This window comes from Helianthus annuus, chromosome 7, assembly GCF_002127325.2.
Source record: "Helianthus annuus cultivar XRQ/B chromosome 7, HanXRQr2.0-SUNRISE, whole genome shotgun sequence".
NCBI classification, from domain to species: Eukaryota; Viridiplantae; Streptophyta; class Magnoliopsida; order Asterales; family Asteraceae; genus Helianthus; species Helianthus annuus.
The window spans coordinates 94,524,639-94,596,727 of record NC_035439.2 but is presented as its reverse complement, the minus strand read 5'-3'; the positions used below and the strand labels follow the sequence as shown (position 1 = coordinate 94,596,727).

Genomic DNA, 72,089 nt, shown 5'->3' with positions numbered 1-72,089 from the left:
TCGGGGACCCTAACTAGTTCAGAAATGAATAAACAATGCTTCTAGTAATATTTCGATGTTCCGGGTAATGTCCCGTTGTTCGGTTAAATACCGATTCGTTTAAGTGCTAAATTGCACCGTTTAGTGTCTTTTAAGTATCTTTTTGTAACCCTTTTAATTCCCAACACTTAGGAGGGTATTCTGGATAATAAAACATGAATTCTGCATAATATTTACGTGTTAAAAGCTGATTTATAGCTAAATTTAATAAAATTATGCACTTAAAGTGCGTTTCGGGTGCTTTTTAGTGCGTATTTTAGCTTTCGGAATGTCTATATATAAACCCTTGTATGTACTCTTGGGTTTTAACGTATTCTTGTCGTTGGACCTACACCTAAGCTCCAATTCTACTGTCTAACTGCTTTCTACAGATTTGTTGACACAATGTGTCTTACCGGTGAGTTTACTAGTATTTCTGACGCAACGCTCTCGTTAATGCATAAAGCAATATTTTGTAGTATAAAACGTGCATGAATTCACTTGTTTAGTATGAAATCGCACAATGTTGACATTTAAGCACATAATTACAGTCATTAAATAATAATTAAAGTGTACGGAAATTACCGGTTTGGTGCCAGTTGTCACATTACACACTAGCCCCTATACTATTTGTTTCCTTCTTTCTGACACTCCCCCTCAAGTTGAGTAGTGGGATCTCCAATAGTTAACTTGCTCAAATAGCTAATAAACGCATTTCCATTGACTGCTTTTGTGAGAACATCTGCGAGTTGATCTTTTGATGATATACACGAAAGCTCTATGATCCTTTCCTCCAGTTTTTCCTTGATGAAATGTCGATCTACCTCCACGTGTTTTGTTCGATCATGCTGAACTGGATTTTCCGAGATTTGTATTGTAGCTGTATTGTCGCACATAATTTTACTAGGTGCTGCCCTTTAGGAGAAACCAATGTCTTCTAGAAGTTTCCTGATCCAAAAAACTTCGCTTAACCCTCGAGCTATGCCTCTGAACACTGCTTCTGCACTTGACAGAGCGACCACCTTCTGTTTCTTACTCCTCCAAGTAACAAGGTTTCCACCAACCAAGGAGAAGTTTCCTGATGTTGACCTTCGATTTCCCTTATCTCCTGCCCAGTCGGCGTCAGTGTAAAGCTCAATATTTAAATGTCTATTTGCTTTGAACAACACTCCATGGCCTGTGGTTCCCTTTAGGTACCTTAGAGTTCTTTGAGCAGCTTCCATGTGAGCAACTTGTGGTTGGTGCATAAACTGACTTACCACTCCAACAGCATAAGCTATATCAGGGCGAGTGTGTGAGAGATAAATTAACTTGCCCACGAGCCGTTGATACCTCTCTTTGTCTGCAAGCTCGCCATTAAGTTCCATGTGAAGATTGTGGTTCACCACCATCTGTTGGTTTACAATCAATCAAACCAGTTTTCGCCAGGAGATCATGGACGTACTTCTTTTGGCAGATGAAAATCCCCCATTTAGACCTGGGAACTTCTATTCCGAGGAAATACTTGAGATTCCCAAGGTCTTTCATTTCAAACTTTGAAAACAAATTCTTTTTCAGCTGCTCTATCTCTTCCACATCATTTCCGGTGATAATCATGTCATCTACATATATGATCAGGCAAGTTACGAGGTCGTTTCTTTTTTTGAGGAATAGGGTATGATCAGCGTTACTTTGGTAATACCCGTATTCTTTCATGGCCAAGGTGAACTTTCCAAACCAGGCCCGAGGTGACTGTTTTAGCCCGTATAGAGACTTTTTCAACCGACAAACCTCCCCATCTTTAAAATCCCCTGAAAAACCTGGAGGTGCTTCCATGTAGACTTCTTCCGCTAGGTCTCCATGGAGAAATGCATTTGTTAACATCAAACTGATGGAGACGCCAATTCTTATTTGCTGCCACGGAGAAAAGGACTCTGATGGTGTCCATTTTTGCAACCGGAGAAAACGTCTCAAAGTAATCGATCCCATACGTCTGAGTGTACCCTTTGGCTACAAGTCGAGTTTTGTATCTTCCAATAGATACATCTGGTTTATACTTAATTGAATACACCCAACGGCAGCCAACTATTTCCTTTCCTTTTGGGAGAATGCACCTTTCCCACGTATTGTTTTTCATAAGAGCTTGCATCTCTGTTTCCATTTCCTCTTTCCAGTTCTTCTTACCTTGTGCTTCCTTTACAGAGCCAGGTATTTGTTCGGAGTATAGAGAGGTGACAAATGCTTTCGCACTGTTAGATAATTTCCCATTAACTATATTAGCTACAGGATACCTTGAGATTCTGGTTTCCCTCTCTTGCGAGTATCGTTTTGGAGGGACCCCTCTATTGGCTCTAGGAGGGAGAGGGTATCTTCCGGTTGTATCTGCTGCAACTGATTCCACATGTTTAACGACTTGTTCAACCTCTTCCAACTCTGGTTCGCCATGTTCTACATCTGGTTCAACCTGTGGAGTAGGTTCCATTGCAATTGATTCCCCTGTTTTCTCATGGTTATAAAACGTAGAACCTCCAGGGTCCTCAGTATTTCTTACCTCAGGTATCACGTTGGATGGACTTTCTTCAGTGGTACCGTGTTCCGCAGATTGTGTGGTTGTGTTTGAAGGACCTGCAATACTGTGATGATTTTCTGTTGTTACTTCTTTAGATGAGGGAAGTTGGATTAGCCAACTCAGGGTGTCTATACATTTGTTCTCCCCCTGACCACTGAGTTGGGTGCCATAAAAGTATTTTGTTTCAAGAAAGTCAACGTTCATTGTGGTGAACATTTGATGAGTTTTTGGATTATAACACCGGTAACCTATTTTGTCGAGCCCATAACCGACAAATACACATTTCTCAGCACATGGGCCGAGCTTGTTCTAGTTGATTTTGGGTATGTGGACAAATGCGGTACACCCGAAGATTCGAGGTTCAAGTGTAAGAGGATGGGGAATACTGGCAGACTTAGACATACAATCTAAGGGAGTTTTAAATTTAAGAGCTTTTGTGGGAAGCCGATTCAGGAGATACACGGAGGTTGCAACTGCCTCCGGCTAGAAAGATTTAGGAACCTGGGATTCGATTAAAAGGGCTCGAGTCATTTCAAGAAAAATACGGTTTTTCCATTCGGAAACACCGTTTTGTTCGGGGGTATGAGAACAAGAGGTTTGATGAATTAATCCTTTGGCTTTAAAAAATTGTTTCATGGGTGTATTGACAAATTCCCCCCATTGTCGGATCGAAGGATTTGGATTTGAGTTCGGAATTGAGTTTGAATCATAGCATAAAACGTGATAAATTTTTCGTAAACTTTGGATTTGTTTTTTAAAAAATATACCCATGTCATACGAGTGCAATCATCCACGAATAGTATAAAGTACCGAAGACCCTGCCCCCCATCACAGGAGCAGGACCCCACACATCAGAATGGATTAGGGAAAAAGGTGAAGCAACTTTCGTATTGCTAGGTTTAAATGGTTGTCGATGGCTTTTGGCACGAAGACATGTTTCACAATCTATTTTCTCATTTGAAAGGAAGAGTTTTGGAAACAAACGGTGTGAATAGCCAACAGATGGGTATCCCAAACGTCTATGCCATAGCCAGGCTTCTCGATTTTCAATTCCATGTGCCAACATCACAGTACCTTGTTGAGCCACTTCATCCACGTAGTACAATCCTTGACGCTCAGTACCACGTCCAATAATCACACCCGCCCTGATATCTTGTAGAAGGCAAAAAGTAGGTAGCATTAGTACCGTGCAATTCAACTCTTTGGTAATATGGCTAATGGAGAGCAGTTTGTGTGATAATGATGGAACATAGAGACAGTTTGATAATTTCATAGTTGGTGAATTTCAATAGTCCCTCCTCCTTTTACTTGCATCATTCCATTGTTTGCGCTATGGATTTGAGTTTTTTGGGGATTGTACATTGACTGTATGTCCAACGGTTCAAATGTCATGGTGTCAGTGGCACCACAATCGAATATCCAAGAACTGTTTTTTCCCCTGATTGATTTCCATTTTTTTTAGGAAATGACTAAGAAAGGAGCCGAGGAACACCTAGCTGAGGAACCAACTCTATGAAAGGTTAATAGGATTAGAATCAGTCAAGCTGCACTATAACGATAACTGCGACCAATATCAGACCTACTAAGCAGTCGAGAAGAGGAACTGGCTAGCAACAGATCCAAAGGGCCGAACATAACCGAATACCGAAAGCGAATGGAAGGATCGAAAGATAGACTTAGGGCGAGAGGTGAAGCCGGGAGAGATAGCGACCTCGCACACTAAGCCTGTCTTCTCCTCTTCGTCGAGCTACCGACGACCAGAGAAAGAAATGCTTCGTGGAGAATGGTTCATTGATGAAGAATAAAATGGTTCGTGGGAATGGACAAAGTTTGAAGGATTCGTTGTGGGAAAGGTTCGTGGCTGACTTGGGTTGAAGATTCGTGGACAAAGTAAGAGTGTTCGTGGGGGTAATGTATAGAGAGTGAATCTTCGTTGGAGTGTTGACGAAGATTGAATCTTCATTGGGGGTACTGTTTGACGAATGTATAAAGTGACGAAGGTTGGACGAACAAATAAAAATTAAGCTACTAGCCTGCCTGCTTAAATTAATTCACGTGCCTAGTAGCCTGCTTAATAATTATTTTGACTTTTTGACGTGCCTACTAGCCTGCTTAACAAAACAATAATAATATGCCTTTTGCCGTTTGTTGTTATTTCGAATCAATTATTAACAACCAATTCCTTTTCTGATGCAATGATAATAATGGAACCCTGCTGCCGTCACTTTTAACCTTGCTGCCGCCAATCCTTTGTGCTCCTCACTTAAAAGGTTTTCGAAAATAATAATAGGGATGCTTTTGTTCGTGGGTCCAAAGGGAATGTTCGTGAGCGAAGAATGTTTGACGAAGAGTGGTTGACGAAGAATAAAAAAGGTTGGACGAAGAGTGAATCTTCGTTGGGGTTTATGACGAAGATTGAATCTTCGTTGGAGTTTTGAGGATTGAATGGTTCGTTGGAGAATGTTCGTGGAATGAGGGTTCGTTTTGGACGGGTGTGGCGGCGATAGTGTATGCTGGCGGTTGAAAACGAACAAGGAATTTTACGGGCGGCGGAGATGACACAGGTTTCAAGTTGTCGGTGTGTTTGGCGGTCCAACGCGATGCAGAATATTGCTTTTGTTGATTATATCTATAAACATGGGTCAAAATATATAACCTAATCATGTTTATTCAATCATAACGTAAATATAGATACCAAGTTAGAGACACTTACTTGTGGGAGTGGTCATCTTTGAAGACGAAGATAAGGTCATGATTCCCGTTATGGTACCTTGGGTTGATGGATCACCTTAGAGAGAATTTTAGTATTGGTGTTCTTATATCGTTATTCATCTCTTATGATCATATATATATATATATATATAACATCAAAATGAATGATGATCATGAATAGTGATCGGCTATGAAAACTCTTTACATTCTCTATTAAAGGTACCTAAAGGGAAATCATAATTGCCCTTTAACCTAATCAATAATAACAATTACTACCATCAAGTAATTGTCGGGGACTAGTTATGTCACATTGGTAATGTTACCAAATGATCCGTAAGGCCACAGCAAAGGGTTATTTCTAACATTCTCCCACTTGGCCGAGTGATCATTTATGATAAGTATAAGTAAGTTTGGCCAAGTTAAAACATTAATCAATGTTTCAAATTGAAATTGCAACAGAAAAATACAGGCATTGAGTTATTGTCAACTCAAGACCTCCATTAATCATGTTACAACCCCAAATCAAAACATACGTAAATTTAAGACCAAAATGACTGAGGTAAGCCCTTTGAAATTAATTTGTATAATTCTTGTCTATACGTCATCAGGTGCACATACGTATTTATAGACAAACAAATTGAAACAATTGAGGAAATTTTAATAATAACTAATCATTCATATGTACGATATGCTATTATGTAAGGCCTTTAGTAAAACCCGTCTTTATTATGAGCTCTTAAGAAGACTTTGGGTGTAGACCTTAGTTATCGGATCCGCAAGCATATCATGAATGTAAATGTATTCGATACAAATAATTAGTTTCCTCTTCTTGTTCATAAACGAACAATAATTTTGTATCGAAGTTTAATGCAGCACCTCTCGAACTGTTACTGTTCGAGTAAATAAGGTAGCTGACTTTTCACAGTAAGTCTTCAATATAGTATTTATATGGAGTTAATAGGTTTATGAGTCTACTGGTAAAATTTCAACAACATTTAGTGATAATTACGTTGTTAATTAACAACATATTATGTCATTATAATTTAGGTTGTTGTTAACAGTTTCTTATGACTCCTCCATGAGATAAATTTGTCTGCAAACATAAGGATTACCCCAAATTGACTTTTAGGTTCTTTTGAATATTACAAAATCAAGGTAAGAATAATCAACCTCTTTTTTATAGTCTTTCTCGTTTCTTAAAGATATCGTAAGATGCTTCACAATAATCTAGAGTGGTCTAACGTTCATAAATGTGAGCAATATCTAAACGAGTATAGACTTGAACCTTCGTAAGGCTTCTAATTAACAAAGCATAAGGAAGTAATATCATTTAACATTTTATCTTCAAAAGGAGAGCTATATTGTTTGTTACACATGTAAGAGCCCGTTTTAGAGTAAAGCTTATGGGACCAAACTAATGTCCTGTTGAGTCTATCTCGGTATATTTTGATATCTCTCGCGTAAGTGATATCTCCGAGATTCATTATATCAAAATATGTGTGAGAAATTATTTGACTTGTGTAACATATACTTATCCAAAAAGTGCTATCTATATAAGGACAAGTTTACATTAGTTGCTCCCACTCATCTTGAGGTAGGTACATAAATCCACTTAATTATTGATGAAAAATGCATTAAAATTTCATCACATTTTGATGTTTGTCTTAAACCCATACATGGGATTAATTGACTTACAAAGTAAGTGTTCTTGACCTTCAGTTTAGAACTTTCAGGTTGTTTTATGAACATATAAGTCTTTGTTTAAGGAAAGTCTGTTTTAATGTTCATATAATGTAGCTCTAAATGATTATAAGCCACTAGAACAACAATAATCCTCAAAGAAACATTTTGTAAGAAAGGTAAGATGATTCTTTGATAAATAATTCTCTTCTGAGCATAACCATTAACAATCAATATTGATTTTAGTGTCTTAATGTGTGCATTTGGATTTAAGTAATTCAACCAAATCCCAAACATTATTTTGACACATAAAATCAAATTTGCTAATAACAATTTTTATTCCATTTAAAAATTGATTGATGCTAATGACTTAATTAGAAGAGGTAGGATCAGTAAACTTTCTAATATCCATTTCAACTTTAGTCAAGGAGGATACATAATCATCAAAGTTAAACCTAGATGACCTCCGTAGTTGATTATTGGGTTGTATTAAGAGTTTCAGTTTTATGGATTAACTCTTGCCTAAGTTGCTATCACTTTCATAATTCTAAGTGTGTAAGAGTTGGTGCAGTATGGTGTGCAAGAGGTGTAATCGGAGTAAAATTTAATAGGTCTCTTCCCCCCGCTTCTTACACTTCTGGCAAATCCTGATAAGGACTTTTACTGCTCCCAGTGACTTAGAAATCTTTAACAATTTAGCATGCTTATGGTCAACATTAGAAGACCAATAATTTCTAGTAGAGAAACAAGTTAATGATGTTACTCATTGTAGTTTCTCTGTTTGAGGATTATAATTTTGGTAAGAAAACTGAGTGTGCCCATGTTTAAGCAACAATGAAACTTTTGTTAGAGTTGCAGTAGATTCTTAAAGAGAAAAGTTGTGAAGGAGCAATGTCTTGTACAAGAGGTACAAATTGAGGTAACAACAAGTTTTCACTCCCCTACCTCTTGCAACTCTCGCAAGTTAAGATTAAGACACTTAATGCTCCCACTAACCTTTTAGATCTCTAGGAATGCTACAAGATAAGTTTCAATGATGTACGTGCTGTGGGAACATGTCATATATGTTAGACTTGATTTCCTTAATGTCCAGATGTTATAAAAAATTTAAGGGACATATTTAGAAGGAATCATAGTATATATGAATTAATTTCTTTAATACCTTGATCCATAAGGGACATATTAGACACAAGTAAATATTATTTGAAATGATAAAAGACTTATGTCTGAATATGCCATTTTGGGATAAGTTCCAATGAAATATAATTTCTGATGGAACTTGATTTATTCCCTTAACCATTTAAATATTAAGGCTTTTAACACATGCTCTTAAGTCACTAAAAATGAGATTTGATAATATTTCATCCTTCATTAACATGGTCCAAATTTTGCATGCAATTTGGTCTTAATGGATGAAGTTTGTAGATCTCATTTTTTCTTTTGTTAAATTTTCATTTTCATGATAACAAAAGTTATGAAAAATGTAGTATCGTCTAGTTCTATCTTATAAGGTTTCCATCCAGATTGTGATGACAAATAATATGAGAGTTTAAGGTAAGAGTGACTTTGTCGTGACCATGCAAACCTCACAACTGTCACAATGTAGCTTTCATATTGATACTAAATTCTGAACTATCTACAGAATATATAAGGTATCATGAAGCCCAATTATGAAACAGTTTATTATGGTTCTTATAGTCTTAACAATAAATTTTGTCACTAACTCTCATCTTAAGTATTTGTTGATTTCTGGTAAGGAAACACAAAGAACTAGAGTCTACCTGTCATGTGTTGATTGAAATATTATCATTAGCAGACTCAAATATCATAAATATCTAACTACTTATCTTAGCCAGCTGTCTCCTTGAATTATGGATAGTCTCGATGCTCATGCCTAGTTAATGGCAAAAATTTGCAGTGAGACTTTCCTTTGAAGAAACTTATAGCTGGAAGTGGTACTTGTACACTATCTCTGAATCTTAAAAGTATCCTCCTTTTAGGTTTAGTGGTGGTGAGATGAACAACATCTAATTTCCAGTTTCATGCTGTTGGATCGACCGGTGACCCTAAACAGTCCGTTTGAGTAGTTCATCATCAGATACAAAGGCGGAATCAATATAAAAGATGTCAAACAGCTTGTAATCCTTTAATTTCCTTCTTATATTATCAATCCTGAGCTTTTACACAATTCTGACAAAAATCCGGCAGCACCTCGGCTCACATGCACTAATTCCGTATGAAATGAACTAAACTGATCAGGTATTTATAGATGAGTAATTCCGCATGAAGCTGTTCCAAACGGAATTACATGTTCACACGATATTAGTAATTCCGTGCAGAATTATCTAATTCCGTATGAAACATATAATTTCGCTTGAACTGACTTTTGAATCCTTTCATGCGAAATTACCTTACAACACAGTTTCTTGATTTCCGTGCCCTGATCTAATACAATACAATACAAGACTCATTAAAGACGAAGTTAACAGACATCAGTGTATCAACAAACTCCCCCTTGGATGTTGACGAAGTCTTTAGCATCCTGTCTTCAGTCTTTAGTCTTGATCCTTCAATCTTTGCCCTGAATTGTCTTGATCTTGTAAAAGCATTCTTCAATCTTCTTTCTTTAAACTTTGACCTTCAATCTCCCCTTTGAATGTTGATCCAGAATCTAGACTCCCCTTATCGCAGACTCCCCCTCTCGATATGCTGGGACTCGAATTCTGGTTCAAACTTTAACATGTCTTTGCCATGAGGATGTTGACTCCTGATTCCTGTTTCTCAAACATATAACATTACAATCTATACAATCTTAAACTCTTTTTAACTGTTCATCAGTTTTAGAAATCCACTCAAGTATTCAGGTCCAAGTTAATGACCCTGATTACTCAATTTATCTACCAAGTCCAACTTAATGACCTTGGTTGATCTGTGACAAAACAAACTGATTTTGTTCAAACATTTTCTGAAAATTACAAGTTTCAAATTAATGAACTTGATTTGAACTTTTCAATTTCAAGTTTAACATATGAAGCTCCCAACTCATCATCCAGCTTAGAATCTTTCTGCAACTGCTCCACTCTTCTGAATCTGAAGATCAACTTTCCACTTTGGTTTGTCGGAAAATAAAGCAGAAATGAAAAATCTTTTTGGATTTTTGAATAAAGTTTCTAAACTAGAAAATGAATTACAGAAATTCAAATGCAGAATGTAATGAAAGTAAACTATTTACAAACATATTTTTGGTGAGCGTGTTAGGGAATCATATCAGCTAACGACAAGTTACTAGCACCGTTAAGCTTGATAACATACTAAGCCTTAAATAATTCACGTAGATTGTCGATATGCTGATCCTCTTAAATTTTCATACAAACTTCAATCTATTCAGGATACGATTTAGGTGAATTAATGACTTAAACTTATATGTGTGTCCCACCTCTTGAATATACTCCCGTATCCAGAACCCAATATTCAGTCTTACAGGTGAGTATACCACAGATGATATCTGTAAAAGGGTTAGGTGCGAAACTGTCACGGCCCTAGCCCCGGTTTGACTTGGTCCAGAGCCGTGGGACAGGAACCCCGTGGTATTTAATTTAAGCGACAGCGGAAGTCTTTAATACAGGATCTTTTAATACTAAAAATGCCCGTTTACTTTATTACATAATTTAGGGATAAAACCCTGTAATTTACAATAAAGTGATTTCACTGGGAAATCTTTATTTTACAAAACATGTTTCTTTATTTATTTATATTGAGCCACTTCCTTAAGCTTGTAGTGCTTCACGGCACTTTTCCTGGATTACAACAGATCACCTGAAACATGTTTGTAAAAGGTTTTGTCAGCGGGGAAATACTGAGTGAATCATTCATTTTGTCTAAAACGATATCATTGTTATAATTTACAGTATTAAGAGCGATTACAATGTTTCTACATGTCAACCATATACCCACGATATTTGTCACTCGACCGCCCATTGGCTATCTCGTTGTCCAATGGTGTCTGTGACTATGGTCATATCACCCCTTGGCTATCTCGTTGTCCAATGGTGATGGATTAACAAGTAATGTATACAAAACCCCACATACCGGCTGTAATGAAGACTACAAAGACTTAATCCATGTAATTATAACTTTGAAAATAGTTTGGAGTTTTGTAAAGCAAGTTTGGTAAAAAGAGAATGACTCACATTGCAGATTTATGCAGGCGGAGTTTAGTCTACTGATTAGCCTGTTTAACCTAATTTAAATAACAATGCACACGAAACTAGGTTAGTAACTAATACAGCATTTACGACAATTCACGAGATTAAACCCTCACAACAAATGACAAAGTGCGATACTTAAACATCCATCGAATTAACGACGAATGAGAAAGTATAAACCCAATTTGAGCAGCACTTAAACATTCGTTAGATAGTTTCAATCGATCGGACGTTGAATCGTAATAGCGATCGAGTTATTACCCTGTTTATCGCGGCAGCGTTTAGTGATTCGTGTGTGTTTGTAGTAATCTACGTATATCTCGGTGCATGAAACGAAATTTTACGTCGAAACAAGCAATCTGATCAAGTCCCAGACCAGAGGCTTTATAGCCAAAATTGGAGCCTCCCGCGTGTCACGACAGGATCCTCCGCACCTGTCGCGTATCGCGGGGGAGGTCCAAGTAGGGTAGGCTTGCTTGATCACCAGCCTAGGCCTGCTGAGTTGACAGTTCGTGAATTTTCAAATTAGACAACGAATCGTGATGATAATCGTCAATTAGGGTTTAACCCCCTTTAGTTTTAGGGGCCCTGATTCTAATTCTGATTGTTCTGAAAATTTTAGGGTTTATGCAGGATTATTTGGGTTTCTCAATTAGGGTTTCCTATTGGACAATTAACATAATAAGTAATTACTTTAGTGAGAGTTGTTACAGAAACCGTGAGAGCTCAGGTCAGAACTTCCGTTCAGCAGAGAGATGACGGTTCGACTTAAGGTATGTTCCCTTTAGAGAATCTTTTCTTCAACAGCACATGATTAGCATTTTGCAATGCTTAATCATTTTTTTGCTGAGGGCGGTGCTATATTTCAAGCAATGCAGAAAGTATTATACGGGGACTAGGCCATTGCTTCCGCAAAATCAAAAGTCCCAGGATAATACCCCAGATATCACTGAGTATAATACCTAGTATCTCAGAAAGAGGGACCTTTCAAACAAGATTTCAGGGGTTACCTATATATCCAAGATTTGTTCCCCATAAAATAAGCAAGTTTGAAATTTAGGTTTATATCCCAAACAAGATTTACTGAATGTATAAAAACCTATCGACACATCATCAGCGAGACTATTTAAAAACTTTAAAACTTTACATCTCTTTAGTGTACCGCAACTGTCAAGCCGATGTACTATCATTTTCCCTTTTTACACAAGCTCTTTTTCAGTTTTCTATTGTTTTTGGATTTTGAAATTTTCTCATGTTTTTGGATTTTTGAATTTTTTACTGTTTTTGGATTTTCTGAAAATATAATACTCCCCCTAAATACCAAAACAAGTAAAAAATCGACAAACCATTGCAGATTGTTCTCAACATCATCATCTACAATGTTATCCTCATCAACGCCAATAATTCCATCCGACACCGATAGAAGCTTCATACCGTTTTGTTTTAGAAGATATTTAAAACGAGTTTTGTCAAAAGCTTTGGTATGTAAATCAGCTTTCTGTTCGTCAGTGTGGATTTTCTCAATTCGTATCAACTTCTTCTCGAAGCAATCGCGAATGAAGTGATGACGAATTTTGATATGTTTCGTTTTAGCGTGATGAACAAGATTTTTTGTGATATTTATCGCAGCCTCATTATCAACAAAGATAGGGGTGTTAAGAAATTGCAAACCGTAGTCGCGCATCTGTTGCTGGATCCACAAGATCTGAGAGCAGCAACTGCTAGCAGAAACATACTCCGCTTCACATGTGGATAGAGCCACAGAGGTTTGCTTCTTACATTGCCAGGTGACCAAACGAGGTCCGAAAAACTGACAACCCGCTGTTGTTGATTTTGCGTTAACTTTGCAGCTTCCGTAGTCGGAATCAGAATACCCTTCGAGCGTGAAGTTGCCTATTTTTGGATACCACAACCCCAATGATGGAGTTCCTTTCAGGTAGCGCAATATCCATTTCACAATCACCATATGCGAAGCTCTGGGGCTTGACTAAAACCGTGCTGCGAGGCACGTTAGATACATGATATCGGGACTTGAAGCAGTTAAGTACATCAGCGATCCGATCATGGAGCGATACATCGTTTCATCTACCCTATCTCCGGTGAGATCTGGGTTTATCCCATGATTCGTTGCTAAAGGGGTTGACGCTAGAGTAGATCCTGACATCCCAAATTTCTCTAAGACATCATGAACATACTTCGTCTGGTTCCCTCAGGTAGTTGTTCAACTTGAAGTCCCAAGAAGAATTTCATCTCCCCCATCGATGACATTTCGAATTTTTGCTTCATAACTGATTCAAAATCTTTGCACAAATTCTCATTCGTTGACCCAAATATGATGTCGTCCACGTATATCTGAACTATCAGAAGATGTCTGTCGACCTCTTTGGTAAAGAGAGTGGCATCCACTTTTCCACAGATGAAGTTGTTGGCTAGCAGATGTTGAGATAATGTCTCGTACCAAGATCTCGGAGCCTGGTGTAAACCATACAGCGCTTTATCCAGCAAGTAAACCTTGTCTTTGTGGATTGGGTCGGTGAAGCCCGGTGGCTGTCCGACATATACCTCCTCTTTTACCTTCCCGTAGAGAAACGCCGATTTCACATCTAACTGAAACACTTTAAAATTCTTCCATGATGCAAATGCCAGAAAGATTCTAATCGCTTCTAGTCGAGCCACAGGAGCATACACTTCAGTGAAATCTATCCCCTCCTGCTGACTAAAGCCCTGGACTACGAGTCGAGCTTTGTTTCGCACAACAACCCCTTGGTCATCTCTCTTGCATTTAAACACCCATTTTGTGTTAATTTTCCTGTGACCATCAGGCAAATTTACTAACTTCCACACTCCTAACTTCTCAAATTGGCTTAGCTCTTCTTGCATAGCATTGACCCAAGAATCTTCAGTTAGCGCCTCTTTGTAAGTTCGCGGTTCGATCTGCGATATAAAACAACTTAATTAAAACTCAGTTTGTAAAGGTGCTACTGTAGAATAAAAGCAAGTAAGCCCTTGGTCAATTTGATGTCTTGTGCGGACGCCGGAATGCAATTCTCCAATAATCAGCTCCTCTGGATGGTATGAAAGAGTTCTTGGCATCGCCTCACCTGGAACATCTACCTCGCCTTCCAGATTAGTGATATTCTGGTTTACATCTTGGTCACCGACTGGATTTGTTTGACTTGAAACCTGGATCTGCTCCCCCTCAGAATCTAAATCACCACAATCAAATATTGGCCCAATATTAGATTCTAAATTCTCATTGACTGCCGTCTGATTATCAGGAGCTTGTTCTGAAGATTGTTGAATATCATCATGTTCACCAGCATTGCTTGGACCGGCTTCATCATCATTTGAAGTTTGCCGTGGTCGTCTAGAATATTCAGCTGGAAACCTTTCTCCTGATGACTCATAATCTCTCAGAATATCCAACTCATCAAAGAATTATGTTTCTTCCTCTGTTTCTTCTTCCATGTCAAACGAATCCCACAAAGTATCATAATTAAATCTCCATAAGTCGTCTGGATTCTGTGGTGGCATTGAATAACCTTGACACTCAACATTCGGTGCTTTGATGATCCGCTTTAAGCTTGGAACAAAGATACGTATTAGTGGACTTGAATAGCCTATAAAAATCCCTTCGATGCTCTTTGGACCAAATTTACCAAAAGGCTCTAGAACCGTGCAGGGAGACCCAAATGGTTCTAAATACTTCAGGTTCGGCTTGCGGTTATTGATCAGCTCGAAACAAGTTTTGTTGAATTTCTTGACAGTGAGAACCCTATTGAGAGTATAGGAAGCGGCTGACACTGCTTCTGCCCAAAAATTGATTGGTAGCTTTGAATCAGCAAGCATCGTCCTGGCCGTTTCGATTAGCGTCCTGTTTTTTCGTTCTGCTACTCCATTTTGTTGCGGAGTGTAAGGAGCACTAAATTCTTGCAATATACCTCTTTCATCACAGTATTCTTCCATCTTGTTATTCTTAAACTCAGTACCATTGTCACTTCGAAGTCTTCTGATTCGTGCTTGATACAAGTTTTCAATCTTTCTGAACAATGCCATCAAACTTTCAAACGTCTCATCTTTCGACTTCAGAAAAGAAACCCACGAAAATCTGGAATAATCATCAGTAACCACAAGACAGTAGAGATCACCAGTTATACTTTTGACATTCACTGGACCGAACAAGTCCATATGAAGTCTCTCTAACGGTCTTGAGACTGAATTGACTTTCTTTTGAGGGTGTGATTTCTTCTTCTGCTTCCCTTTGACGCAGCTAATGCACTCTCCTTCCAGATGGAAACTTTTCAAATGAACACCAGTTACTAAATCATTGTGCACCAGGTGATTCATTTTTCGTAAATGTATATGACCCATCTTTCTGTGCCACAACGTCGATTCTTTCTCCGTTGCTCTAGACATAAAACAATGAGCCTGACCCGTGGTAGTAGTAGCTACGCTCATGTCCAACACGTACAGATCATTGACTCTTGGTGCTCTCATGATAACCCATTCTTCGGGAACAACAAATCCAGGTTTCAAGATCAAACACTCTTTGTCGGTGAAGTGCGTTGTATACATCCTATCACAAATTTGCGAAATACTCAACAAATTGTTCTCCAGCTCGGCAATGTAATTCACTCTTTCAAACGTTACAATCCCATTGGATAACGTTCCTTCTCCAATTATCCTACCTCCTTGATTACCAGTAAAACCTACATAACCTCCATTAAAACTTCTAACATCATACAGCAAAGCTGTTTTCCCTGTCATGTGCCGAGAAGCTCCACTATCCATAATCCATCGCGAAACGGATCTTGGAAGCTCCTGCACATGTCAAAAACACTTAGTTAGATTTTGGTGCTACCCAAGCCTTTGTTGACTCGGGTAACTTGACATTGATATGAGTTGTTGCAGTGTATAACAGCGAAAAATTTTTATCATTCATTTTCAAGCTTTCTTCAGACCCAACCTCAACCTCTTTGAATAAGAAAAATTCATCTTTTTGAGGTTGACCAGATGGTTGGTCTTTCTTTTGAACAATCTTCTTTTCAGACTTTTGCATTTGTTCTTCAAGTTTCTCATAATAATCCAAAGGAACATTCATCTTTACCGGTGTGGTAGAAGATGATTGTTTTTCTGACTCTGAAACCTTTGGTTTTGGAGAACTTGTTTTCTTTTCAACCACTTTTGGCTTCCATGTTTGTTGAGATGACGCAACCCGTTTGTAAAATTTGTCATTTTTAGTTACCACATTTTTAATAGGTTCAGTTTTGACTTTTGTGTTGTCATTTTTCAAAACCTTTTTCTCAACAATCAATGGAGCTTTTCCTTTCCCATCAACTTTCCTTTTCAGAATCTCAACAACTTCAGTCTTAGGCTTCAAGTTGGTACACTTTCGTGCAATATGTCCAACTTGATTACATTTGAAGCATGTTAGGGTGTCAACTACCCGACTTGTGCCTTCAGACTGAGACTGTGAGGCCTTTTTCTCAAAGAACTCTTTGTTTGACTTTGAAAAAATCTCATAATCTTCATTAGAAAGTGAACTTGAACTGTTCACAAACACTTTCTTCTCAGCAAACTTCTTGTTTTGAACATTTTTCCTTTGATAATTCTTACCACCCTGATAACCACCCGATCATCTGTTTCGATTGTTGTTATGAAAACGCGGTGGAACAACAAGCTTCTTGTAGTAAGCTTTATCTTTTTCAAAATTCATTTGCCTTTTTGTTTGATTAAACTTTTTACCTCAGATAAATCAACTTCAATCAATTTGAACACGTTTGTCAATTTAGCAACATTAACATTCTCCAGTGGAAACTCAGAATCCGAAAACAACTTATCCGATCCCAACATCTTGTACATGACAAGATTAGGTTCTTCATTTAAGTTGTTTTTGGACTTTGGTTTCGGAATGTATTTGTCCAAGAAACATTCATCTTCCTCAGTAGTGTCACTTTCAGATTTTAAAACATTCTCAACAACACATTTCACAACTTCTGTTTGAACACTATCGTCATCGGAAGATGAAGTGAATGTGACATCAATCGTGTCCGGAAGTTTCACTTCATTATCATCTTCAATATTAACCAACCCTGATTGTTTTTTAGAATAATTGTATAGAACTGGTGGTGGAACTTGGTGATAACCCACCCCGGTTCCATCCGAAAAGACATCTTCGCCTGCTTTGTTTTTCCCGATGGGTTTGGGAACAATGTGTTGCAAAACAAAGCTTGCGGAGTTGTAACTTTTTAGTTTCAACTGGATGCGTTCATTTTCAATTTGTGCTTCTTGGAACTGAAGCTTCAACTTAGCAATTTCATCCAGTTGCTGGTTGATTAACTCTTCTTTCACCCTAAGAACTCTCGACAAATGAATATTTTCCTTAGTTGTCTTACCATTTCTTTCATCAGCATCTTTAACCGTTCATTTTAGCTTCTCACATTTTTCTTAAATCTGACGATTTTCAAGAACTAACTCTTCATTTTCTTTCCTAACTCTTTCTTTGTCAATTTTATCGTTTTCAATTTTGTCAGTTAATTCTTTTAATCTGTCGTTCGAAGCTTTCAACAATTTATCACGGTTAAGGATCTGAGCTTCCACACTTCTGACTCTACCAGTCAGATCTTCAACTTTCTTACCATTGAGATAAGTGATTGTACTACAAACTTTGCACTCTTTCATGCAATTTTTGCAGTCACTGTCACCTTTGACTTTCTTACCTAACTCACACGTTGACGCATTTGAACTGACCTGGCTTTTAGACTCAGATTCAGACTTAGAGTCTACCTCAAGTTCTTAGCAGCCAGCACCTTGTCAGCCATCTTTCCCAAGTTTTCAGTTGTCAACTCCTGTGATGTATCAATGATCCCTTCATCTATCTTCTTTGGCTTCCTCTTTTTCTTTCTCTTTTTCTTCTACTTTCTCTTCTCCACCTTCCCACCATAATCTTTGCCAACCCTCTTCTTCTTCAGCAATTTGTTGAATCATGGTATCAAAATTGATAGACTTTGGATCAAGAACAATGTTTCCCATGGAGTCAAGATAACATTCTCTGTCTGCATCCCATCTCTTCGCCATTTTCGCTTCAGTGAATATAGAAGATATTCTGATCATCCTGGTTTGAGCTTTCATCTTTCTGTTGACATACTTCTCTTGTTCATTTCTGTTTTCTTTAAAAAGAACAGGCTCAACAGACTTCGCCATAAACGCATATCCAACCGCATCCTCCTCTGGCAACAATTTGCTCCATTCAAAACCTTCGTCGTCATGCATTACAGTGAGAGCTCTGGATTTCTCTTCAAGCTGCTTCATTCTGGGCGGTTCTGATTTGTTCTGATGATAAATCGCTTTCTTTTAATAATCTTCTCTGAACGGATTTTCAGAATCATCAGCATAAGCATTTCGGCACTCTCTTTTAAAATGACCTTTCTGTTTACACTTGAAACATGTGACTTTTGACTTGTCAAAGCCTAACTTGGTAGATGGTCCACCAATAGACTTTCTTCCAGTAATCTCCATGAAATGTTGAGCTCTCCGGACTGCACTGGCCATACACCACCTGATGTCGATCAACTCCATTTCTTCAGGGTGATCTGGTCATAATCTTCCTTTGTCAGGTTGGTGTTTCCAATCTTGCCTGCCACAAGGCTCTCATACGACTCTAGCATAGAAGCTAAGAACACCATCTGTTGCTTTGCAGATTCCTCGCTGAAGTTTTGAGCGTTCTTTAAATCCACAGCAATATTGCATTGAAATAAGTTCTTTAATGCAGATTGGCTTGAAGTTGACGAAGAACCACTGTGAAAACCACTGCTTGAACTCTCTTTACTTGATGTGTTGGAATTTTCGGCAGAAAAGGCTGTCTTGGGAGACACATTCTTGGGAATCATACTTTTGGATAGTACAGCTCCAAGTTCTGCTGATATGAAGAATGATTGACTTTGTTTGATATTTCTTTATCTCCAGCTCATGACTCTCCAGTCTTTCAATCAACAAATCAACCGTAAGCTTCTCCGACTCTATCGTATTCTTCAACATCAACGCAAAGTATTGCCAATCCATCTCATCTGGCAATGAGTCAAACAATTTGTCCACCAATTCTTCTCGAGGATATATAATTCCATGTCTTGCCAGTTCCAACTTCAAGTGCCCAAACCTCTCAATCATCTTAGAAATAGATTCATTTTTTAAACAACCAAATAAATCAAACTCTTTTCTCAACAGTTTCTTTTTGTTTTTTACTATTTCAGCACTTCCCAAGCATTTCACTTCTAACTTTTTCCAAAGATCTGTAGCATTTTTGTACTCGATTAAAGATATTATATCTTCTCTGACAAACTGAAACAGCAATGCGATGCACTTTTGCTCGGCAACAAAATTCTCAATAACTTTAGTTTGTGTCAGATTTTCACCATGTTGTCCTCCATCATTGTATCCATTCTTTAGACTTTTCCAGCTGGGATACGCAAATGCCTTTAACCATTAATTTCTTGGCCCACCGACTGTACTCTTCGATCGCCATCAACTTTGGAGGTTTGTTATATGTGCCGTATGCACTCTCCACGCTTAAGGTGTCAGACAGTTTTCTTCGTATTCGGAGTGTTCTCATTGGTGTTGCTTGAAGTATCATCTCCGGTGTTTCCAGCAAAAGCAAACATATCACTGAAAGGATTCATGAACTCGTCCATCTTTACGTACTTGAAACAGTCAACAAACACTTAGAAATTTTTTTTTGGAATTTTGAAAAACTTGGTTTCAAACGAAATTACTTGAAACAAAATTGCTTCAAACGAAATAACCCTTCACACGGAATTACTGATTTCAAACGGAATCAGTTTCAAACGAAATTACTTATCAGATCTAATTCCGTGTGGAATTAGGTTACCTTCAAATGAAATTAGATCACTTGGTGCGGAATTAGCAACTTTGAAACGAAATTAGTAATTCCGTTTGAGTGATTCAAGCGGAATTAGATTCCGTGTGAACTGATCAATGCTTTTCAAACGGAACTAATCCAAATGTTTAATTCCGTGCGGAATTATAAGGTCAGGTTCAAACGAAATTACAATGACGTCATCTTTTTCGATTCTGATTTCAAATGGAATTAAGATTTTTGTCCAATTTTGATCGATTTTAGGTCCAAATCTTTCAAGGATTAGTTAACACACTGTTTTACATGATATATATGAATTTTAAGCCATTTCAACCGTTAAATTTTGTTCAAATCAGAAAAGAAGGTGTAGAAGAGAGAGAATCCGAAGAAATCAAGCTGAATTGGTATGAACTCCTCGTCCTGAGCTCTGATACCACTTGTTGGATCGACCGGTGACCCTAAACAATCAGTTTGAGTAGTTCATCATCAGATACAAAGGCAGAATCAATGTAAAAGATGTCAAACAGCTTGTATTCCTTTAATTTTCTTCTTATATTATCAATCCTGAGCTTTTACACAATTCTGACAAAAATCCGGCAGCACCTCGGCTCACATGCACTAATTCCGTATGAAATGAACTAAACTGATCAGGTATTTATAGATGAGTAATTCCGTGCGGAATTAACTAATTCCGTATGAAACATATAATTTCGCTTGAACTGACTTTTGAATCCTTTCATACGAAATTACCTTACAACACAGTTTCTCGATTTCCGTGCCCTGATCTAATACAATACAATACAAGACTCATTAAAGACGAAGTTAACAGACATCAGTGTATCAACACATGCATTCCTTTTCCTGTACATATGTTGCTAATCAACACACTCATTTTCCTTTGGTACTCTTGAGTGGTATAGTTGATTCTTAAGGCAACTTATGGTATTGGTGGAAGAGTTATATGTAATGCATTGGAAAAGTGTACTGATTTCCATGTGTAAACCTTTTAGTAATGGGTCATGGTATTGTATATCATGATTATTCACATATACCACTAACTTTATAGTCAAAAACTAGAGTAATGCATGCGTTTTAGGAGTTATTTTGATTCTTCCAAAGAAAACAAATTAGTGTTGGGAAATGTAGAATCTGGAATAGCTCCCATGATAGCAATAATGAAATGAGTTCTTGATTATCATAAGAGATATAATGGGTGACTTATCCCACCAGTCATGCTCTAGTTTTCTTCTGTAATACTTTTATCAGAAAAGAGCAGTAGGATTATCATATCTTAAGAAATAATCAATAATCCAACAAGATCAAATTTTGTAGAAACTCTTTAGTAAGCATAACATTTTAGGTTTTGAAATTAGAGTGGATAAAATAGATGAGATACAAACTTAAGAAGAAACTTGGAGTGATTTACATTACGGGGTAATCAAGTAAGGCATACACAAATTATTATATTGAAGCTATAGTCTACTATAATGATCGGAGTGTCGCGCTCCGGTCAAAGATAATATTTATATGCCCAAATTACCCTTAACAATGTGTTAGTGGTAGTAAGGGGTCGATCCACGAAGAGTATGTGGTTTGTGTATGGATTTGACTGAATTATAAAAACTTGTCACAATTATGAAGCTTGCCAGATATTTTTGTATTTTTGTTTAGAAGAAAGATGTGAATTTGGACTATCGAAATTGAATTACTTAATTAACAACTACTATGTAACGATTGCAAGAGTTTCTGGATATGAGAACAATAATATTAAAAGGGAATCACACTTGGTTTCGGTAATTATTAACCTAGGATTTCTACAAGTTCTAGTTTCAACTCAAATGCATTTGATTAACAGATTTAGTGTACCGTGACTTAGGTGCTACTAACTATCAACGCCCCGAAGAACGGACAAAAAGACACTTTGTAATCAACACAAGTAAATCCTAACAATGACAATGTACAATTACATATCACCGTTTCGCAAAGTCATAACTTTTAACATCGCTCGACAATTCAATAATTCGTAACAAATGTAATACTATTGTCAAGAGTTTCAAAAACCAAATACAAATTGTCACTAAGTTAAAACAAGAACAATTCAAAACCCTAGAATTAACAACTACCTACACCGGGGTGAAACCGAGATGATTAGCCGCTCATGGTTGATGCAACTTGATCACCGGATGTTTGGAACGCGGAAGGAGTCATCTTGAAGCTTGTAGGATGAAGGAATGATGGAGAATTAGGGTTTATGGGATGGTGATGATGAGAAGGGTGATGGATTGGTGAACTAGGGTTTGATGATTGATTGTTGGATGAGGATGATTCGGCTTGATGATAGTGATGATAGATGGAATGGTAGCTGATCCTCCTTGATATTAGGCTCCAAACTCAAGATTCAAACTCCCCTCAAAGTGTAACTCCCGTATTAGTTGGTCAACCTCCAATAAAAATTGAACCCAACACCTAAAAACCCAAATTTCGCGTTCTGAAAAACCACTACCCGTCGCCGACGGGCCTGACCCCGTCGCCGACGGGTCCCCAAAAACTGATGTGCGTCCGACGGCTTAATTGACTGGATACGGGATTTTGTTGCTTACGGGCATTTCCTGAGGGCGTCGCCGACGGCTTGGGACCCGTCGGCGACGGGTTCTCGAAACTTCATTTTCAGATTTTGCTTGTTTCGCTCCCGTTTGATCCGTAATGCGTTCTGATGCTCCAGTTTTCGATCCGATGATCCGTAAAGCTCCTGAAAAGCTCCTTAAACTTCATTAAACCTGCAAAACACAAATCTAATTAAAAGTAGGCTATTCAAGATTAAAAGTCAATAAAAACATCAACTTAAACATTAACGAACGCCGGTTTTCAACCACACATCACATCCCCACACTTGTCTTTTGCTTGTCCTCAAGCAAATCTATTTTTCACTTTCACGTGGGTCGAACAACAAATGCACATCCCATTCCCGAGACAGAGGTTAAAGTCTATTGTCATACAAAAGTTCAAACTCTTTACACATTTCACATATTTACCGGTTAAGTGAATAATCACATATACTAATGGTTATCCAAGATCAACTTGCCCGTAAAACTAACAACTCATGCATATCCCTCACAATGTGCTCTCCACTCGGCTTAAAATTTGCTAACATGTATAATGTATTAGCGTTTCAACAATTAATCGCTCAAAACCGATTAGAACACGTACCCGCATAGGCTTGCAACTCAATCATTCTCCACTATTGAACACAAATACTAAGCACAAGTCAAAAGGTCTTTGAAGGGTTGTAACGGGGCTAGGCGAAGGGTAGGAAATAGGATATTTTTAAAGTGGCTAAAGTGATGAAAATTCGACTTTTTATTACAAAAGACTATCCTAAACAAAAGTAAACTATAAACATCAACTATGGGCAATAATCTTTCTCCCTTTTATTCGACAACTACTAACGCTTCTTTTTGTATTTTTCTTCAACAATTTTCAATTCTTTTTCACACATTTTCTGTTTTTCTCTCTTTTTTTTTCAACAATGCAAACAATCAAGAATAACTATACAAATACGACTCCTATAATCGAATTTTCATCACACGGGTTTAAAAAGAAAAAGTTTAAGGTTTATGGGCTATATGGTGGTCAAACGAAAGGTTTAGGCTCAAAATGGGCGACTAAGGAATTTGTTCGGGTAAGGATAGAAAAATGGTTTTAAGAGAAAAAGGTTTACCTAATGCCTTAATCATTCGCGTGCTTGTATTTGGTCTATAGTCTCAAACGTATCAAAAGTTGCAAGTTCTACAATACGCGACTAATGGTCCACTCAAACAAAGAAACATGTAAATGTAAATCTATGATATATAAGTGGCTCAAACCTCACGTATAAGGGTATGATATGTGATATGCATAAATTGCTAGTTCCTTAGGCGAACTATTCCCAAATAACCACCCGCTAAATACCCGTTATGCTTATTAATTTGAACTTGACCATGACAAAAGACCAAATGGGTTGTGACATCCCTCGTTGACTTGGTTACTTGTGCTTTTGAGATTGCTTTGAAAACAAGACATTTTTGAAAAATTTTTGAAATTATCCCCCATCCCCACACTTGAGGTAAACATTGTCCTCAATGTGTAGTGTTTAAATGAACGGGTCAAAATCAAAAATTTTTACTACTCCCCCATCCCCACACTTGAAGTACATATTGTCCTCAAAGTGTAAGAACTAGAGTTTTAGAATTGCACAAGGGATGTGACACGACTAACCTTCCCCAATTTTCACCCCGGAAATTAAAATACACATTACAATCCACTTATTCTAAACTATCAATCAAAGTAAAAAAGAAACGCCTGCACCTGATTTTTATCGCTTGATGCTCATATCCTTCGTCTCTTCATAAAAATGGTTGTCCCGCAAACATGTTGTACCTACAAATTCTAATCCTTGTGTAGAAGCATGCTTCTCACAACCATCAAAATTTGTTAGTTACTTAGTTCTACCATTTTTTTATGAACATATTACCAAGCCATGCATTATTTCACTTCGATTTTATGTGGAAAATATTTTACAACAACAACAAGCCTAACTCACTTTCGTAGGAATCACGGTTGCATTTAGCTCATGCAACAAGCCCTTTTAAACCCCCCAATAGCTTGGGAGGACGAGAGGTCTCGTGAGGGTTATATAGGGAACACACCCACAAAGTTCATTTAACTAGACATAAATTAAATAAAAACAAAAAGAAATAACGGAACAAAATATACAACAACAACATAAAACATACCATACCTCTACCGTTGATATCGCTCGTTTGGATCCATTGGCGGGTTGGGTTGGTATGGATAACCAGTGAGGGCTTCGAACATCTCCCTATAGTTATCTAGGGGGCTTTGCTCCCCTTGAGGTAGCGGTTGGTACGGGATCGGAATGAAGCTAGACCCTACTGCTTCGGGCCAATGCGGAGTCGGGTCGGATGGGCCTTGCGGGTAGGGAAGATCGGGGTAATTTGTCCACCCCGAGTGCTCGGTGTACGGGAGGCCGGCTTGGTAGTCTCTTTGGTGCCGCTCCTGATCATGCAGCACTTTGGTGTTATTAAGCGCCATTTGTTGAGAGACGTACAAAGCACTCCAACGGCGTCGGTTCAATTCTGTTTCTTCTTGTTGACGTGCTGCCGCTGCTTCTTCCCATGCCCGTCTTCGGGCAGCCTCATCCTCCTGCATTTTTGCCAACTGTTCCATGTGTGATCTTTGCATCGCTTGAAACAGTTCTTGTTCTTCCATAAACTTGTTCATTCTTTCCCTCTGGGCTTCTTGAGCTGCCCAATATTCTTGCATTGCAGATCCATGCGACCCTTCCCAAGCTTCTCTTCTTTGACTGTATTCCCGTCCTTCACCTATGCACGCGGAGACATTGTCATATATCTCCTGTTACCCCCGATCAAAATTTTTATAGGAGGGCACCCGTCTCCTGGTCACAAAACCTGCCACCTCTGCGTTAATTTCCCTATGTGGCCGCATATATCGTTGCCTTGGTCTTTGTTCACCGGAGGGTTCAACTTCCTCCTCTTCTTCACCCATTTCCTCATCTTCTTCCGCTACGGGTGGTGCTCCAGCAGTACGGATCTCATACTTGTTCCCCAAATCATCGGTCACAACGTACTTGTTTCCCGAGAAATTGACTTCGATCTTCCAATTCTTCCGCATGTACCCCAAATTAAACTCCTCCACCGGCTTAGAAACCCATAGTGATTCCGGGGGTAAACAATTTTGTTGCACAATCATGGCGCTAATGAGGCGTGCATACGGAATAAAACGCCTCTGGGATGACTCCCTGGTAGCCCATGTGTTCATCATCACTATATGTCTCCACGACAGTGTTGGGGTCCCATACAGTAAGGCGTGCACCACCCTACAGTCACTCACTCTCACTCCTCCACGATCACCAAACCTTGCCAAGATGTTCTCAACCGAGATCCCTTGAAGAATCTTTCCTTCAAGCGACATTTGCTTTCGTTTCATTTCTCCTCCTTGGTGGGTCGGTAAGATAATATCTATCAGTTGCTCGAAATCGTTGTTGTTCAAATGATTATCCAAAAACTGCTCGATGGATGGGTAATCATAAGCTTGTACTCCCAAAGAGTCGAAACGAGCAATACGATTCATGGTCTCAAAAGACATTGTCATGCTCCCTCGAGTAGTCTTCCCTACCAACTTCCACTGTGAAGGAGATTCATTCTTGTTCACAAGCTTCAAGGTAGACAACCATTCACATACTTCCGACAAGTAAATCCTGGAAGTATTATCTTCGAACCAATCAAGAACGCTTTCCCATCCTAAACGCTCAAACATTTGCACAATCCCGATGTTACGAAATTCTTCCACATTCACCACCCTTTCACATATTACCCTTGTTGGCACTGAGGTATTCACACCGTTCACCATCTTCCACTTCCACAACTTAGCCTCTAACTTCCTGTCTTGATAATGGGACAACGGTTTGTTCTTCTCGTCATCCCAAATTTTAGCACTTTGGCTATCCCTGAACTTCACCCACTCCCAATCTTGTCTAAATAATCTTGCATCATTCTCCTCTACGGAGCTTAGTTGCTCCCACTTCTTCGGTATTAAACCGGAAGAAGAACCAACCCCGGATGACGAAGCTTGGCCTGTAGTCTTTTGTCTCTTGCTTCCCGCCATAACTACAATCACAAACAAGCAAACATCAATATAAATTCAACCTTCATTAACTCCCAAACTTTGAACATGAGGTATAATGTTGACATTTAAATTAACAAGTGAATGTAAAATCGCCTCTTTAAACTTCCAAAGTCGCTCACTTTATCATAAACTTATTAATTTTCTTGTTAATCTTACAATCTCTTATAATTTCAACAAAAGTCAACATCACCTTCATGTTCAATCATGTTCATAACAGTGTAATCACTTCACTATGGTTATGACATATTCAAATTCCATTCAAAACAACTAATCTTACTCAAAATCATGCTAGCATAACATACATTGTCTAAACAACCTACTCTTAAACCAAAATGTTTAAAATTTCGGAAGAAAAACACTAACATATGATAATCAAGCATAACTTTAAGAAGAATCCATACCTTGGTTATTGTTAAACAAGAAGAACTAAGAAAAGATCGCAAATAAGCAACTTGATGAACACCCCTTCAAAAACCCTAAGTACACGCCCAGAAATCTTGCAAAATAGCAAGAATTGATGAAAACCGTGTTGGGGGTTTTGTTCCTCTTGAAAAATTACCCAAGATGGACCCGAAAATCAGTGGATTTGGTGAAGATTTGAGAAAGTTATGGAGACTTGAAGGTTTCTAGGGTTCTTGAATGGTAATGGAGAAGATGAATAGAGAGAATGAGTTAGGTGCGAGAGTAAGCAGGGATTTTTGTGGTAAAGAATGAGGTGGGATGATGTGAGACCGAATTTGTGGTCAATAGTGAGTTTGGGTGATGTTTGGTTAGGTGAAAAAGGGTTTTAAATCGTTTTTAAACCCCTAGACATGACCTGCGTCGGACAACATTTGGCAACCCGTCGCCGACGGGTCCCACCCCGTCGTCGACGGGCAAGGAAAAATGGTGGTGGCAGCGACGGGCTAATCACCTGGATACGGGCAACATGTGCCGACGGGGTTATTGAGAACCCGTCGCCGACGGGCAGGGTTTTTTTTTTTTTTAAAGGAAATTATGAATATTTAATAAAGGGATTATGTACATTAAAAAATCCTAAAAATTATTAAAAATCTCTTTGTTATTTTTTATAAGTTAAAAACAAAACTTAACCATGGCATGGACGTCGTTAACGGCCCTACCACCCTCCAAAAAAATCGTGTATTGTCCTCAATACACATAAACAAGTCTAAAAATATACCTTGTATCTTCATGACCCGTTCGTAATGTCTGGACTTCACACAATCAAGAAGGATTAGTAGGAATTGAAAACGATAATCCTCGAAACACCCAAACAATTAAACAAATATACATAACTTTACACAAAGTGTTACCGGTCCTTTTCATTCGACCTCGTAAACCGGGAAACTTACCACGAAGCTTACCGATTCCTTGTTTGCATCCACTTTCTCGTTACCCTCGAGAAACGGTTTTAGCCGATGACCATTTACCGTTTGCCGACCCCGTCCTTCGGGTCCTCGATAGTAACATCACCCAATTGTCCGACCCGGGTGACAACATAGGGTCCCATCCATTTGCTTCGGAGCTTTCCGGGAAAGAATTTGAGCTTTGAATTGTAGAGCCACACCTTTTGACCCACTTCAAATTCTTTCTTCCTCAACTTGGCATCATGCGCTCTCTTCATTCCGTCCTTGTATTGAGATGCGTATTCATATGCCATCTCCCTTAGCTCCTCCAATTCACACAACTTGAGCTTCCGTTCCTTACCTGCATCATCATATTGCACATTAACCTCTTTAATAGCCCATAATGATTTGTGCACAAGTTCAACTGGTAAATGGCAGTTTTTACCGTAGACCAACCGGTAAGGTGTAGTACCTATGGGTGTCTTATGTGCCGTTCGGTAGGCCCATAAAGCATCGTTCAATTTAATTGACCAATCCTTACGGTCCGCCCGCACGGTCTTTTGCAAAATCTGTTTGATTTGCCTATTTGACACCTCAACTTGCCCGCTTGTTTGCGGGTGATAGGGGGTAGCAATCCTATGGTCAACACCAAACCGTTTTAAGAGTTTGCCAAACCGAAAATTTTTAAAATGAGATCCTCCATCACTTATGATGACACGAGGAATCCCAAACCTTGAGAAAATATTGGTTTGGACAAAGTTGCATACTACGGAATGGTCGTTTGTCTTGGTGGCTATTGCTTCGACCCATTTTGACACATAGTCAACGGCCACCAAGATGTACAAATTGCCATAGGAATTGGGGAATGGGCCCATGAAATCAATACCCCATACATCGAAAACATCGACTACAAGGATTGGTTGCATGGGCATTTCATCCCTTTTTGAGATACCCCCCAATTTTTGACACTCTATGCAGTTTTTGGCAAACTCGTTTGCATCCTTGAAAATAGTAGGCCAATAAAGGCCACCATTCAACACTTTGTGACCCGTTTTGTGACCACTAAAGTGACCACCACATGCAAACGAATGTAGATGTTGCAGCACGCTCGGAATCTCTTCGTCATCAATGCATCTCCTTATAACTTGATCCGCACACTCCTTCCACAAATGCGGTTCTTCCAACCGATAGTATTTGATTTGGGACATGAAGTGTTGCCTTTTCCGTCTATCCCAATGTGCCGGCATGTCACCTGTAACAAGATAATTGACAATGTTAGCATACCATGGCAATTTATCTAATTTCATTATATGCTCATCTGGGAAAGACTCATTAATCTCTAAGGCTTTCGGATCATCTTCCACCATCAACCGGGACAAGTGGTCCGCTACCACATTCTCAATGCCTTTCTTGTCCCGTATCTCCAAATCAAATTCTTGGAGCAACAACACCCATCGGATTAACCTCGGCTTCGCATCTTTCTTCTCCATGAGGTACCTAACTGCAGTGTGATCCGAGTAAATAATCACTTTACTACCCCATATATAAGACCGAAATTTATCCAATGCATATACCACCGCAAGTAGCTCTTTTTCGGTAGTTGTGTAGTTCAATTGTGCATCCGAAAGAGTGTTACTTGCGTAGTATATGGCAACGGGTTTCTTGTCAACCCGTTGTCCCAACACGGCCCCCACCGCATAATCACTTGCATCGCACATAATCTCAAAAGGTAAAGACCAATTTGGCGATTGCAAGATTGGGGCCTCCACTAACTTCTCTTTTAAATTGTTAAAAGCATTTTGGCAATTTTCATTGAAATCAAACGGTTGGTCTTTTAACAACAAATTACATAAAGGCTTCGTTATATCACTAAAACCCTTAATAAATCGCCGATAAAACCCCGCATGACCTAAGAATGACCTAACACCTTTAACAGTCGTGGGATATGGTAAAGTAGATATGACTTGTACCTTAGCACGATCAACCTCTATCCCACGACTTAACACCACGTGCCCCAACACAATTCCCTCTTGAACCATAAAATGGCTCTTTTCCCAACTTAGGACCAAACTAGTTTCAACACATCTTTTTAACACTTTATCTAGTTGGTCCAAACAAGTCTCAAACGATGATCCAAAAATTGAGAAATCATCCATGAAGATTTCCAAAGACTTTCCCACCATATCGGAGAAGATACTCATCATGCACCTTTGGAAGGTGGCGGGAGCATTACATAATCCAAACGGCATCCGCCTAAATGCGAAAGTACCGTAAGGACATGTAAATGTAGTCTTTGATTGATCTTCCGGATGGATGGCAACTTGGTTATAACCGGAATAACCATCTAGGAAGCAATAAAATTTTTGCCCCGATAATTTCTCAACTATTTGATCAATGAAAGGTAAAGGAAAATGATCTTTGGAAGTTGCGGTATTCAACTTCCTATAATCAATACAAATTCGCCACCTGGTTACCGGCCGGGTAGCTACCTCTTCACCTGCGTCATTTTTGACGACTTGTATACCGGCTTTCTTGGGAACCGTCTCTGTTGGGCTCACCCATTGGCTATCCGAGATCGGGTAAATGATACCCGCATCGAGCCACTTCAACACTTCTTTCTTCACGACCTCCCGCATGTTCGGATTTAACCGCCTTTGTGCATCTCGAACGGGAGTCACATTCTCTTCCGTGATGATTTTGTGCATCACCACCGAGGGACTAATACCCTTCAAATCCGCAATGGTCCATCCAATCGCCGCCCGATTGGTGACCAACACTTCCATCAACTTTTTCTCTTGCTCTCCGGTTAAATTTGATGCGATGATAACCGGGAGAGTATTGCCCTCTCCAACATAAGCATACTTGAGATGCTTTGGCAATGCTTTCAGCTCCACTTCCGGAGGCTCCACTAAAGACGGCTTCAATTTAGTATCAATGCTCTCCGGTAAGCTTTCAACTTGGTGCGTCCATATCGGTTTTCCTTCTCTAACCGCAAGCACCTCCAAACTCCTCACTTCCTCGTCCATGCTTTGCTCCACCTCCACCTGTGACCTGTCAAACATATAACAATCCTCCATTGTGTTTTCCCCATAAACGACTGTGTCGCAAAGAGGTATACACGTGTCAACAATGTCTGCCATATAGCATTCATCCTCAACTGGAGGGCTCATAAGTCCGGAAAAAACATGCAACCTCAACCTCTGGTTTCCAAATGTCATGTCAACCGTTCCCGTTCTGCAATCAATTTGAGCATTTGCAGTTGCTAAGAATGGTCGACCCAAAATTACCGTAGGTTGTTTGTTCGGGTCCTTGGCCACATAATCAAGTCCAAGAAAGTCCACCGGATAGTAAAAATCCTCGATTTTCACTATCACATCCGAAACAATTCCACGGGGTAGTTTGGGGGTCAAATCGGCTAACACCACGGTGATGTTTGACGATTGAAGTGGACCAAACTCGTATTGGTCATACAAACTACCCGGTAGAATGCTTACACTAGCACCAAGATATAGAAGTGCCCGGTTAATTTTAAAATCGCCCACTTGAATTGAAATGATATGCGCACCCGGATCTTGGAGCTTAGGTGGAAGTGCACCCGAGAGGATCGAACTCACATTTTCGGTTAAATCTAATTTTTTTGGAAATTTGTGAGTGCGTTTTTGGGTATACAAATCTTTCAAGTACTTAGCATACGACGGTACTTGTTTAATTGCATCCAAAAGAGGTAAATTAATTTTGACTTGTTTGAAAATTTCCAACAACTCTTCTTGTTGTGGACCTCTTTTGTTTACAACTTTTTTCGTGGGTCCCTTCAATGCTTCGGGATAAGGGGCGGTATTAGCCTCCACACCCTTTTCCTTAGCCTTGGGGACGGGGATGGTCCCAACGGGTGGGTTGTTTTTCTTTTTCAAGTCATTTTTATTTTGACCCGTTTGACCATCCTCACGCTCATCTTCACTCGCATCTTCCACCACCCCTTCAACAAATTGGGGTGGTGGTATTTCGACACCACTATCAACAACACGACCACTACGTAAAGTAATTTTATTAATTGGTACCTCACGTGTGTTCCTCGAGCTCGACCCTTGATGCTTAGGGTTCATGGTGGTGTCACTTGGAAGCTTCCCCATGCCTCCCTTTATTTGGGCCACTTCTTCCGCTAGTGACCCACTTGTTTCACCAATGCCTCGTGTGCTTTGTCTCGAATCTCGTTTGCCTTCTTTATCTCTTTAACATCACTGTGAGTCTCCTTTTGCATGTTTAGCAAAGCATCCATCTTGGCACTCAAGTCATCACCACCAATTTGGTTATTTGACCCACTTCCGTTACCGCCTTGGTTATTATAACTCTTTTGATACCCACCTTGGTACCCTTGGTTGTAATTTCGTTGGTAACCTCCTTGGTTACCACCTTGACGGTTTTGGTATGATGACCCACTTCCTCCTTGATTACCCGATTGGAAATTCGGGTTCATTTGATTTGAAGCATTGCCATACCGAAAGTTGGGGTGGTTTCTCAAACCCGGATGGTAAGTGTTGGAGTTCATGTCATATTGTTTTCTATCTCCATACACTTGATTGACTTCTTCAGTGTAACCACTCGTCCCCATTGAACATTGCTCGGTCGCATGCCCAATATCTCCACATTCTTCACAAACCGCAAACTGAACCGCATTTACCTCTTTCTTCTTTTTCAGTTGAGCTATTTCCCGTTCTAAGGTGGAGATCCGGTCTTTGGAATCGATATCGGGAAGTGACCGGGAAACTGGATGTCTTTTTGCTCTATCGGCCGATTCTTTTTCCTTGGATCGTTTGCTCATCCTTTCCAAGAATTCCCAATCATCATCCTCATGATTGCTCAAGAGTGTACCATTGCTTGTTGTCTCGAGACGATTCCAAGTTGCATCATCCAAACCCCGTACAAAGCATTTCACCAACTCCCATTTTTCTATTTGGTGATGTGGGCATCTCCTCATTAGCTCTTTGAATCGGGTAAATGCTTCATGTAAGGGCTCACTCGAAAGTTGATGAAATGACCGAATTTCATCTCTAGCATCGTCGGTCTTTGCCATAGAATAGTATTCATCCAAAAATGCTTGTTGCATTTGTTCCCAAGTTCGAATACTATTGGCCGGAAGTGTAAGGAACCACTGTTTTGCCTTGTCTTTCAACGAAAATTGAAATAACCGAAGCTTCACTTCTTCTAGTGCGAAATTATGCCCCCCAATAGTATCACAAATGGAAGAGAACTCCGTTAAATGTGTGTACGGCTCATCATTGGACCTCCCATTGAAGTGAGGAAGTATGTTGATGTAATGCGGTTTACAATCAAACATCCTCCTTTCACATACTGTCGGAGAATTATTCTCGGTCACTATCGGGCGGAAACGGTCATTTACTCCCCGTGGAGGTTGTTGACGACGTTGTGGACCATTAACTTCTTGATCGACCGGTCTTCGATTATCCCTTCTTTCATCTCTTTGATCCCCCCTTCGATTATCCCTTGGGTTACCACCTCCCACGAAACGAGGAATCCGGTTAGGGTTTACATTGTTGTTGTTATTGTTGTAAAACCCATCATTCCGGTTCCGTTGGTTATTGTTTCGTGGTTGACGGTTGTTCCCATAACCATCATTTCTTCCACCTCCGTAACCGTATTCATCGTCCCCAACATAATTTGCGTTTTGGTAACCAAATTCCTCATCGCCATACCTTCTAGCGTTGTAGACGTTTCCCCTATTCACGTAGGCCCAATCTTCATCATCATTAGCCCGATCATCGTAATACCCCCCATCGTCCGAATTTTCGGTATGGATGCTTACGTGTTCCGGCGATTGATAACCGGGAACACTATATGGTTCATCATCGGGGATTGCATTCCGTAAATCGTCGATGTTGAAAAACGGGTCTTCATTTGCGGGATTGCCGCGATCACGGTTACCTCTACGATCGGAGTTAACATTCCGATCATCAAGGTTGAAAGGTAACGATGCTTGTCGGTGAAGGGGTTGTTGTTGAGGTGTTCGTTGGGTGTTGTTGGTATTTTGGTTTCGGAAAGGTGGAGTGGGTGGTCTTGCGTTGGTGTTACCACCCGGTTGTTCTTGAGGTATAGGTTGGGTGTTTTGAGCGGGATAAAAGGTTCCTCGAGATTGGAATTGATTTGGGTTGAGGTTTTGGTTGAGATTGAAGTCTTGGTTGGAGTTGTGGTTTGCCATTGAATCGGTTTCAATGGTCGGTGTGAGTGGTGGTGTTTGGTTGGTTTGATTAGAAGCAAGAGTTGCTTCTAACCGGCTTGCTAGGTTCCTTCTTGCGACTCTTTCGATTTCCGGTTCGTAGACTAACGGTGAAGTCCTTCCGGAATTCCGCGTATGCATGCACTACCTGTAACCTGCACAAGTAACACACCCCGCGTAACAAGGAAAAAGACAAAGTGCAAAAAGAAGCTAAACAATTTAAACAGTTAATCACGCAAATTCAAACAATATCCAAACACAAAGCGCACGCACTCCCCGGCAGCGGCGCCAAAATTTGATCGGAGTGTCGCGCTCCAGTCAAAGATAATATTTATATGCCCAAATTACCCTTAACAATGTGTTAGTGGTAGTAAGGGGTCGATCCACGAAGAGTATGTAGTTTGTGTATGGATTTGACTGAATTATAAAAACTTGTCACAATTATGAAGCTTGCCAGATATTTTTGTATTTTTGTTTAGAAGAAAGATGTGAATTTGGACTATCGAAATTGAATTACTTAATTAACAACTACTATGTAACGATTGCAAGAGTTTCTGGATATGAGAACAATAATATTAAAAGGGAATCACACCCGGTTTCGGTAATTATTAACCTAGGATTTCTACAAGTTCTAGTTTCAACTCAAATGCATTTGATTAACAGATTTAGTGTACCGTGACTTAGGTGCTACTAACTATCAACGCCCCGAAGAACGGACAAAAAGACACTTTGTAATCAACACAAGTAAATCCTAACAATGACAATGTACAATTACATATCACCGTTTCGCAAAGTCATAACTTTTAACATCGCTCGACAATTCACGAATTCGTAACAAATGTAATACTATTGTCAAGAGTTTCAAAAACCAAATACAAATTGTCACTAAGTTAAAACAAGAACAATTCAAAACCCTAGAATTAATAACTACCTACACCGGGGTGAAACCGAGATGATTAGCCGCTCATGGTTGATGCAACTTGATCACCGGATGTTTGGAACGCGGAAGGAGTCATCTTGAAGCTTGTAGGATGAAGGAATGATGGAGAATTAGGGTTTATGGGATGGTGATGGTGAGAAGGGTGATGGATTGGTGAACTAGGGTTTGATGATTGATTGTTGGATGAGGATGATTCGGCTTGATGATAGTGATGATAGATGGAATGGTAGCTGATCCTCCTTGAGATTAGGCTCCAAACTCAAGATTCAAACTCCCCTCAAAGTGTAACTCCCGTATTAGTTGGTCAACCTCCAATAAAAATTGATCCCAACACCTAAAAACCCAAATTTCGCGTTCTGAAAAACCACTACCCGTCGCCGACGGGCCTGACCCCGTCGCCGACGGGTCCCCAAAAACTGATGTGCGTCCGACGGCTTAATTGACTGGATACGGGATTTTGTTGCTTACGGGCATTTCCTGAGGGCGTCGCCGACGGCTTGGGACCCGTCGGCGACGGGTTCTCGAAACTTCATTTTCAGATTTTGCTTGTTTCGCTCCCGTTTGATCCGTAATGCGTTCCGATGCTCCAGTTTTCGATCCGGTGATCCGTAAAGCTCCTGAAAAGCTCCTTAAACTTCATTAAACCTGCAAAACACAAATCTAATTAAAAGTAGGCTATTCAAGATTAAAAGTCAATAAAAACATCAACTTAACCATTAACGAACGCCGGTATTCAACCACACATCATATAACACCAAAATAACAGACTAATTTAAGGTTCTACCTGAATTTTGGCTTCGCTTTGGCTTTGACCAAAATTCAGACATTATGAACGTACATAAATAACAAATTGTCTTGATGTTCTTAATAAATTTGGCTTCGCTTTGGCTTTGACCAAAATTTATGCATTATGAACATGCATAATAGACTGACTTTCGCTTTGGCTTTGACCAAATTTCATGTATTATGCACATAAATAAATAAAACCAACTTAATGTTCTGACTGAATTTTGGCTTCGCTTTGGCTTTGACCAAAATTCACGCATTATGAACGATGTATAAAATAATAAACCTCGGCTTAATGTTCTACCTAAATTTTGGCTTCGCTTTGGCTTTGACCAAAATTCAGCATTATGAACGATATAAATAATAGACCGTCTTTAGTGTTCTACATGAACTCTAGCTTCGCTTTGGCTTTGACCAAAATTCACATATTATGAACACACATAAATATAGATTGTCTTAATGTTCTACATGAAATCTAGCTTCGCTTTGGCTTTGACCAAAATTCATGTATCATGATGAACATACATACACAATAAGGTAAAACACATAAATATAACATAACACCTTTGGGCCAGAAATGAAATATTTATGTAAATTAGGCTAATAATTTATTATGTATGTCATTAAACAATTAGTTGTTGGGTTCATTATCCAACAATACACATAATAACATAAAATGACATAAATTAAAGTTGGGCCATTCGCAAGTTATGGTCATACAAAACCAAATAAAATAAGTATGTAAAAGTTAAAGTAAACATACTTAAAATCACACTTAGAAGTAAAATCACCTTTAAATTTAGGCTACGAATTAGTTATGGAAATGAGATTCACACTTGATAAAATAGCCAGAGATTTTGTATATTTAGGTGATTAAAAAAAATTATTGATTATTTATTTATAGTCAATCTTCATTACCATGTCTCGTTAATCTCAAACAAGTATTTGAGAATAGACATATAGTTACGATGAGGATAAATATAAAGAACATTTTAAGGTTTTCAAATATGGATATATCAAATCGATTGCAGAAGAAACATTCATGGCACCAACTAAAATTAACCAAACCAATTTCAACATAATAATTAATTTATGATTTGGAATAAAAAGGGATTTTAAATCTTTATGACTTATGAATTCCCTTCTATTTAATTTTGAACCACAAACAACATTTCAGCAATTTCAAGACAATAACATAAAAATCTTGGATTTGATCAATATTAAAACTAAAATTTGATTCGCAATTTTAACATAAAAGTAACATAAATACAATAGTATATATCCTCTGATTTTCTATATATTAGACATGAACATTATGCAACTTTCTGTCACACCCCAACCAATGGCGGAAACATCGGGATGAGACGAAGTGTGAAGATTGCTAGAGACATCATAACGCTATTTGTGACAATATTTAATAAACCGATTTCATTTCATAAAGTAAATTGTCAACATTACAAGAAATTCAAATACAACAAGTTCAAAGAAGTACATAACAACATAAGCAAATTGGTACAACATATTAAACCTAAACGTCTATATGTGTATCTAGGCATCAACGCTACTTCTTTTCATAGCATCGTCATCATCAACCTGTAACATGTTTAAAATACAATTCAATGCAAAAACAAAGGCGAGTATACTAGTTTGATACGTACATAACAAAAGATAAATTTTAAACAATTCCTCATAGCAAGCATTCGATTCAAGATAAACAATAAATTTGGCATGTGTCTAACATATCAAACCAATAATGAAACGGAAGATGCTCATGACATAACCACAAGTTTACGGGCGGGTCGTTAATCCTATAGCGCTACATATGTCACGGTTAGGCTCGTACGAAGTTAATGATAAGTTCAACACATAAGTATCACCCAAGTTTAAAGTATCAAGTAATCAAATAAGCATGCGTGTAATAGAAATATTCATGTATTATGATAAAGTTTGTGTGTAAGTTTATAAATAACATGTTACACCCCAAAAAGTGGTAAACGAAAAAGGGGTCAAGTATACTCACAAGGCTTGCATATGCTTTCCGATTATCCAATTGTTGACGAGTAGAGATTTAGAGTCCGAATGTATAAGGGTTAAAGTTCAAGTATGTTTAGAGTCGAGATTCGGTGTTTAAAACAACATAAAAATAAGATATGAGAATAACATGGAAAATAATCATTTAGTACATATGATGCTTGTTCTTGACACTAGGAAACTCGAAGGAGTTTAGATGTTTTCATGGAACAAGGTTCCATTAGAATCGTGACAAGTTATCATAGTCTAGGATGATGTAATCTAGTACCCCGACATATGAACACTAGTTCATCATCAAAGATTCGATTATTCGAATAATATGTTTAGGTTATATAATATATGTCCAATAGTTCAAGCATGAGGTAGAAGATTAAAATCTTCATTTTGGTACCTCTAAATGTCATAGAAATCATGTAGGAGGTAGGAAGATCAAGTCTTCCATTTAGGCACCTCTATGTGTTCACCACTACACTTGATGTAAAAAACAACCAAGGAGGGTCATGAACATACAATAAAGAATAAGAAATATACACACTAACTAAGAGAAATCATCAAATCATGTGAGGATTGTATGTTTGGACAACCCAAGTTGTTCCATAATCACTCATGTATCAAAGACAAAATTTGACATGACTTGTGGGTTAAAAACCCTAAACAAAACACCAAGTTTATGAGGTTTAATCCTCTGATTTTTAAGTGTCTCAACCTTGTTTTTGAGCCTAACCAACCACTAAAGTGTTGTAAGCATTAGGACATAGGTTTGAGATGAGATAGACTCAAGTTTGGTAAGAAATAACAAGGATTTCATGAAAACAAAAACAATCAGTGGACTTTGGAGCCTTTTTGCCGGAGTTCCAGGGACTTATTTGCTGTGAAAAACCCATGGAAACATAGATAAGGTCAATACAAAGTAGTAGGAAAAAGAATCGAGTGAATCGGATAAGAATTGAGTGAGTTGTGCTCACTTTCGTGAAGGGGGGTCAATCTGCTCGAACCCTTGCTTTCAGCTACGGTTTGGAGGATGTTTTGAGAGTTTTTAGTGTTGCAAAAGTGGTAGGGAGGCTGATTATAAGTGGTATTTATAGGGGGATGGATTAGGGTTTCAATGGGTTGGGCTTTGGAAGTGTTTAGAAGGGGTTACACCTTGAAACTAGCCCACAAAACCCAACTATATGGGGCTGAATTTTGCTGAATTGGGGCTGCCATATTTCTTTATTTTTTTTATTTTTTTAAAACATTATAATGAGTAATTTTGTTAATTAAGTTGTGTAATAATATGCAACAATGTTTCCCCTAACTTGTAACAAGGTGAAATATGAAACAAAACATGATTTAACTTGGTAAAAAGTGTAATGTACAAGTATGTAACATGTTTGTAAGTGACAAGTATATGTCACATATTAGATGATTAACCGTTGTATAAATAAGCATATTATTAGGGGTTTTTAGGTATCAACAATTTAAGGACAAGCATGGACATGCATCGTGAATAAGTATCGTATAAGTATGAGTTACAAATAAGGATTCGATGTACAATGAATTCGAACGTATGAACATGTATGAATATGTAGATGGTGAATTTAAAGAAATACGAATTTTATTTATGATCCAAGTCTCGGATTTTACAACGAAAAGACGACTACAATAACACAAGATTTCCAAAAATAGCATTACAAGGCGAGCTTTCTAATTATGGAAAGTATGAAAAAGCAGGGCGTTACAGTCTCCTCTCCTTTAGGAAATTTCGTCCCGAAATTTATTCAAGAGGAAGACCTTGGAGAAAAAGCATTTTGGCTAAAAGAATCGAGACTTGGGAGTTTTGAAACGTTTAGAAAAGTACGAAATTTTGAAGAACGATAGGATAGGAATTTGTTTGACTAAAATGAGTTGAGGCGTTTAAGCATAGGTAAAACGTGTATGCGTGCGCATAGGCAAAGGAGTTTAAATAAGTTTGAATGTCCCAGAATGGAGAGGTATCTTTAAAATATGATATCCAAGAAGTATAACTTTCGTATAATGCGTTTAATATTTTAATGAAAAGTGTGGTAGTTTGCATGGGGAGTCTAAAGGATAGTATAAAAATCACATTTTCGTAAAAATTGTTTATTGAGAGTAACGAAAAGATTTGGTACTTTGAATAACGCGTTAAAGGTATACTAAGTAGAATAAAGAATAGGAAGACGGTTTTAAAGGTAATGAGATAAGTTAGGATTTAAATGTTTAAACAAGCTTGATTGCAAACGGGGTTCATATGAAAGAAAGGATAATGGAGAATAATAGGAGTATGGGGTGAACAATTGACACTAAATGAATGCAAGTATATGAATGATATAAGTATTAGATAGACGAAAGTAGCGTGTTAAAGATGAAGTCTCGTCATGGATAATCAGATATAATGCGTTTGTGAGTTATTTAAAGTTTGTATTAGGTCAAAGGGTCTGCAAAACACTGAATTTCTCATGGCACGTTTTACGACGGTTTGGTAACATGGTGAAACACTTATATATAGGAAGTACCAGCGGCGTATCCACCATGTTTTGACCATGTCACGTCTGTCTCGTATTCGGTGTTAGGTTACGTTCCGTGTCTTACCATACACTGTAGTACACTCTATGGTTCTCATACGCCTATCACTATAATCCCGTGTGCACCCGCGATTATTTTAATCGTCGCATGATCTGCATAGCTTGTACTAGTTGTGTATGAATCAGGTTATACATAAAAAGAATAAGAATGTGTACGTATAAGAATATAGTATGTAAGCAATTCCATGCTTAAGTATGTATGGGACCCACGCAAGCGAATCCCTCGGATTACGCTCGTGTATAGGTACGAATGTATGAATCATGAGTATAAGCAAAATTATGAGCATAAGTATAAGTTTAAGTATGAATATACACGTAAGTATGGGTATCAAACGTACGAGTAGTATGAGTATACGTGTAAGCATGAAACGTATAAATATAATTATAAGCATAAAACACATGAGTACAAGTATGAATACGATTATAAGTATAAGCATAAAATGCATTGTGATGAATATGAGTGAGAGTGTGAGTACAAATACTAATGATTACGTATATAGTATTAATTGAAACATAACAAAGTTACGTATGTAAGAGTGCTCAAAAGGTTGAGCATGTAAATACGAACGATATAAGTGAAATTGTCGCGATGAAGCGACAAAAACATGTATGATGATATGCATGTATAGTTGTTTAAACGAAATGTCGAGTTTATTGAATCAAATTTAGATTGAGCTTGGTTTAAAAGGTAGAATATAGTTTGCATATGTAAGAGGATATAAAGTACTTATTGGTCATGCATATCGTATTTTGTAATGAATGGAAATGCTACCTTTGTTTTAAAAGAGTTTACGAAATCCGAAGATGGTCGGTCCCCATGAAGTCTTCTTGCCCACGTGTTTTGGAAAATAGGTGTAGGAAAAGGTCTTTGAAAAAGTAAGTTCGTTTCATCAGAACAAGAAATTTTGGAGTTTTTGTGAATACGTTGATCCTTGGAAAAGGGATTTATCAAAGGTCTTAGTGTTCATTTTAAAGGGTTTTGACAAATGGTTCGTTGATGTTGGAAATATTCTTTGGTAAAACGATCTCATAATATCTATAAGATCCTATAAGTAATTGAGAAAGGTTGGTTTGGTTTCAATTAAGAATGGAAGTCTCTAGTATGACGATATAATGTGAGCAAGTTTTAGTGATTAAGTCGAATATGAAGTTCATGGGCAAGAGTTTCGTTGGACCGATTTAATTGATAGGTAGCATTTCGTAAGGTTTTGGAGTTCGAGTAGTAAAACGTTTTAAGACATGATTAAGAATCTCGTGTATATGAGTTGAGTGAAAATAGATTGTAGAATAAGAAGTACGTTTGATAAAACAATGTATTTTGAAATCGGTATGAGTGGGCATTTTGAATAATGATAAACAATTTGGGTATAAAATATGATCGAGTTTGCATAATAAGATATTTTGAAGAGGCGTTTTGGTAACGATCACCTAGGTAAGGGAATCACCCCTAACTCGTTGGTGATGTCGTTTTTTTTTTTAAGAAAAGGGGAGTGGAGTTAATCGTCAAGGTAAGGAAATCACTCCAATCTTAATGATATGTCTCCACTCGTCGTTACAAGGAATATGAATTTAAATTATATGAAATCATGCATATATATAAATGTATGGAAAAGGTTCGATATGTTGTGTGTGTGAAAAGAGAAATCGAAAGTAAACTCGAGTTTGAAAGATTGCATCGTATAAATAAATAATAGAAACACATGTTTGATCAAAATTTGGATGGTTCCAAGACGGAACTTTGACTAACCAAAGTGGTCGAAAAGTCTTTTGAATTTGAGGAGCATGCTTTGGCCTAATAGGTAAAATACTCTCGCCGACAAGTCGGTTAACGGTATTTACCCTTCCGGTTACTACATGTCCCAAATCAATCGAAATTTCGAGACTTGGCGGGATTTAAAAAAAAAATATCAAGGAGTGGAACTAGTCGCCAAGGTGCGGGTTTCACCCCTAACTTGACGATTTCGTATCTTAAGTGTGGTTGGTACTCGTCGGGTCAAAATTTAGTTTCGACATGTTGACAAGGGTCCACTAGAATTTGAAATTTGAGATTTACCATTAAGATGTGGATTTCACTCCTAGCTTAATGGCGATATCTCGTGTAAAAAGAAGAATAGGTAGATTGAGAGTCGTTCACCAAATTGTGGGTTTCACGCCTATTTTGGTGAATTCGTCTCATTTGTATAATGCGAGTGTTTACGGATTTAGAATAGTCGAGTAAAATGCATGAGGGAAAGAGTATGTTAAAGAAATAAACAAACAAATTTAAACGCACAATGAAGCATATTAAGAATAGCACATAATGAATGGGACAATAAAACATGTATTAGAACATAATAAAGCAAATATAGCATGCCAAGTGTTAACACATAAGCGACATATATGCTTAAAAGATCAAAAGAGAATAAATAAGAACAAATAAGGTAGCATGCAAGTAGTTTCAAGTAAAACATAAGAATAAAGCTCTAAAACTATAGACTAGGCTAAAGCATCCCTACTTTCCCTAATTCCCTATAGTTATGGCTCTGATACCAATCTGTCACACCCCAACCAATGGCGGAAACATCGGGATGAGACGAAGTGTGAAGATTGCTAGAGACATCATAACGCTATTTGTGACAATATTTAATAAACCGATTTCATTTCATAAAGTAAATTGTCAACATTACAAGAAATTCAAATACAACAAGTTCAAAGAAGTACATAACAACATAAGCAAATTGGTACAACATATTAAACCTAAACGTCTATATGTGTATCTAGGCATCAACGCTACTTCTTTTCATAGCATCGTCATCATCAACCTGTAACATGTTTAAAATACAATTCAATGCAAAAACAAAGGCGAGTATACTAGTTTGATACGTACATAACAAAAGATAAATTTTAAACAATTCCTCATAGCAAGCATTCGATTCAAGATAAACAATAAATTTGGCATGTGTCTAACATATCAAACCAATAATGAAACGGAAGATGCTCATGACATAACCACAAGTTTACGGGCGGGTCGTTAATCCTATAGCGCTACATATGTCACGGTTAGGCTCGTACGAAGTTAATGATAAGTTCAACACATAAGTATCACCCAAGTTTAAAGTATCAAGTAATCAAATAAGCATGCGTGTAATAGGAATGTTCATGTATTATGATAAAGTTTGTGTGTAAGTTTATAAATAACATGTTACACCCCAAAAAGTGGTAAACGAAAAAGGGGTCAAGTATACTCACAAGGCATGAATATGCTTTCTGATTATCCAATTGTTGAAGAGTAGAGATTTAGAGTCCGAATGTATAAGGGTTAAAGTTCAAGTATGTTTAGAGTCGAGATTCGGTGTTTAAAACAACATAAAAATAAGATATGAGAATAACATGGAAAATAATCATTTAGTACATATGATGCTTGTTCTTGACACTAGGAAACTCGAAGGAGTTTAGATGTTTTCATGGAACAAGGTTCCATTAGAATCGTGACAAGTTATCATAGTCTAGGATGATGTAATCTAGTACCCCGACATATGAACACTAGTTCATCATCAAAGATTCGATTATTCGAATAATATGTTTAGGTTATATAATATATGTCCAATAGTTCAAGCATGAGGTAGAAGATTAAAATCTTCATTTTGGTACCTCTAAATGTCATAGAAATCATGTAGGAGGTAGGAAGATCAAGTCTTCCATTTAGGCACCTCTATGTGTTCACCACTACACTTGATGTAAAAAAACAACCAAGGAGGGTCATGAACATATAATAAAGAATAAGAAATATACACACTAACTAAGAGAAATCATCAAATCATGTGAGGATTGTATGTTTGGACAACCCAAGTTGTTCCATAATCACTCATGTATCAAAGACAAAGTTTGACATGACTTGTGGGTTAAAAACCCTAAACAAAACACCAAGTTTATGAGGTTTAATCCTCTGATTTTTAAGTGTCTCAACCTTGTTTTTGAGCCTAACCAACCACTAAAGTGTTGTAAGCATTAGGACATAAGTTTGAGATGAGATAGACTCAAGTTTGGTAAGAAATAACAAGGATTTCATGAAAACAAAAACAATCAGTGGACTTTGGAGCCTTTTTGCCGGAGTTCCAGGGACTTATTTGCTGTGAAAAACCCATGGAAACGTAGATAAGGTCAATCCAAAGTAGTAGGAAAAAGAATCGAGTGAATCGGATAAGAATTGAGTGAGTTATGCTCATTTTCGTGAAGGGGGGTCAATCTGCTCGAACCCTTGCTTTCAGCTACGGTTTGGAGGATGTTTTGAGAGTTTTTAGTGTTGCAAAAGTGGTAGGGAGGCTGGTTATAAGTGGTATTTATAGGGGGAGGATTAGGGTTTCAATGGGTTGGGCTTTGGAAGTGTTTAGAAGGGGTTACACCTTGAAACTAGCCCACAAAACCCAACTATATGGGGCTGAATTTTGCTGAATTGGGGCTGCCATATTTCTTTATTTTTTTTTATTTTTTTAAAACATTATAATGAGTAATTTTGTTAATTAAGTTGTGTAATAATATGCAACAATGTTTCCCCTAACTTGTAACAAGGTGAAATATGAAACAAAACATGATTTAACTAGGTAAAAAGTGTAATGTACAAGTATGTAACATGTTTGTAAGTGACAAGTATATGTCACATATTAGATGATTAACCGTTGTATAAATAAGCATATTATTAGGGGTTTTTAGGTATCAACAATTTAAGGACAAGCATGGACATGCATCGTGAATAAGTATCGTATAAGTATGAGTTACAAATAAGGATTCGATGTACAATGAATTCGAACGTATGAACATGTATGAATATGTAGATGGTGAATTTAAAGAAATACGAATTTTATTTATGATCCAAGTCTCGGATTTTACAATGAAAAGACGACTACAATAATACAAGATTTTACAAAAATAGCATTACAAGGCGAGCTTTCTAATTATGGAAAGTATAAAAAAGCAGTGCGTTACACTTTCATCAGTAAACTAATATACACTTTCTTGAAATCACAAATCAAATTTCATGATTAAATCGATATGATCAACACTGCTCTGATACCACATGTTGATTATATCTATAAACATGGGTCAAAATATATAACCTAATCATGTTTATTCAATCATAACGTAAATATAGATACCAAGTTAGTGACACTTACTTGTGGGAGTGGTCATCTTTGAAGACGAAGATAAGGTCATGATTCCCGTTATGGTACCATGGGTTGATGGATCACCTTAGAGAGAATTTTAGTATTGGTGTTCTTATATCGTTATTCATCTCTTATGATCAAATATATATATATAACATCAAAATGAATGATGATCATGAATAGTGATCGGTTATGAAAACTCTTTACATTCTCTATTAAAGGTACCTAAAGGGAAATCATAATTGCCCCTTAAACTAATCAATAATAACAATTACTACCATCAAGTAATTGTCGGGGACTAGTTATGTCACATTGGTAATGTTACCAAATGATCCGTAAGGCCACATCAACGGGTTATTTCTAACAGCTTTCAGATCGGTGATTTTTGTAGTTTGATTTTGATTTGAGTTTTTTTTTTTGGAGTTTTGATTTTGGGTTGGGATCTTTGGTTTGAGATTGGAATTGCTTTCAGATAGGTGTAGAGGTTGTAAATGATGAGCTTGTTCTAAGAATCAGAAACACTGCTCTAATACCATGTTGTTTGGTATAGAGAATGAAGTGATTTGGATTGAATTGTATTGATCAGAATTGTATATTATGAAAATAGGGTTATACAAAGATGGTGTTTTTATAATCCACCATATTATACACTAGCCCCTATACTATTTGTTTCCTTCTTTCTGACAATGTATTCACTTTTCACTCATGTATCATCATCAATAAACGTATGCCCAACTATCAAAATTCAATACAAAATTCAATACTATGCGACATGGACTCGTGTAGTAGCATTTTATTCGTGTATATGATACGCAAAGGACACCACACTACTTGAGTTTTGCTATTTAATGCATTATCTTATATTAACAATAAAAAAAAGCTACAAAAAATTTTATCTTTATCTTACTTTAGTTGTTTAAATCGTTTTATTGGGTAAAAAACAATCTCCAAAACCGGTTCGGGTCAACAGAACCCGTTTTTTACTATATGATAATTCAAACTTACACTCCAAACAAACTAAAATAATTAAAACTAAAAAATAAAGATAGCTAATGCATTACTTTTGCTTAACGATAAAGCCCAAGCTAGGATGAACACAGTTTCGGTAAGCCCAGCAGCAAGAGAGTTGGTCTTCTGTACCTCTCTTCTTCATATCTTCATACTCACATTCCATATTTCTTTCAAAAATAGAAACTTTAAAATTATATTCATTTTTTAATCATTTTTTTATATAAACTTAACTCATCTACACATATTTAACTTCCAAGTTTTCATTTACATCTAACTTACTCCTCCTTCACCTAATCTCTATATCATATGAACACACACATATATATACACACATTTTTTGTAACTATGTACATCTTCATCTTTCTCTCTTCGTTCATCGGAAAACATGGGGTTTTGCGGCGGTGTGGGCTTCTTCTCCAGCCGAAATGGTCACATGCATCTTTTTGTTTTCGGGTTTGTCTTGTTGGGTTGTCTTCAAGTGGAAGCTGCCACCAAGAAGTATCAGTTCGATGTGAGTCACATCCGCGCCCATTTATATAACGTTTAACCTACGGCTGGTGTCGGGTTGGAATAATAAAATAAGATCAAAACGACTCATGTAAACCATTTATCTAAACGAGTCATGCACGTTGACAAGTTATAATAAATGGGAACTATTTTTGCGATAGTTTTAAATGGGTTGATGGGTTGGCTTGTTTGATTAAACATGTTTATTAAACGAGGTAGACATAATTCAAAACCTGAGTATTTTCGGGTCGTGTCAGAAGTCGCCGCAGTTAAACTATTTTGTTTAACATCATTCCTTTTTAAAAAGCTTGCTAATTTGTTTTTCGAGTTTTAACGTTTTATGAACAGGTACAAGTGAGCAATGTGAGCCGATTGTGCCACGCGAAGCCGATTGTGACTGTAAATGGGATGTATCCTGGACCAACTATTTATGCCCGAGAAGGCGATAGAGTCATCATCAACGTAACAAATCACGCACAATATAATATGTCAATCCATTGGTAAATTTCACAACTATTGATCATACATTCATATGCCTTTTCATAATGATACTATTAACGGATTCTATCCTTCGGGTATCCAGGCACGGGTTGAAACAATACGCCAACGGATGGGCAGATGGACCGGCATACATAACACAATGCCCAATCAAGACGGGAAGCAACTATGTTTACGACTTCAATGTCACGGGCCAAAGAGGGACATTGTGGTGGCACGCTCACATTCTATGGCTCCGAGCCACGGTTTATGGTGCCATTGTCATCTTGCCCCCACAAGGAACCCCGTACCCGTTCCCAAAGCCCGACAACGAACAAGTCTTGGTGTTGGGTAAATCCGTAAAACACTCACTTCCGTATGTATCGAGATTGATTTATATCGTTCTAACATACTCGCGTATATGATCTAGGGGAATGGTGGCATGGTGATGTGGAAGAGATTGTGAAGCAGGGTAATGCCATGGGTTTACCACCCAACATGTCTGATGCCCACACCATCAACGGCAAACCCGGTCCTCTATTCCCTTGTTCCGAAAAACGTAAGACGATTAGTATCGTATAGCAGCGAAGAAAAATGAATGTATGATTGTATTCTTAATATCGTTTTCGGACTTTTCAGATACATTTGCAATGGAAGTCGAGTCGGGGAAGAAATACCTTCTGAGGATTGTAAACGCTGCCCTCAACGACGAGCTATTCTTCGCCGTTGCGGGCCATAACATGACAGTGGTTGAGATTGACGCTGTCTACACCAAACCATTTACCACCTCTGCGATACTAATCGCTCCTGGTCAGACGACAAATGTTTTGGTTAATGCTAATAGTGCTTCAGGGCGGTACTTCATGGCGGTCCGCCCGTTCCAAGATGTTCCGATTCCTGTTGATAATAAAACCGCTACTGCAATCCTCCAGTACAAAGGCGTTCCCAACACGGTTCTCCCGTCTCTCCCGCAATTACCATCACCGAATGACACCGCATTTGCGTTGAGCTACAACAACAAGCTTCGGAGCCTCAACAGTCGTAACTTCCCGGCAAATGTCCCGTTGAAAGTTGACCGGAAACTGTTTTTCACCGTTGGGTTAGGAAAAAGCGTGTGTCCTACATGTGTGAATGGAACCCGACTTTCGGCTTCGTTAAACAACATCACGTTTGTGATGCCGCAAACCGGGCTTCTTCAAGCTCACTACTCGAAGATGAAAGGCGTTTTTACCCTCGATTTCCCCGATAAGCCACCAACACCTTTTAACTACACCGGTGCACCCCTGACCGCAAACCTTTTCACTTCTCACGGAACCAGACTGAGCAAAATCGCGTTCAACTCAACGGTCGAACTCGTGATCCAAGACACCAATTTGCTAAGCGTGGAATCCCACCCATTTCACCTTCACGGCTACAACTTCTTTGTGGTCGGAACAGGTGTCGGGAATTTCGACCCCGCTAAGGATCCGTCCAAGTATAACTTAGTGGATCCACCGGAACGGAATACCGTTGGTGTCCCGACCGGTGGCTGGTCGGCCATCCGTTTCAGAGCCGATAACCCGGGTGTTTGGTTTTTCCATTGTCATTTGGAGTTGCACACCGGGTGGGGATTGAAGACGGCGTTCGTGGTGGAAGATGGTCCCGGAAAAGACCAGAGCGTCCGTCCTCCGCCCAAGGATCTTCCACCGTGCTAACTTTAAATACCACGTGCATGATTTTTCTTGAAAATAATTGTAAATTTGCAAGTGTGTGATAAATGTTAACATCTCAATTGTTGATATTGAAACTATATGATTGATTCATCAATTTTTATGCAAGTAACTACAAGAAGCATACAAGTATAACCATGTTTCTATATGTTACAAATGCATACATAACTGTTTAACCAACTAAAGTTTTCCATTAATGTGAGCCTCGCGTTTCCTCAACGTGGAGGAACTCAGTTTTTCTCCACTAGATTCTTCAGAAACGAGATTTACAACTTCAACCTGTGAATAGAAGTAACACCCGCATTCAGCCATTGTTTAAAAATACGTGAAATGCGTACAGAATATGCACCTTTAGCTGCGAGAGGCCTCTCTCGGCTCTCTTCTCGTTTACCAATAATCCACCCGGTAGAGTCTCCTGGCTGACAAAGAACCGTACGTCACAAGATACTCAAAACAATGAAACGTCAATTTGTTATAACAAAGTAAAAACGCCTCAACTAGACTAGAAAGAAAACCTGACAACAATGGCATCAAGATTCTTATCGACAATTGAAGGGCCATAAGGATCTGTGATATGTACAGCTTCTACTGTCAGATCAGGCTTGATAGACTGAAACAATAAGAAAGAACAAGTTCGGTAATTCACTCATAGAGTTATAGGGTATGTATAATAACTATTAATGGATGAAAAATTCAGTAAGTCACAAATAGGGCACCTTCATAAAATCTTCAACAGTTTTTATTCTCTGTTCAATAGGCATAATAAGATGAGCAAACTGCAAGATAACGAAATTAAAAAAATTACTCATTATACATCGGTTGGAATCATGGTTGTCAGTCGCAAGGTGCATGCGACGCGTTGCTCTATCTATATCCAAATAAGCTTTATTTACAACCAGAAGTTGCGTCTCTCTGATATGTTTTACATATCAATCTTTTTATCTAGCAAACCTTTGTTTTTATATATCAGTCTCCTACAAGCCCTAATTTTAACCACACGAGGCCTCGTGCGCTTCACACATCATGCGCGCCTTTTTAAACCAAGGTTGAGACAACCCAGAGTCAATATAGCTCTAGCATTACCAAAATAATAACCTTATGAAGTACTGGAAATCTGCAATGATGATATGAAGTAAGTGAACAAAAAATAAGCAAGATGAAACCTGTTTTTTAGACAACATAGATCCATCAAGAACACCAACCACAACGCGATCCCTAGCTAATTCTGCAGCCGCCTACAGTAAACCTTCTATATCTCAATCAAATACATTTATTTAACAAAAAACCTATGATAATTCATACATGTACAGGGAAGCAGAAGCAAACAAACCTTGAGAAGAAGGCGATGACCGTGGTGTAAGCGATCAAAGGTACCTCCTAGAACAACAGATCCATAGGAATTTGGTGGAGATATTATTGAGTCTTTGATTGTCATCGGAAATCAATGTATACTAGAAGATAATTTTATGTTTTTAACCTACTGAAAATATCACAGAAATGACAATCATTTTCATTTCACCGGAATAATTCATCTACACAAAATTGATATCCTGAATTACAATCATATAGAATAGGAATTTGAGTATTGTGAAACAGAATTGAATCGTACCTTTGTTATGTAAACGATTACGTTGCTAATTCACCCATGAAACTTGAAGAAGAAGGAGCAAAAATTAGATGAAAACCAAGTCAAAAGGTGAAAAGGAGGGGTGAAAGTGAAATGAAATTGACGCCAAATAACTATAAGAGATTTACAAGTTTAGCCCTTCTACTTTTGCAAAAGAACATACCCAATTACCCATAGTTTGATTCTGAAAATTGTGATTTGGGGGTTTATTACTAAGGCATCCACAAGGGTCACATGGACGTGGTCCGCGAGCCGGGTGAGTTGCTGTCGGTGTGGATGAGAGACGGACGACCACCATATCTGGGTTCGGTGATAGGTTGTTAGAGGGGGAGTGGAAGAGGGGTTGCATATAAGGGACCCATGTTATTCGTGAAGAGCCATTGGAGATGCTCTAACCATAAATGATACAATTACAAAATTCTATATTAGAATATTTTGTATGGCATTTCGGATTCATCAATCACGTTAAGGTGTTTAAGGTTTAGTTCAAATCGGTTAGAATTATTTTAAATTATTTGAACGAGGCTTTATGAGCAATTTTTTATTTTCAAATCAAACTAAACGGTTGGTTTACGGATTGCTTTAGCGTCTGTTAGTATCAAACCAAATTAAATTGGACCACTAACATAATCCTAGTTATATAACAAAAAAATAATATATTACATTCTTACATAGTCTTAAATTTTAATGTATACTTCTGTTATTTTATTTCTTTTTACTTAAATTTATACCTTTTTTAACAACATTTCAAAGGCTCAATATTTACAAACCGAGATAACAGTTCGGCTTAGTTTGATTCCAATACAAGTTAAAAACAATGGAATTTTTTTTGTAAACACATGCAATCACCTATCTCTCGCTATTAGGCTATGTGTTATGATACTATGCAAGGGCGTGATGGGGCTGTCACGTAGGCGAAGTCAGCGTGATACACGACAACTGGTAAAGCTCGGTCTAGGCACGAGTATGAGGTCTAGTTAGTGTGTGGGGCAGTTTGTGGTTTTTTTATTCTTTTCAATTATTAAATAACATATAAATAAAACAATAAGAGCCAACTCAAATCATCATCGCGTTTCACATTTTGTCGTTATAAGACAGAAGTGCTGGTAAGTATAAAAGTTGAAATCATCCACCGTTTACAACACACTTTTGTTTTCTTTACAATTTTAGTTCACCACAATACACCGTTCTTTATATACCAAATATTATGTCTTTCTTCTAAACCAGATTTTGGTACGGTGAAAATAGATCTAAGGGTAGGCGGTATGCCGGTATGGTATCGGTGAGTGGTGTGGGGGCAGTGGCGGAATTAGCCCAAAAAGTTAGGGGTATCCTTTTTTTTTAGGATCAAGTGTATCCTTTATATAACGGAAACAGAGTTGAGGGGTATTTTAACACCACGAAAATGAAGTTAAGTGGTATTTTTACACTACGGAGACGGGGTAGAGGGGTAGCCCGTGCTACCCCTACTCACACTATAAGTCCGCCACTGTGTGGGGGAGTGGAGTCACCGATCGGTGACCACACCGTGGTGATGAGGGAAATTGGTGAGTGGTATTTCGGTGAGGGAAATCGGTGTATAGTCACCAATTTGATTGATGAGAAAGGTGAGCCATTTTGGACCGTTGCATATATATTTTTGACCGTTCCATTTATTTTTTTGACCGTTGCCATATTGTCTGTTGCATATATTTTTTTGACCGTTGCATATATTTATATAAAACCCACAATTTTTAATCATTTTAAAACACACAACTCTTTCAAAACATCTCTCTTTCTATACCCACAAATACCATGGATAAACAAAACAAAGGTGAACCCAAGAAAAAAGGTTCCGCTAGCCGAGGAACGGATTAAAGAAAAAAGGTTTCGCAAACGAGACAAGGTGTTTTAGAGGTCCGAGTGCACCGGTTCAAACCTCCTACGGATATTCACCAACCTCTCAACCTCAATTTTTTTACCCCCAACCTTCACAACCAACTTTTTATGTCACCCAACCTAATTTTCCACCACAAATATTTTCACACCCAAGCTTCACAACCGAGTTCAATCCATTTGCATTTAGGACCCCGCCAATTCAATCACCAAGAGAGAATGTCGAGCGCCCACTTCCTATCTACGATGAAGACCAAGATTTAGAGGTTGTCCCCGAAACACAACATTTGGATGTAGATAGTGGCGAGGACGAAGAAGAATATGAGGATGAAGACGATGATATTGGTGAAGCAAGTGAGCCGAAACAAAAGGGAGTCAAGGCGGAGCGTCAAACTTGGACGAAAAAACATGAAGAGGCCTTAGCCAAGGCATGGGTTCATTGTTCTTTAAACAAGAAACAAGGAAACCAACAAAAACGGGACAGTTTTTGGAAAAAAGTTCTCGACCATTACAACGAAACGGTCGGCGGAAGTACTCGAACAGTTCATCAAGTACGTTCAAAATGGATGCCTATGTTGACTAAGATAAACAACTTCAACGGTCTTTGGCATCAAGCGGTAATATTTTATTTGAACATTTAAAAAATATTTTCCACAACATTATTTATGTTTATTTTTTTTACTATATATTTGTTATCTATGTAGGATCGTATTCGTGGTAGTGGGTGTAGCGACGTCGACGTCATGAATAGGGCTTTAAGTGATTTCAAACCCAAATATCCGAGTGGTTTTCAACATATTGAGGCATGGGAAGTCGTTCGTAAACATGACAAATGGGCACCGGTACCATTGTTGGGTGAAGATAGTGGAAGTTAAGGATAAAAAAAAGACGTCCGATTCGGATAACTACAATACGGGTACACCGGGAACTGAGTTCAATAGCGATATACCGGACATAAACGTAGACCCCTCACCAACAAGACAAAAAAAGAAAGAAAAGAGGCCCGCAACATCATCAAACGATAGCAAAGAGGCCCTCACCAAGAAGCTCGTGCAATACACTCTTATGAAAAAAGAAAAAAAAAGCACGGGCGATAGAGTTGACGAATATAAGAAAGAAACGCGAGGAAGACACCATAGCGTTAGTGGCGGAACAACGCGAGTAAGACACCATAGCGTTAGTGGCGGAACAACACGAGGCGGTGAAACAACTTATGTATGATCGAGATTTGAAGACATTTACTGAGCCACACGACCATGCTTCACCCGAGATGTTGCCGTTTATTCTGGCAAGGAAATGAGATATCGCAAAAAAATATAATTGGCCATGCAATTTCTAAATATTAGGTTTATTATGGTTTAATTTTTTAGTTTTAAATGTAATGTGTTTTTTTTAATTAAAAGTAGAGTTAAATACCTGGTTGGTCCCTGTGGTTTGTAAATATTGCAGACTTGATCCCAGTGGTTTACTAATTACAAAGTTGGTCCTAGTGGTTGCAAATTTTGCACTCGGGTGATCCTTATCACTAAGAGCATTCACATCCAATCCATCAAATTATACATACATTCCACTAAAAACAACTCCTATATCAATATATTTCCACTAAAAACAAATACTTTTTCTCTCTCATTTCAATTAAATAATATTATCATTACATTTTTTCTCTAACTTCCACTCACAACCACTTTCAAAATATATTAAAAAATTATAACGGGTGAACAGTGTCCCCCCAAATATACAGATGAACAGTAACATTTTCTCTCTCCTCTACTCACAACCACCTTTTATACCCTTTATAATATAAAAACCTCTCCTCTTAGGATGTGAATGCTCTAACCCATACTAATTTTCTGAGTTAAGTGTATGCGAAATTACTAGATTGCCCTTAAACAATAAAAAAATAAAAAATAAAAATGACCCCTCTTCCACCACCTCCACCATCACCTTCAACCCACCACCACCTCCAGTCACCTTCAACCCACCCCAGCCTTCAATTAACAACCAGATGCATCGTCACCACCGGCACTACTTTCTATTTTGGAAAACCCCATTTCACCGATTCAAAGCTATCTACTTTCTCTTGGAGTTTGGGGCTCGCATAGTTTCGAGGTTTTCAACTCAGTGAGCTCACCCCTTTGTCATCTTCCTCTACATACTTTGTGCACTAGATGCCTTTTCATCAGTTAGGGTTCCACAGTTTCGTATCTCTATGTCATTCATTGGTTCCCCCTTTGGTCAGTTCTTGTACTTTTCACAACGAATCTGTCACTAGAAGTCTAGATCAATTCATCTTTATTTAATTCAAACCACAACCCTCTTCGCAACTTCTTTATTTATTTCCAGTTTGCATAAATTAGGTTCAATTTGAACTTATAATATAGATTAGATTGAAATAACATATGAATGAAGTTTGATTTAGTTGTGAATAATGACGTTTAATTTGGTTGTGAATAACGGGTTTTTCGAGCTTATGAACTTCGATACTTATGCTGGATGGTGTACTAGTCCTACTGCTGTACATATTAGTGTCGGGATCCCAATTTTTACTGAGACACACATCATCTGTAAATGTAGTTTTGTTCCACAATGGTACCCAGGTTGGTAAAAACCACCAGCACCAATTCCTAGGTCCCTGCAAGCAGTGGCGGAGCCACATTGAACAACGGTGTCGTCCGACACCATTGAATTATGTGTAGCAAATACAACGTATAATAGGAAAAATTCGAACGACACCGTTGTTTTTTACTAGCGACACCATTGTCTTTTTACAAACGACACCATTGTTTTGTTTTCTTCTAAAAGAATTATATCATCATCATCATCATCATACTCAGTAAATCCCACCAATAGCAAAGCTATGGTAGGGTCTGAGGAGGGTAGATGTAGACAGCCTTACCTCTATCCTGTGGGAATAGAGAGGCTGCTTCCAGTGAGACCCCCGGCTCGATTGTAGTTTTGTATCAAGCCTTGGACCTAAGAAACATAACACTCAAACAATTGGGACATAGACTGATTGGTGCATGTACCCCGTGTCTTTCAGCTATTAACGTCACCACATGATGCATGATTAACCGTCCGCCGCTTTTAACGTTATTTTCACGAAATTAGTAAAATAACGTTAAAGTTGGTACCATTTCACTTTTGCCCCCGGAGCGCTCACACATATATACATTATATGTGCACACCGCAAGCGAGGCAAAGAATTATATAATAAACAAATTTATATTTCAAATATTAAGCCCAGTTACTTGAATTTAATTAGTATACTTTAAATCATTAAAAGTCTATGCTTAATTTTTATTTTTTCTAATCCAGTATTATAGCCCCGCGTCTACTTGGTTTTGTTTCAATTGTTTAACCTAACAGGATGTTTGATGATCATTTGAATAATGAAAAAAAAGCTTTTTTTTTTTTTTTTTTTTTTTTTTGCAAGTTGCCATTGAAAACATTATGAATCGTTTTCAAAACATGAAAATGCGTACGAAGCAACTATTAAATACATTTTTTCAAATGACTTTGTAATTTTATTATGTATTTTTATTCAATAACATTGTACTTTTACTATGATATTTGTTTTTATTATGTGATTTGACCCGATTAGATCCGAACCGATCCAAAAAGTTTGACTCCGAGTTACTATAAACCGGGGTATCCATAAAAAATGACACCATAAGAAAAAATTTCTGGCTCCGCCACTGCCTACAAGTTTTTACCATTGTTAATTGAAGGGTGGGGATGGGGTGGGGTGGGGTGGGGTGGGTTGAAGGTGATTGTGGAGGGGGTGGTGGGTTGAAGGTGACGGTGGAGGTGGTGGTGCGTTTTAGAGAGAGAGGGGGGTGAGGAAGAAGATAAGGGTGGGCTATCTTTATCTTTTATTATTTTTTTATTGTTTAGGGGCAATCTAGTCATTTCGCATACATTTAACTGAGAAAATTAACATAGTTTAGTGATAAGGATCACCCGAGTGCAAAATTTGCAACCACTGGAACCAACTTTGTAATTAATAAACCACCGGGACCAAGTCTGCTATATTTAGAAATCACAGGGACCAACCAAGCATTTAACTCTTAAAAGTACTTTTATTTAGTTTAAAATATGTTTTATTTATTTATGCATAGTTTATAATTTCTAGAAAATAAAAAATATATAACTCAAACACCCTAGAGTGATTGAACCATACCTAGTGATTGAGTGCAAAATAGGGAATAGAATGGGGAGTTGACATGACATAATATTATTAGGTAGAGAATCACTCAAACACCTTTAGAGTGATTGAAACATACCCCCACCCTAATATTAAGGGGGTGTTTGGCCTAGTTTTTATTTTTTTGGCTTATGCTTAAAATTTAAAGTAGCTTATGCTTATTTTCTTTCATTTGATAAGCTATTTTTAAGTGGTTGGATTAGCTTATATTCTACAAGTTGATAATTAATAATTAATCTTTAGTTGTTTCTTAAGTTATTTTGTATTATGGGAAGGGGTATAATATCATTGTGTATAATGAGTAAAAAACCATCTTTTTCAAATAAGCTTATTCAAATAAACTAAAAAACCATGTTCCCATAAGCTTCTTGAAATTAGCTTATATAAACTAATAAGCATAAGCTTAAAAAGCTAAACCAAACACCAATTAGTGCTTATTTTGTAAAAATAAACTAAAAAAACTATAAACTCAGGTAAAAAAGCTAGGCTAAACACCCCCTATGTCTTTCTTCTTAGGTCTTGCGTAGTGGGGCGCGGCCAAGGGCCATAGCGCCGCTATGGCGCCGCCCACACCGCCCCCACCGGCGCTATGAACAAAAAAAAGGGATGCAGCGCTATATCCATGGCGCCGCTATGGATGTTCTTTTCAAAAATGGACCAATCAAATTCAGTTAAGGTTTTTATAATTAATTAATAAAATTGAAAATTAATATTTAGGTAATGATGGGTAGGGGCTTTATGACTACGGGCTCTAGTGATATAACGCCCCATAAAGCCCCCGTGTGACGTGGCACGACACGTGTCGCATAACGCCCCACAAGGGGCTTTATGACTACGGATGGCCTTATAAACCAAATTTTGTATGGGAAAATAAATAGATCTATGCATAAAAAATATTTTTCTATTTTATTTTCATAGAAAAGAATATTCATCGAATATATTAACCAAAGTACCACCACCGCCACCTGTCCATCTGTCGGCCGTCGATCATATTCCTTCCCAATCCAACGGTTCCAAAAGTAGCTTTCGTACAAAAAAAAAAGAGTCAATTATGCGTCCACTCTACGACCCACCCTTCCAAATCTCTCTTCGTTCTCTCTCCTCACATTTTTCGCTCCAGATATTGCTACTTTCTGTAAGTCTCTCACATCTTCTTCATCATCTACAACTCATTTCATCATTCTTCCATTAATAATCAAACTCAAAACATTAACATACAAATTCACCGTTTCAGTTCTGTATTCCGGTAATATTATTTCTGTTAGTAACTTGATTGCATTTTGTTTTTCTTTTTTTCCGATCGATTTCTACGTATAAGTTAATGCGATTGAGTTTGTTGATCGATTGTTATCTTGATCTCTTGTTTCTGTTTAACTTTATTCATCGATCAGTGTTGGTAGTTAGTTTATGAATGCATGAATTGGAGTTTGATTATTGAAGAATTTGTGTTATATTGTGTTAGGGTTTGAATGTTTAATGTTACAATTTTATAATAATATTTTTATAATTTCGTTGTATCTATCTTCGATTTGGTGATTAATATATTTTTTAATTTATTTAAAGGTATAAAGCATATTTTTATATTAAGTGTCAGATCTCTAGTTAATAATAGATTATTGCTGTGATTTATCAGATCTACTAATTTTACGCCAGATGAAGATGCACATGTGTCTTTTATGTGAATCTGTTAACTCTGATTTTTGGAGAATTTAGAAATGTTTTATGTAATGATAATGTTTTGATATTTAATTAGGAGAATTATTAGTTTATGGAACTAGTAAGTAATAATCAAGTCATATCATTTGAGGAGTAAAGTGAAATGTTTAGTGGAAAAATAAATTACCATGGAAATGAGCATAATTTCTTTGTGTAGAAAAAATGGGATGTAATACACATTCTTTCTTCATAATGAGGCTATGTTCTCAAAAGGTAAATGGGAGAGTTTGATAGTAACCATGGGCCAAGCTTTTAAGGGGCGGGAGGGGGCGGCCGACACCACCCGAACTTTTCGCTCAGTAGTGGGGAGTATGTAGTTTTCGTATAGAAATTTTTGGGTATATACGTTTTCGACTCTCCGGTTTTGTAGAAATTTTTAGGTCCAATGACTCCCCCCCCCCCTCCCCACGGTCGGAAATCTCAAGCTTTGCCATTTAGTAACATTGTTTTACCGTTAGTTTTTTGAATTGTTGTTTGGTTGGTGAGTTGATGGTGACATATACCTTAAACAATTCTGTACATTTTGTGTCAACTGTCAACCAAAAGGGTATTTGCTTGTTTTGGCAATTTTCAGAAGATTGTTTCATGTCGTCAATTGTGGTGCCATTGGGATCCGAAGTTAATATGAAAACTAGTACAATTCAAGATCAAACTGTTGTTTGTGATACCCTTTGTATGGTCCAAAACTTGACCGAACCACGAGAACCGGAACCTGTTAAATGGTAAAGATTGGAACCGGGAATCGAACCTTATATTAGCATGGGCGGGTCGGTTCCAAAAAAGGGTTCGAAGGTTTGGGCATGTTACAGTTCTGGGCCAGAACTGTTTGTTTGTTGGATTGTTATCTGAACTGGGGTTTCCATTTGTGTAGTGGTCTTGAGTCTTGACATACATAGTATAAGCATTCTGTATATTTATATCAGATTACATACATGCATGAACCCACATATGCATGTATGCTTGATATAGATTTAATGTATAGGTTCTGTGATTCTGTGAACTCGCTATAAAAGTTCCGTGAACATGGTTCTGTGAATATAGATGCATACATACATGGTAGAAGCATACACGGTTCTGTGACAGTATTTTTATACTTCATTTGCAGTGAAATAGCCTCATACGTTATATACTTGTGTTGTATCACAAAAATTCAAGATTATTAAGATTGCATCATTCTGTTGACAGTATTTATTAAATTTTTAAAGTGCTTGCATTTTATATTAATTTTAAACCAAAAATGATTTCAAATATTGAAGGTAAACATGAATAACCACGAAGGACAAGGAAGTACTCGTGTTGCACTCAATGAAAGGATTCTCAGCTCTATGTCACGAAGATCCGTTGCTGCTCATCCCTGGCATGACTTGGAAATTGGTTAAAACACTTTGTTTATTTTCCAAATATTGTATCATTCATACTTTTAAAAGTCTTGCATTGTGTGATTATATATAATTTTTTCTATTTAGAAAAATAGTTTTGATCATCAAAGCTTTGTTATTAAAAGCTGTTTTTGTTGTGATGTATTCAGGGCCAGGTGCACCTTCAGTTTTCAACTGTGTACGTTTCTCAACATATCTAATAATATGATGTTACGGAAAGTGAAATTTAGATTCTCGTAAATCTAGAAGTTTTTTCTTAAGTTATGTAAGTTTGTTACAGGTAGTTGAAATCGGGAAAGGTAGCAAAGTCAAGTATGAACTTGACAAAGCAAGTGGCCTGATCAAGGTAAAACTTCTCATTGCTCACTACTCATCCCTGAACACTTTTTTCAGTTTCGTATATCTTCATTTTAGAATGAGTAAAATGCCATTTTCGTCCTGAGGTTTGGCCAGTTTTGCAACTTTCGTCCAAAGGTTTGTTTTTCTGCATCTGGATCCAAAAGGTTTGAAATCTTGCCATTTTCGTCCGGCTCGTTAACTCCATTCATTTTTCTCCGTTAAGTCAGAGGTATTTTCGTCTTTTTTCTCCGTTAAGGGTATTTTGAATACTAGTACATTATGCTAAATGCTTGCACATAAAGTGAAAAAGAACGAATTGCCCTGTAAGTAAACAAAAAAGGCGGAAATACCCATGATATAACAGAGAATATTGGATGGAGTTAATGACTTGGATGAAAATGGCAAGATTTCAAACCCCATGGATCCAGATACGGAGAAAGAAACTTTTGGACCAGTCGCAAAACTGGCCAAACCTCAGGGACGAAAATGGCATTTTACTCTTTCAGAATCTATGTTTTCTGGTGCATTGTTGATGGATAAAGTTTCAATATTAGGTTGATCGGATTCTCTACTCCTCGGTGGTTTACCCACACAACTACGGGTTCATTCCGAGAACCATCTGTGAAGATAGCGATCCCATGGATGTGTTGGTTTTGATGCAGGTACTCTTATGTAGTTATTTTAAGATATGATATCATCGAACTTAGTTAACCGCATCGTGAATTCAACTTAATTAACAACTAGTGGTGTTCTTCGGGTTTTTTATTTTTTCATTTTTCGGGGTTTTCGTGTTTTTGGCTAAGAAAAAGTGACCCAATAACCGACCCATTTAAAGTTCGGGTTTGGGTTATTTGGGTGGTTAGATGTAAAATGGGGAAAAATGTTTTTGCTTTTTCTTTTTCACAAAATATCATTAAAATTCATCATGCTACTAAAAAAATATCATCAAATTCAAACATCAAATTCCAAAACTTAATTTTCCAAATACCAAACACTCCAAAAAAAAAACGTAGCTATATAAAGACAAATACATGTTTGAGCTCTTTTACAGGTTGCTCGGGTTTTTGGTTGGGAAAAGGTGACCCGAGAATCCGACCCATTTAAGGTTCGGGTCGGTCATTTTTGGCTTATTCTGGTTCGTCGGTTTCGGGTTTATTCGGGTTCGGGTTTTCCTGATATTTTCTAATTCAGGTTCGGGTGGCTTCGGATTCAGGTTGGGTTTTGGGTTTCGGGTAAAAAGGACAGCCCTATTAACAACTAATGCACATATTTTTTTCTAATTTCCCATATACAGGAACCTGTGCTGCCTGGCACCTTCCTTCGCGCACGTGCTATCGGATTAATGCCTATGATTGATCAGGTAAATTGGTTTTTTTATTTTTTATTTTATTTTTTAACCATGAGAACTCGTCAGGTAACTTACTGGGTCATACCAGGCGCAACTTAATTTCAACTTGATCATTTGGAATATGTTTTGTTTTTATAGGGCGAAGGGGACGACAAAATCATAGCAGTATGTGCAGATGACCCGGAATTCCGTCACTACACCGACATCAAAGAACTCCCGCCACATCGTCTTGCTGAGATCCGCCGTTTCTTCGAGGACTGTATCCATACATTTGTGTAAAAAGTAGAACATACTATATAACATGTTTTTGGCATTCTTAACTTGATGCATGCAGACAAGAAGAACGAGAACAAGTCAGTGAAAGTCAACGACTTCCTCCCTGCTGAAGATGCGGTCAAAGCTATCGAGTATTCCATGTGAGTCCGGAATCTTGCGTCTCTTTATGTGTTTGTTTTTTTGCATATACCGATGTTATATCTAAGCGCGTGAATGTTTGTGATGACAGGGATCTGTATGCCTCTTACATTGTTGAAAGCTTGAGGCAGTGATTGGATTCTGTTTGTTGGTGCGGAAACATGTAATATGGTACAGGACTCTCAAGAGACTTGAAAAACTTGTAATGGGTATTATAATGGATGCATGTGGTTATGGTTGACAGATTTCAATGATTTATACTATGTTGTTATGTGTATTAATTTTAATTGCAAATTAAGTCACAAGGTTTGACCAATGATCCTTTACACTATTGATGTATAAACCATTAAAACCTCTAAATTATTATTTTCAAATGGTTATGTTATTAATTAGGCCTGGCAAATAAAACCCATTTGGGTTTTTTGGGTTATTTTGGGTCATTTTAAAAATGAGAATGGGTTAGGATGGGTTAAGAAAAAACGAAGGATGGGTCAGGATGGGTTACATGATATCTATTTAAAATAATTTGTGGGTTATGATGGGTATTACGCAGGGTACATGGATAACTCAAAAACAGCATCACAGACGGATTTTTCATCCTATTCGAGTGTTCGTACATGTTGGCTTCACAAATAATAAAAATTTTAAAGATAATAAAAAATTTAAAAATAATAAAAATTTTCCAAAAAATCAAAAAAATAAAAAAAATTCTAAAAAATAAAAAATAATAAAAAAAATCCAAAAAATAATAAAAAAATCAAAAAAATAAGAAAAAATTCTAAAAAAAATCAAAAAATAATAAAAAATCAAAAAAATATCTAAAAAATCAAAAAAATTCTAAAAAATAATAAAAAATCAAAAAAATAATAAAAATCCAAAAAATTCGAAAAAAATAAAAAAAAATCAAAAAAATAAAAAAATAAAAAAAATCCAAAAAATTCTAAAAAATCAAAAAAATAATAAAAAATCCAAAAAAATCAAAAAAATAATAAAAAATCCAAAAAATTCTAAAAATAAAAAAATTAATAAAAAAATCCAAAAAATTCTAAAAAATCAAAAAAATAATAAAATTCAAAAAAAAATACAAAAAATTCAAAAATAAAAAAAATTCTAAAAAAATAAAAAAATAATAAAAAATCCAAAAAATTCTAAAACATCAAAAAAAAATAATAAAAAAATTGTAATAAATCATAAAAATTAAAAAAATTAAAAGGACAAAAATTCTTAAAAAATAAAAAAATAATAAAAAATCCAAAAATTCTTTAACATAAAAAAAATCTAAAAAATAAAAAAAATAATAAATGTTTTTATTTTTTAGAATATTTTATGATTTTTGAGATTTTTTAGAATTTTTTGATTTTTTAGAATTTTTTGATTTTTTAGAGTTTTTTACTTCTTAGAATTTCTTTGATTTTTTTGATTTTTTTTTAGAATTTTTTATTTTATTATTATTTTTTGAAATTTTTTTATTTTTCTTATTTTTTTATATTTTTATTATATTTTAGATTTTTTTTGCTTTTTTTGAATTTTTTGGATTTTTTAGGATTTTTTATTATTTTTTAGATTTTTTTGATTTTTAGAATTTTTTTATATTTTAGAGATTTTTATTATTTTTTTATTTTTTAGATTTTTTTTGATTTTTTAATTTTTTGATATTTTTGAATTTTTGGATTTTTTTTTAAATTTTTTTGATTTTTTATAATTTTAGGATTTTTTAGAATTTTTTGGATTTTTTTATTATTTTTTGGATTTTTTTTATTTTTTAGAATTTTTTGATTTTTTTTAGAATTTTTTCAATTTTTTAGAATTTTTTTGATTTTTCTGGATTTTTTAGAATTTTTTGGATTTTTTATTATTTTTGATTTTTTTTTAGAATTTTTTCGATTTTTAGAATTTTTTGATTTTTTTGAATTTTTTTATTTTTTACAATTTTTTTTATTTTTTATTATTTTTTTTATTTTTTAAATTTAATTTTTATTTTTTAGAATTTTTTGAATTTTTTATTATTTTTTTGATTTTTTTTATGTCTTTTTGGATTTTTTGAATTTTTTATCATGCCCAAATACATCTGGACAAAAACCCATCTTGACCTAAACCTATTCTAACCCATTTCTTACTAAACCAATTCTAACCCAAACCCATTCTAACCCATGCCCATCCTAACCCATTACCCAAACCTACCCAACCCACCCATTTTGCCACTCCTATTATTAATGTATACTTCATACAGATATAAAAAAGTTGGTAAGTCTGGTGAGGTGTTATGTACAAATCTTTAGGTGGTGGGTACAATGTTTAGGAGAATATCACTCATAATAAGTAGAATATCACTAATGAGGTATAAATAGTTATTGTACAAATCTTTAGGTGGTGGGTACAATGTTTAGGAGAATATCACTCATAATAAGTAGAATACAATATGAATATGGTATTAATTACAATATAAACTAGTTTAAAACTTTGAACTAGACCAAAAATTATAAAATGGTTGGCTATAGGTTATAAACACAATTCCTTTGTAACAGATTTCACTGTCTTTACGCTTATGATTTCCGGGTGTATCAAATAGAGCGGTGGTTGTATTGTGTTCTTTGTGTAATCGTGTTTTTGAATTGAGGTTACAATGTTACATAGCTCAATGTTGTAGAAAACGTGTTGGATCTAAAAGAGTAAAATGTATCCCGCCCATACCATTTAGACTCATGCGCGAGAACCCGTTTGATCCATTACCTACTTAGTACATTTAGAAGTAGGATTAGAGGGTGTGTGAGATTTATATCTTAGCAGTATCAAGGTGTGTAGAAAACGTTCCCCTAATGGTTGAGAGTTTTAGTTCTGTAGGAATATGATTAAAGGGCGTGTGAATTTACCATTCTATAAAGAAAAGAAAATCCACCCAAAGCCGATTTTGCCAGTGTGTAGTATGGATTGTTTGGGGCCATTGTCTCCTATTCTACTTCAGTAACGAAATATGCTTTTTTTTTACGATAATTTTTAAATTAAATAGGGAATTTATCAATGGACTATTGGAAACTGCAGGATTATCACTCCATGTGGTTAGAGCTGCACATATTGGGCATTTTCAATTACCAGTTCCGGGTATGGAACCGGTTCCGGATATTGAATTAAAAGGGAAAATCGGGTATTGCTATACCATGTTCCGGTTATTGACCATACCTTATGTACCGGTTCCGGTTCGGATATGAAACCGGTTCCCGGGTATTATAATACCCTATTTTTGGGTATGAAAAAAAACTTGTCTAGTACGCAAAAAAACACCAATTTTGAGGTTGCAACTTTTTTTTGTTACAAATATAGGGTAAAGTTCTTGTACAAATAATCTTAACATACTAAACATACAAATTGAAGGAAAACTCAAAAAGACAAGGTGGCATTTTTGTAATTATCAATAACTATCAAAGTTACTCTACAAATATACCTAAAAAAACCTAACCACTCCCCCCACCCCCCAAAAACCTAAAAAAAACCTCCCCCCCACACCCCCCAAAAACCTAAAAAAACCTAACCCCCCCCCCCAAGCTAAAATGCTAAAAACTAAACCCCCCAAAAAACCTAAAAAAATCTAAAAAAATAAAAAAAAACACACAAATTATTTTATTTTATTTTTTTAACATTTTTTATTAAAAAATCGCTACTTTTAGTAGCAGCCAAAAAAAAAAAATTTTCTTTTTTTTTTTGCTAACGAAATGTAGCGATTTTTTAATAAAAAATGTTAAAAAAAATTTGTGTTTTTTAGGTATTTTTTGTTGTAACTTTGATAGTTGGTGGTAATTACAAAAATGCCACCTTGTCTTTTTGGGTTTTCCTTCAATTTGTATGTTTAGTATGTTAAGATTATTTGTATTTGATCTTTTGCCTACAAATATATTATTTTTTTTCCTAAAAACCATATAAGACAGCATAGTAATTAGAAACTTCAGATATCACAAAGATATAAAACTTAAAAATATAAAAATAAAGATTTATATATATATATATATATATATATATATATTAATTGAAGGAACTTAAAATAACATATATATTTTCGGGTATCTGGAAAACCCAGTTCGGGTATTGGGAAACCCAGTTCCAGGTATTGAATTGGAACCTATGACAACCCGTAACTTCGAGGTAAAAATATTCGTTTTGCTTTTACAAAATAAATATATATACTTATCTTATGTGACGAATTAAATTTATACTTATTTTATGTATAGTGTGCAAACATATGACTCGAAACCAAATCCTTACCGTGTTGTACCAACCCGAACCGTTTAAATCGTGGCGTAGATTAGTTGAATTATTGTACTTATTAGTGAATTTATTAGAATTGTTAAAAGAAAAATAAATAAATAATAGTAATAACAAGATTAAATGGCTGCACATATTGCCTCCATTTACTTCCTTTTTATCGGCCCACATACACATTTGACATCCCCATGTGCGTTTTGAGTTTTGTAGCTGCGTTCTATGGTTAGATTAAAGTTGAAGTCGGGATGAATCGCGAGTTCGGATAGGTCTCTCGGGTGTTTTTTATGGGCTAAATCTAGTGGTTAGTGATAAGTTGATTGTTACATGATCTATATTGTGATACAAACCTGCCGTGATTAAAGTATATGGTTCATTGGGTTCCAAAATTTATTGTTTGTAGAGTTCGGGTAACGACTAGAGCTGAAACAGAATCTATCTAGGATTCTGCAGTCAACTTCAGTTAGCTGTAAACTGGTCGTTATTTATCGAAAAAATGATTTTCTGAAGTCTAAAACATACATTTTTGAAAAACGCTTCAAATGGCGCTGGAATCGCATTTTTCTGAGGTCGTTTACTATTTTTAAAGGACTGTTTTTGATAGCAGCAATAGCTGCGTTTTTTCTGCAGAAAATTTATGTTACGCTTTTCGTTATAGCTTGTAAATTGCATAGAGTTAGGCGGTGAATTTCGTACAATAGCTGGGCACAGATGTTGCCGAAAATCTCCAACTGGAATTTCACCAATCGGGCTGACGATGATTTTTAAATGAATTGTTCCGTGGACTGCAGTCAGAAAGTGACGAATCTGACTGCAGCCCAGTAAATGATTTTTATTAAATAATCAGTAATGAAGTAGGTTTCGAGATTTTTATACAAGGTGACGTGGACCACTTAGAACGTTCTGTAAATTATTTAGAATTTTTGGAATAAGATAACTATTTTATAAAAATACCCGAAAACAGCCCAGTTCTGGACGTAAGAGTTGAAACGTTATAAGTTGTTATTTGCGTATCTAAATGTCGTTTATGCTATCTGATAATCATCCAACTTGTTTAATGTCAACAAAAGTGTTATGTGAAGTATTATGTGCTTGACCATGAGTAGTTATAGCCTTATAGGTGGAATATGTATATGTGCGTAAATTGTCAAAGTGAGTGCATGGTACATGTTAGATACGTGTAGGAGCTTTGTGAAGTATTTGAACATACTAATAAACTAAACGGTAATCGTATTAGGACGTGATTGACCTACCTTGACTCCTAACCATTTTTAGAAACCAACCGAGCAATCGAAGGCGAGTTCACACTTTTCATCAAAGCATGGGATTCCCGGTGGTTTGGGAATGGGTTAAATAACAACTATCCCCCTTGGGTGGGATGCAACTTGCGTATTCTCCTTAGGTAGAATACGTACCTCCGCCCTCCTTGGGAAGGGCGACAACCGTTATAATACATGTCTTAAGCATACTAGACAACATCTCTATATTAAGTCCCCCATATTATATATCGACTTAATCACCGGGCCAATAGCGAACGGGTTATTAGTTAAATAGCGCTATTAGGTCTGACAAGCCTCACACCGTGCCGCAGAGGACGGGCGTGGTCTAATATACTTTGGCACTTAGTCAATGATGATAGACATTGACTTGGGGCACTCAACATAACTTCATTCAGTAGTCGATATGGTAACGGGTTTAGTGGTTTAAAATAGTGGGGTAGCTCCCCATGGCATGTTTTTATAAAAAACAAGAAACTTAACAACTTATGGTTTTTGGAACAACATTAAAATGAACAACCAACTGTGAACTCGCCAACTTTTTGTTGACACACTACTGCATGCTTTGCAGGTCGCTAGGTACATCGATGGAGCTTGCACGAGGAGTGGACGTTGTGGCTAGGAATCAATTGTTGGATTCCTAACATTAAACTTTATGCTTTTAAACTACTAATGGGTTTTAGACTTTATACTTCCGCTAACTTTTAAACTTGGTTTTGGACTTTGGTTTTGTGAACACGAAACGTTTTGTTTGCGTTGGTTTTACTTTACTTTACTTAATGTTCAGTATGATTGGTGGTATGATCCTGGTTAGTCACACGCCTCGCGGTAATACTCTGCTTGTGGATTTTTGAGGGTGTGACAGATTGGTATCAGAGCCATTGGTTATAGTGAACTTGGTTTTAAAAAGGGGAAAAATCCTTTTGACAAAACCAGACTATAACCTGTTCAGTGCTCAACAATCCATAACGACGCTTCGCTCCACGTGCAAGGCTCAACATTATAGGCGATATGATTTATGTTAATACTGCCTACTTGATAGTTTACTTTTGCATGGTGTGTTACTTATGGTATGCTTAGTTCATAGAGTTATTTGGAACTTAATATGCTTATGTCAAACCCTCTTTTGGTCATTCTTTTCCATACCCCTGCATCGACGTTCTCGCTTAGTGTTTATTAATGTGTATTCTTTTTGTTTAACATGTGTGTTACGTCATTAACTCGACAGGCATGTCTACATCATCCGCATCATCTGATCAGCCTCAGGCACCCGCTGTTACGCACTTACCCTCGCGTCAAGTGGAGACGTGTTCGACTTATTGTAAGAGACTTGCGCAGGGCGGGGAGTCGTCCTCCCGACCTACGTATGCGCTACCAGTTAATCCAATTAGCGCCCAAACTGAGTCTGCAGTGATGAAGGCCCTTAGGGAATATAATCAGATGTTGATAGAGCAAAACCATATCTTAATGGAACAAAATCAGACCTTGCTGAAACAAGCTGCTACCCTAGAGGGGCGTGTAGAAGCTCAAGAAGAGCAGATACGAGTGCTCTTTAAGAGAACCAATGATTTGAAGCAAGGGCTGGAGGCAGAGTCCGATGAAGAGCCAGAAGAGATTCCGGAGGAAGAACCAGTAGAAGAGCCGGAGGAGGCACCGGCGGATGAAGACTCAGACGGGGGAGACAGTGGAGTCGACGACTGACCCGTTTTTCCACTAGTCTATCTACCTACTTCTTTTGTTTTGCATAAAACAATCGCGATGTTTAAAACGTTTGCGGAAATACATTGTAGCGACTTTTACGGTTTATGTTGATCAGATTTTTTTTATTTTATTTCGAAAATGCTTCTTATGTTGAGTTGTTACCCTACCTTAAATTGCATGTTTTGAAAGCTTGTACAATGACTGTGTGATACCTTGCCTCGTATAACCGTGCGTGTGTCAAACATAATGTCTCGTCCTAACGATGAACCTCTCACTAGTCATATTGACAAGAGTGGTGCTGTTGTGGGCATCATCTCGTTCCTTAAGGCCCAGAAGTGTCTACGAAAGGGCCACACTACCATTCTAGCCCTTGTTACCGATACTTCAACGAAGGAGAAGAAGATTGAAGACATCCCGATCATACGCGACTTTCCTGAGGTAGTTCCTGAGGAATTACCTGGTTTTCCGCACCCTCGCCAAGTCGAGTTCCAAATCGAGCTAACCCCTGGAGCGGCACCTATAACTCGTACACCTTATCGCTTAACCCCATCTGAATTGGAAGAGTTGTCCACACAACTATAGGAACTTTTGGACAAAGGTTTCATTCGTCCTAAGTTCTTCGCCCTGGGGAGCCCCAGTCTTGTTTGTTATGAAGAAAGACGATACTTTCCGTATGTGCATAGACTACCGCGAACTCAACCAGACGGTACTTACCGTGAAGGATCGTTATCCCCTTCCGCGCATCGATGATATGTTCGACCAGATGCAAGGGTCGAGCTTCTATTATAAGATTGATCTGAAATCGGGCTATCATCAGCTGAGAGTCCGAGACGAAGACATCTACAAGACAACATTCAGGACTCGTTACTGACACCACGAGTTTCTGGTTATGCCTTTCGGTTGACAAACGCACCTGCGGTTTTCATTGATCTCATGAACCGAGTGTGCAAACCATACTTAGATAAGTTCGTTATTGCTCTCATTGACGACATCCTGATCTATTCTAAGAGTCAGGAGGAACACGAGCATCATCTGCGACTTATTCTGGAACTTCTTCGAACAGAACAGCTCTACGCTAAGTTTTCAAAATGTGACTTTTGGTTTCGTGAAGTCCATTTCCTAGGCCACGTAGTCAATGAAGATGGGATTCACGTTGATCCATCCAAGATTGACTCGAAGGATTTCTTGAAGATTGCACAGCCTCTTACTATAACTCAGAGGGGTGTCACCTACCGATGGGGGTGATACTCAGGAATCCGCGTTTCAACAATTGAAGGTGAAACTTTGTAACGCACCCATTCTTTCGTTACCTGAAGGCACATAAGACTTCGTTGTTTGTTGTGACGCGTCAATCCAAGGACTTGGTTGTGTGTTGATGCAACGTGAGAAAGTTATTGCTTACGCATCATGCCAACTCAAGGTTTACGAAAAGAACTACACTACCCACGATGTAGAGTTGGGAGTGGTAGTGTTTGCAGTCAAGATATGGAGACATTACTTATACGGTACCAAGTGCACCATCTACACCGATCACATGAGTCTCCAGCATATCTTGGATCAGAAGGAGTTGAACATGCGATAGTGTCGATGGGTCGAACTCCTTAACAACCACAAGTGCGCAATCACGTATCATCCATAAAAGGCCAACGAGGTGGCCGATGCTCTCATTCGTAAGGAAACCAAACGTAAGCGTGTACATGCGTTACAGCTTACTATCCACTCCAGTCTTCTTACCCAAATCCGTGACGCTCAGGTTGAAGCATTGAAGGAAGAGAACCTAAAAGCTGAGTCCCTGCGGGGCATGGAAAAGCAACTCGTATGCAAGGAAGATGGTACCTATTATTTCATGGAACGCATTTGAGTTCCGTTCTATGGAAACCTACGAGAGCTTGTGATGGACGAAGCATACAAATCTCGTTACTCGGTGCACCCTGGTTCTGACAAGATGTACCAAGACCTCAAAACTTTGTACTGGTGGCCTCACATAAAAGCTAACATAGCGACCTATGTTAATAAAATGCTTGACTTGTGCTAGGGTTAAGTTTGAATACCAGAAGCCATCAGGACTACTCCAACAACCACAGACCCCAACATGGAAATGGGAGCAGATTTCCATGGATTTCGTCACTGGCTTACCTAGATCTCAGTGAGGAAACGACACCATCTGGGTGATCGTGGATCGACTAACCAAGTCTACACACTTTCTGGCAATCAAGGAAACCGACAAGTTTTCTACACTCGCTAGGCACAAAGTGCCAACTTCCATCATTTCTGATCGAGACCCACGCCTTGCATCTGATTTGTGGCAGGTGATGCACAAATCCTTTGGCTCACGTCTAGACATGAGCACAGCTTATCACCCTCAGACGGATGGGCAGACTGAACGCACACCTTTAGTGGAGTTTTCATACAACAATAGTTGTCACACCCCAACCGATGGCGGAATCATCGGA

At 37.4% G+C, this 72,089-nt stretch overlaps 5 protein-coding genes across 9 annotated transcripts; 3 read left to right on the top strand and 2 right to left on the bottom strand.

The window, feature by feature from the left end:
- Positions 1–935: 935 nt before the first annotated feature.
- LOC118480214 (secreted RxLR effector protein 161-like) lies at positions 936–1,409 on the bottom strand. Its single transcript, XM_035974942.1, has one exon. The coding sequence runs from the start codon at positions 1,407–1,409 to the stop codon at positions 936–938; it is 474 nt and encodes a 157-aa protein (XP_035830835.1).
- Positions 1,410–47,170: 45,761 nt separating this feature from the next.
- LOC118480606 (laccase-11-like) lies at positions 47,171–49,602 on the top strand. The gene is made up of 5 exons (XM_035975730.1): positions 47,171–47,323; positions 47,668–47,819; positions 47,903–48,147; positions 48,227–48,355; positions 48,436–49,602. The coding sequence occupies exons 1-5, from the start codon at positions 47,198–47,200 to the stop codon at positions 49,488–49,490; spliced, it is 1,707 nt and encodes a 568-aa protein (XP_035831623.1). The 5' UTR covers positions 47,171–47,197; the 3' UTR covers positions 49,491–49,602.
- Positions 49,568–51,234, bottom strand: LOC118480607 (phosphopantetheine adenylyltransferase-like). Of its 3 annotated transcripts, none has more exons than XM_035975731.1 (7): positions 51,115–51,234; positions 50,836–50,985; positions 50,669–50,740; positions 50,222–50,281; positions 50,021–50,115; positions 49,855–49,924; positions 49,568–49,784 (listed from the first exon to the last, which is right to left on the bottom strand). In XM_035975731.1, the coding sequence occupies exons 2-7, from the start codon at positions 50,938–50,940 to the stop codon at positions 49,686–49,688; spliced, it is 501 nt and encodes a 166-aa protein (XP_035831624.1). In that variant the 5' UTR covers positions 50,941–50,985; positions 51,115–51,234; the 3' UTR covers positions 49,568–49,685. The 3 variants fall into 3 exon arrangements, with proteins under 3 accessions (XP_035831624.1, XP_035831625.1, XP_035831626.1); XM_035975732.1 differs by having other exon boundaries at positions 50,836–51,037; positions 51,115–51,221; XM_035975733.1 differs by having other exon boundaries at positions 50,836–50,982; positions 51,115–51,219.
- Positions 51,235–52,666: 1,432 nt separating this feature from the next.
- On the top strand, positions 52,667–53,882 carry LOC118480213 (glutathione S-transferase T3-like). Its single transcript, XM_035974940.1, has 3 exons — positions 52,667–52,739; positions 53,305–53,624; positions 53,712–53,882. The coding sequence occupies exons 1-3, from the start codon at positions 52,667–52,669 to the stop codon at positions 53,880–53,882; spliced, it is 564 nt and encodes a 187-aa protein (XP_035830833.1).
- A 4,343-nt stretch (positions 53,883–58,225) lies between these two features.
- On the top strand, positions 58,226–62,723 carry LOC110868037 (soluble inorganic pyrophosphatase). Of its 3 annotated transcripts, none has more exons than XM_035975727.1 (9): positions 58,226–58,346; positions 60,184–60,301; positions 60,456–60,484; positions 60,587–60,652; positions 61,200–61,307; positions 61,940–62,005; positions 62,132–62,252; positions 62,328–62,409; positions 62,499–62,723. In XM_035975727.1, the coding sequence occupies exons 1-9, from the start codon at positions 58,263–58,265 to the stop codon at positions 62,539–62,541; spliced, it is 717 nt and encodes a 238-aa protein (XP_035831620.1). In that variant the 5' UTR covers positions 58,226–58,262; the 3' UTR covers positions 62,542–62,723. The 3 variants fall into 3 exon arrangements, with proteins under 3 accessions (XP_035831620.1, XP_035831622.1, XP_035831621.1); XM_035975728.1 differs by having other exon boundaries at positions 58,330–58,457; XM_035975729.1 differs by lacking the exon at positions 61,200–61,307.
- The last annotated feature ends 9,366 nt before the right edge of the window (positions 62,724–72,089 follow it).

Excerpts from the sequence above, each read along its gene's own strand:
- LOC118480607 (XM_035975731.1), bottom strand. The coding sequence starts at position 50,940 with ATGACAATCAAAGACTCAATAATATCTCCACCAAATTCCTATGGATCT. Across the intron at positions 50,116-50,221 it reads CTGTTGAAGATTTTATGAAG|TCTATCAAGCCTGATCTGAC; the intron begins GTGCCCTATTTG and ends TTATTGTTTCAG. Across the intron at positions 49,925-50,020 it reads CTTGATGCCATTGTTGTCAG|CCAGGAGACTCTACCGGGTG; the intron begins GTTTTCTTTCTA and ends GTTCTTTGTCAG.
- LOC118480606 (XM_035975730.1), top strand. The coding sequence starts at position 47,198 with ATGGGGTTTTGCGGCGGTGTGGGCTTCTTCTCCAGCCGAAATGGTCAC. Across the intron at positions 47,324-47,667 it reads CCAAGAAGTATCAGTTCGAT|GTACAAGTGAGCAATGTGAG; the intron begins GTGAGTCACATC and ends TTTTATGAACAG. Across the intron at positions 48,148-48,226 it reads CGAACAAGTCTTGGTGTTGG|GGGAATGGTGGCATGGTGAT; the intron begins GTAAATCCGTAA and ends TATATGATCTAG.
- LOC118480214 (XM_035974942.1), bottom strand. The coding sequence starts at position 1,409 with ATGGTGGTGAACCACAATCTTCACATGGAACTTAATGGCGAGCTTGCA.
- LOC118480213 (XM_035974940.1), top strand. The coding sequence starts at position 52,667 with ATGAGGGAAATTGGTGAGTGGTATTTCGGTGAGGGAAATCGGTGTATA. Across the intron at positions 52,740-53,304 it reads CAATTTGATTGATGAGAAAG|ATAGTGGCGAGGACGAAGAA; the intron begins GTGAGCCATTTT and ends ATTTGGATGTAG. Across the intron at positions 53,625-53,711 it reads ACGGTCTTTGGCATCAAGCG|GATCGTATTCGTGGTAGTGG; the intron begins GTAATATTTTAT and ends TTATCTATGTAG.
- LOC110868037 (XM_035975727.1), top strand. The coding sequence starts at position 58,263 with ATGCGTCCACTCTACGACCCACCCTTCCAAATCTCTCTTCGTTCTCTC. Across the intron at positions 61,308-61,939 it reads ATGTGTTGGTTTTGATGCAG|GAACCTGTGCTGCCTGGCAC; the intron begins GTACTCTTATGT and ends TCCCATATACAG. Across the intron at positions 62,253-62,327 it reads CCGCCGTTTCTTCGAGGACT|ACAAGAAGAACGAGAACAAG; the intron begins GTATCCATACAT and ends TGATGCATGCAG.